This window comes from Mchenga conophoros, linkage group LG2, assembly GCF_057382185.1.
Source record: "Mchenga conophoros isolate Kocher_MC1m ecotype Shallow Benthic linkage group LG2, M_conophoros_male_GT1.1, whole genome shotgun sequence".
Classification (NCBI taxonomy): domain Eukaryota; kingdom Metazoa; phylum Chordata; class Actinopteri; order Cichliformes; family Cichlidae; genus Mchenga; species Mchenga conophoros.
In genome coordinates this window covers 31,715,390-31,776,337 of record NC_140527.1, presented here as the reverse complement: position 1 = coordinate 31,776,337, position 60,948 = coordinate 31,715,390, and the positions used below count along the sequence as shown (strand labels likewise).

At 38.9% G+C, this 60,948-nt stretch overlaps 1 protein-coding gene across 2 annotated transcripts; it reads left to right on the top strand.

Annotated features, from left to right (window-relative positions):
• The first annotated feature begins 276 nt into the window (after positions 1 to 276).
• On the top strand, positions 277 to 48,912 carry LOC146582329 (protein diaphanous homolog 1-like). 2 transcript variants are annotated; one of them, XM_085295172.1, is made up of 18 exons: positions 277 to 1,109; positions 30,092 to 30,118; positions 31,065 to 31,226; positions 31,794 to 31,895; positions 32,626 to 32,756; positions 34,075 to 34,152; positions 34,238 to 34,301; positions 35,046 to 35,185; positions 35,493 to 35,598; positions 35,762 to 35,872; positions 36,115 to 36,233; positions 37,928 to 38,044; positions 40,127 to 40,242; positions 42,038 to 42,102; positions 43,729 to 43,908; positions 45,962 to 46,504; positions 47,871 to 47,985; positions 48,142 to 48,912. In XM_085295172.1, the coding sequence occupies exons 1-18, from the start codon at positions 1,011 to 1,013 to the stop codon at positions 48,186 to 48,188; spliced, it is 2,322 nt and encodes a 773-aa protein (XP_085151298.1). In that variant the 5' UTR covers positions 277 to 1,010; the 3' UTR covers positions 48,189 to 48,912. The 2 variants fall into 2 exon arrangements, with proteins under 2 accessions (XP_085151298.1, XP_085151306.1); XM_085295180.1 differs by lacking the exon at positions 30,092 to 30,118.
• The last annotated feature ends 12,036 nt before the right edge of the window (positions 48,913 to 60,948 follow it).

Below are 60,948 nucleotides of genomic sequence, written 5' to 3'. Positions count from 1 at the left end.
AGCAAAACATTAAGAACTGACGGTTGGCTAAAGACTTTCGCACAACACTGTATAGAAAAGCCTGAACTTTCTTGCATTCTACAGTATACATAAAAAAGCTAATTAAAGTAATTAGATAAAAGTAAGGTTCCATTTATGACACAAACACAGCTGTGTCTGTTTCTCCCGTCTTTGTCATGTAAATATTTCACCGGTTATTTGTCTCAACTTGCACGGCATGCCTGGAAACTGTCTAGCCGATCAGCTGCATGCGGTGGAGTTAGAGCTGTCAGATAAATCCTCTCAGGTGAAGCGGCAGAACACAGGCTCCTCCCCCCTCCAACTACTGCAGAGCGGACTGTCAGAAGAACAGGAAGACGCCTTTATTGCTAAAGACGTACTTGCTTCCCCTCTGTCAACCAGGGGTTAAAAAGTTACTAACTTCTAACAGCCATGGAAACAAATTGAGGACACGCCGTCGACCTAGGTCATTGATAACACCAATTTAGCGCTCGCGCTGTGGTCGTCGAAACAACTCGTGGATAGCGGAAAGAGTTTTTTTGTTTTGTGTTTTCCTTTACCTAACTGTTACAAGCTAGCCTAGCTGAAGCTAAGGTTAGCTCAGATAGTACCGCATACATTCAGGACCTAAAATCCACGTTTCTAAAAACTTGGACTTGTGTTGCATGTGGGAAATAATAGAGTGGCGTCCTCACTTTGTATTTTATTAACGCAACAGGTTGTTTTCGTACTTTTCGTCTCGAGGAGTTGTGTTGGGCTGTGCTTTGAATTTCCCTCCTCCAGTGATACCGAGAGGCGGCTTAAACAGGGGCTCGTTTTGTCTGTTGGCTTTCTACCAAATTATTAGCAGCACTGCGCTAATTGTAGCTAGTTAGCCTGGGCACTAGCCTAGGCCCCTGGGAATTAGGAGTTGGCATTTTCCATTGACGTTTAAAATCTAAAAAAAGGATTACTGTTCCACTAGTTTATTTTGACATCCAATTCAAGGAAACGGATTAAAAGGTAGAAATATGGATCACCAGACGGGGAGTTCTGCCTCAGCTGCTGGTCCCAAGAAGGACAAGAAATCAAAGAAGAGCTACGATGATGGAGATGGAAAAAAGAAATTTGTGAGTATCCCACTGGTTCAACTTCCTGCACCTTTATCATGTAACCATCAGTGGGGGTGGGCACCAAACTGCTGCAGTAAACCACTGATTGTCTTCCTCTAAAGTTTTAAGTAAAGCTACAAAGCGGCGAGCTGACACCGTACCTGTAATTACTTTCGCCCCTTGGAGCTGGCTTCTCACCAGCTGTCAGTGCAGCTTGAAATGGTGCTCAATAGGATTCACGACTGAGGTCAAAGTACTAGAAAGTCAGCATATGAGGAAGTAACTGGCACTTTAACTCCGAAGACATAAACTCTCCCATAAACCTTATATTTTGCAATCCCGACGAGCTCCCGGCAGCTCAAGCACCAAACCTTTCATTTGCACATGTGCAGTTAATAATTAGTGTTTTCTTCTGCAGTGGGTTTTATATATGGAGTTGCTATGTAAAGCAAAAGTATTTAAATAGAACTGTATAAGCGAATGAAATAACTTTCTGTGATAAGGTGGGGCTAAAATCTTCCCAAGGTGACTTAATCTAAATTACTTTAGGTGGTTTCTATTTGGCTTTGTCAGCATGTATGATTCAGCGTGGTGCGTGCGTGCCTGCCAGAGTTACCAGTAGTGATGTCTGTCATCAGCAAACTGTTTTGTAATAGAACACTTGGTCATGTCTAGCAACAGGTGAAACCCGATAAGGTGAAAAACGGTAACCATAGAGAATGCAGAGACCAAGTAAACGGTTAGTTTCAAAGAGTTTTCAGTCCATATTAGAGCCCACGTAATTAAATATTTGGTGCTTTAGAGCCAGGTGAAAGGAAAATGTTTCATAGAGCAGGTGTTCTTCCCCCCCCCGTCTTTTCTTTAAGGCGCGCGCGCGCGCGCGCGTGTGTGTGTGTGTGTGTGGGGGGGGTTGTGGAACCAGTTGGATATGTGCCCAGAGGTACAAACGGCAAGCATTTGAACTTTGAGGCCCAGTTTTTTGTGACAAAGACCAGCGTATTAGGGTGTTTTACATTTCCTTGCAAAGTTGCATGCTCAAATAGGTGGTGTAGTGACAAGCTGAATATAATATAGAGCAAATGTTTGGTTTTGTGCCTATGCAGCTTTGGGAAAAATATGTTTCTGTTTGAAAGACAAATCAAATTAAGAAAACTGTTGTGGTCATTAACACCTAGTATTATAGCAGTGTTCATCTATACACAGGGTTAGGTAGGCTAGGCCTACCTAAAGTAAATATGAGTCACAGACAGAAACCAATTGTGCAATCACCTGAGATAACAGTACATAACTGAGTCTATTTTTTACTGAGTATGCCTGAAAGTGTAAGTTAGCTTCTGCATGCCTAGAATAATTTATGTCCTTGACTACAATGCACTTCTGTTTGTGAAATAGGAACCCTTTTTTGGAGAGGCAGAGAATTTGATTACACCGCTGTGAGAGTTTAGAATTTTTTGGTCTACCTGATCTACAGTGTGACATCAGCTTTCTCAACTCTTCCATCATTCGCTTTGACTTGTCTATGACTTCATCATGTTCCGGTTTCTTCTCATTTTAGACATACCAGTGATACATGATGGAGTACGTTAGACTTATGACTAGGAATGCCACCAAACCTTTCAACTCTGTTTAGGAATGCTGGCTTGTTTTACTGGTATTTGGACTTTGAAAATTAAAATCTGACCTACAAAATAGTCAGCTGCATTTGTTTAAGTAAAATAATAGATCCTTTCTGGCCACTTTGTTAGGTACACCTTGCTAGTACCTTTCTGGCAACCTGCTGAAGTTCAGGTTCCTCTGACTAGGAAACTGTTTTTCAATCTGTTGTCCAATTTTTGTGAGCCCATGTGAATTGTAGCCTTAGTCTCCTATTCTTAGCTGACAGTTGCAGGAGTGGAACCATGGTGTGTTATTCTGCTGCTGTAGCAATTTGCTTCAAGGTTTGATTTCCCATGTATTCCTATCAGGTTGAATCGGCTGGCCATTTTCCTTTGGCATCAAGAATGCATTTTCACCCAGAGAATGGACACTCACTTGATAGATTTCTTTTTTTTCTTTTTTTCTTTTTTTAACCATTTTCCCTAAATACTTGAGATGGTTGTGTGTGGTAATCTCAGTAGATCAGCAGTTTCAACCATGCCAGTTGCAAAGTCATTAAAAATCACTCTCCTTTCCCATTGTGACGTTTGGGTTGAACTTCAGCAGGTCATCTTGACCATGGCCTGTCCTTCGAGCTTGTTTTTTGGTATTCTTATAAATACTTATCTGTTTGTGAATATTTTTTTTTGTGTGTCTTCTGGGACGCGATCTCTCAGTTTAATCATGATATAGTTTGCTAGACAGTGTCATGGTTTTTGGAAGAGTCTATATGAACTTTACAAACAACAGCGCCTGTCAAGTGACATCACAACAACAGACACCCACCACACTTTGTTGTCATTTCCACTTGATGTGTGCCTCTTGATCTTTTTGTAACCCAGTGCAACTGGTTTGGAGACAAAATTGTAAAAGAAGTTATGCCTTTACTATCAAGTCAGTGATATATTATTGCAGGACCGTGCAGATTACAGAGAGGGAGAAACTTTGAAAACAACATCATTATCATATGATAATAATAATACTGATAATGACAATAACAACTAGTAGTAGTAGTATCATTTGGCTCAGTAGTAATGCAAAGGTTTTCTTCTGAGATTTCAGGAGACTGCACCGTGTCTATCATGCTTCGGGTGTCAATATGAATGGTTATGGGGCCGTGGTGATGTCACAGGCATCCACAATAACCAGAGCAGTGACCATAAATGAGGCATTAGATATTTATTTATTTATTTATTCATTTATTTATTTTTCATGCAGTATGTTATTGGAATAGCTTCAGCTATATTTCACATCTATTCAAGTATACTAAAGTAGTAACAGATGGTTATTTTTTTCATATCTTCAAAATAGAGATCTTTCTATTGTACTCATCACAATAATTTTATTATTTAGATGTTTACTAACCTAGAGCTCAACTTGTGTAATGTTTACTATGGCTTGGCCCACAGATGCATACTGTAGTGATATAAGGCTTGTGTAGGCATGTCTGTAAGCTGAAACGTGCGTGTGTTTCAGTGGATTTCACTTCACACAGACTGTGTTAGCCATATGTAGCCTGCAGTTAGGTTTATCATTAGTGTTAAAAATATGAGTCAGTGTGCCTACAGTGAACTTATCCAAGGTGTTTTGTTTATAAAGCAGATCATTTTAGCTGTGCTCCCTAAAGAGCTATCTCTGTTCTTCAGGCCCAGAGAGACAGAAAAGAGCAGCATCCTTGCTGTTGACATAAACATGCTTACTCAACCCAGCAGGAAGGTACGGTGAGGATTAGCCAGGGATCACTGCCTTTGGACAGCTGTTTGGAATACAAGGTGAATTCTAGATCAGAGTCTAGCTCTGGCCATTGAGTTTGGCAGTAACTTGCATTTTTTTCTGGGGCTCCAGAGATAGCTCTCTGATTTTTTTTATTTTTTTTTCTTCATAAATTGTTTGTAGATAACTCGATGTTGGCATTTTGTAGGATCATTTTAGCTAGTTTGATGTTGCAGTGTGTAAAGTGTTAAGACAGAATAATAGTGTTTCAAGTTTCTGAAATTTGAAACTATGTGAGAGGATGTCTTATGCTATAATTTAAATGATTGCTTCCTATTGTGACTTTAATCATCATTGCAAACTATGTAATGTTTTATTAGGTTTCTTTAGTAATTTATAGCATAAAAGAGATGTAGATTTTATATTTTTCCTGAAAGTGAAAAAAGACAGACTTGTTGAATTTAAAACAAAAACGTACTATACTACCAAAATGTACATTCACATCCAATTATTATGTCTACCTCATTTAAAGTGGTGTGGGCCTCTTTTGCCTTCGGAATTGCCTTAAGTCTTTACGGTATAGCTTTAACAAGGTGCTGGAAAATGTCTGTGAAGGTTCTCAGTCATCCAGGTCATCGTAATCTAAGGAGCTTGGTAAGAAAAGCGTCTGGACTTCTTTAAGTTGCTTGAAGATGTTTCACCTCTCAGCCGAGAAGCTTCTTCAGTTCTAGGGTCAAAAGGTGGAGAGTCCCAGATTTAAACCCAGTGGGAGTATCCCCCCCACTGGGTTTAAATGGGTTTAAAATCTGGGACTCTCCACCTTTTCCAGACGCTTTTCTTTCCAAGCTCCTTAGATCAAGGTGCTTAGATATTTTTGTCCTTATTGGCATGATGCTATCATACCTTCCTGCAGGTTTGTTAGCTACAAGTCTCAAGACCCTTTCTTTCAAATCAGATAGCTTTGTTCAAGTATTTTATTATCCAATTTAGATAAGCTCATATGATTGGTAGCTCAGTTTCCTACTCTTAGCTGACAGGATTGACATCAGCTGTGGTCTTCTGCTGCTGTAGTTTATCTGCTTCAGTCGGACAGAGATGTGTTCAGAGATGCTCTTCTGCATACCTTGGTTGTATCATGTAGTTATTTGAATTACCTTCCTATCAGTTCAAAGCAGTTTTACTATTTTTCCCTAAACTCTGGCATAAACAAGGCCTTTTCATCTACGGCCTGTCACTGGACACTTTCACTTTTTCTGATGATTCTCTGTAAACCCTTGAGGTGGTTATGTGGGATAATCCCACATAACCACCTCAGTAGATCAGCAGTTTCCAAAATCCTTAGACCAGTCCATCTGCTACAATCAACCATGCCATGTTCAAAGTTATTAAAACACCTTTCTTGCTTTAATGAATTGAGTCATTTCCACGCGATTAGACATCTGTGTTAATGAGCAGGTGTATCTAAGAATTTGGCTAGTTGGCTTGTATTTCTCTCTTGAGTTGAGGAAGTTGGAGTTTTCCAACCTCAATTGGCCAGCTGATTTACTTGTCATGTAAATATTTATAAATTTTGTTTAAGCTTTAGATATTAGTAGTCATTAAACGTTTCACTTATGAGGAGAAATGTATAGCAATAATGCCCTTAGTCTCTTATTACAAAAATCTATAGCCTCTTACTGATTATTCTGTCCCTTTAACTATATTAGCACACTTGTTTCCTATTCTGAGGACAACTGCAATACACTCAACCACTATAACAATAAAGGACTATTCTCTTCTATTCTAGCAATAGAAAAGAATAGAACAATAGAATAGAACAACAAGGTAGTTGTTTGCCACACTGGACATGGGTTTGAAGAGTTGAATGCAAGTTATTATGTTGTTGTTGTTGTGTTTTTTTTTTTTTAATTATTAAAAGTCTGATTAATAGCAAAGATAAGTGGATCTTTCTTTTAAGCATAACATCTCATGTCTGCTGGTGCCTTTGTGCACCAGTGCACCAACTTCCTGGGGAAACCACCTCAGCAAATGTGTAATTTACCATAACTGCACAAATTAAGCAAGTCAGGTCATGACTCTTTAGTCTCACACAAAGTCTGGCTCAGTGTCAAGTACAGTAGTTAAGACTGCTTTGGTTTACAGTGGGTCTGCTTTGCCCACACTTTCTTTCAGACATGTAGGTTTTTTTTTTTTGTTTGTTTTTTTATATTCATCTCTCTGCATTTAAATGTGATGGATTCAGGTCTGAATGAATATCATGGTCAATTCAATGCAAAAGTCATGACCGCAATCTTAATAGGTTGATTCTATATTTGCATTATCCTATTCACCAGAAAACAGTGTCAACTGTCTGCAGCTGATAAGCTGGCATGCACACGATTACATGTGTGGCTGTAGCTCAGGAGGTAGAGCAGGTCACCTACTGATCGGAAGGTTGGTGGTTTGATCCCTGGCTCCTCCAGTCTGCATGGAGTCAAGTATCCTTGGATACTAACCGCAAGTTGCTCTCCGATGCATCCATCGGAGTATGAATGTGTCTGAATGTAGTTAGAAAGCACTACGTATAGAGAAAGTTGTATAGACAATGGGTGTGATTGGGTGAATGTGGCATGTTGTATACAGCGCTTTGAGTACTCCGGGAGAATAGAAAAGCGCTATGTAAGAATCAGTCCATTTACCATTTCCATGTGAACGTCTCCTTGTAAGTAATTTGGTTTACTAAAACCTTTCTTTTATGGAAGCTGCCCTTAACAGCAATAACATGTCGGGGGGGAAAAACAGTTGATTGGAACATGCTCACATTTATTCAGCACATTGTAGGATATGTTTGACCTCATGCATGTTTCCCCATGTTCCTATTGTCTAAAATCATACTTATAGCAAATAATTGTGTGTAATACGAAGTGCTCTCATCACTGACCTTGGGCTCTAAATGATTCTCCCACTTTAATGAATAAATTAAGCCATCAGTGTTGCTTGTCCTATGTCTTAACCCTTTAAGACCTACCATAGAACCAAGTCCGCCAGAGCTTACTTTATATTTTTACATGCTGTAGTGCCATTTTTGGGAGCATTTCAACTTGCTATACATCAATACAACCATTGTATTTTAATAATAAACTTTAATAATATGTCTGCATTAGGTGCATAGTAATTACATAAATTGCAAAAAAGTGCAATACACTACAAAAAAATTGAAAATCGTTTTTGTTTTTTTAACATATATTTCTAGTTAGAGAAATTTAAGAGGCTTATCCCTCAAAACTGTAAATACAAAAAAGTTGCACAAACTAGTTTCCCACCACAGGAAATTTATTTTAAGTGTCTTCATAGTTTTATTTTTGAAATACACCAATTTCTATACACTGCAGGAAAAACGAAAATAAATATTATAGTGCAAATTTGCAAAAAAGCAGCATATGCATCAAAATAAACTATTTCCAGCAGTGCAATATGAGTCTTAAGCATCCCAGAAACGACACAGAAAGTCATAAACTCATAACTTTTAAAAACACAAGTATAGGCTCATAAGGCCCCGATCGTAAAAAAACTACATTTCCGCAAAATGATATCACTTCCGGTTTCGGGCAGGTAATGGCGGACATGCGACAGTTCACGCTGATGGACGTAGGAAGTGTTATGAACAGCTGATCGGATCGGCGAAGCGCGTTTCTGGAATATTATGTTTTTGTTGCTGCAAGTGCTTTTTATGCAGTTTTTGCAAAGCTATATGTGGAAGGAAACTGTGACCTAGGACAAGCTGATGGCATAAGATGTAAGTACAACTCCTCCGGTTTCATATGTAAAAAAAATTATTGCGCTAGCTTACGTGGTTGCAGTGCTACCGGGATTTAAAAATAGTTACGCAAAACAGAGCGTGCCTGCTCTGACCGGCTCTAAAGGGTTAAAAGGGCTATAGGTAAACCCAGACACATGGGTTCCTGTTCCATGCATCTCGGGGGAAGAAGAGCCTACTGTGAGATGAAGAATAGGATGACTGAGTGCCAGCATGAAACTGGAGTGGTTAATGGACTGGTAGTGGCAGGGGCCTCTTGGCTCAGCGTGAACAGCAGTATTTTACAGAGTAAGGCTGAGGAGGGAAAGCAAGTGAGCCATCAGTGAGTGGAGACTGGGGGAGGCAGAAGGAGGGGGAGAGAGAGAGAGAGAGAGAGAGACACACACAAACTGAGAAGGAATGAAGGGAGGAGTGACAAAAACCAAAAGGAAGAAGCCAGAAAGGTGAATATATAGATAAGGAGATTAAGTAGGGCAGAAAATGTGCACTGGGTGTGCAGTCAGCGATAATAAGTTACAGGTGGTGTGAAGCTTAAATGAGTCAGTTGATTCTACAAACACAGTTGCAAGGTAAATGGGTGCTGAAAAACTAGGAGCAGAAAATCTCTGCAGCTCCTCTTTATGTGGTCTGATCAACTCAACACAACTCGGCTCACCCAGACAGACACCTCACGATACAATATAGAAATACTTCAATCACATTATGATATTTTTGTGATTTTTAAACACTAAACAATTTTTTGTGACATGCTTAGTTTTGGAATAATATGGTGCAATTTATCGCCTGTTTCAACTGCAAATTAAGTCCTCAAAGTTGTCGATATCTGTTTTATCCAATAAGATAAAAAAAAATTTTTAAGTGCAGAATGAGATTGTCAAGCATACTAACACTATCACTAAAACTTGATATAAATGTTGCCATGAGACAGTCAGTTTCCTATTAGTGTGATAATCAGTATGCTTTTGAATGTATTTACTTGGTCATCAGATGCAATAGGTTTCTGATAATACAGCAGTTAATTGTATTTGAATGATTGAAAATAACATATCTGTTGCTGATAAATTCACATCTGGAAGCCAGTTAATTCAAGTCCCCTCACTCTTGTGACTTGTGATAGGAATAGGTAATCTGTATACATTCATAAATTAGACAGCAATTATTTGCAAACCTTGGACAATCTCAGAGTGATCGCAGACAGTCAGACTGCAACTGCTTGCAGAAAGTTTACCTCCTATCAGCAGCGATGAGCCATCTTGTTTGTAGTATTCCCAAGTACTTTCATTTATTTGCTAAAATACAGATATTTGGTGTCCCTGTATTGATACAATATCACCAGACAAAATAGTGCGATACTATGTTCTAGCCATTTTTTCACCTCACTCCTAGTATTTATTGGAACAATTAACCCAGTGAAAAGTATAATATTAAGTTAGTTAACAAAGAAGAAGAATACAGAAAGGATAGTTTCTTCTAGAGCAAGCGTGTATATACCAAATACAAACGAAATTGTTAGCACTTTCTCTGATGATTTGGACAAATGCAGAATCTTTGTTTTTAGGCCTACAACTGAGGAACAGCAATGACACTGTACCTTCTGTCAAAATGCATAGTTTTTTATGCTTAAGAAGCTCAAGTTGACCACAGACAGGTGAGAAACTGAAAGTCTGCCTGCTGTTTACACTGTTTTGTTGACATCAGCCTGGCTATAGGAAGCTTGTTAACTGGTTTAAGCCACACAAAACAGTGAATGAGGTAGAATCTATACAACTCTGGATCAACTACAAGAGAGTGAAATTCCTGTTAACTAACAGATATCCACTCGACGCTGATAAAGAATAAATCTTGTACAACCAAAACTTGACAGATTATTTGCACAATACTAAGAATAAATATTGAATTGTATGTCTGGGTTTGTGGTTATTGGATAACTGCTAATACATAAGCAGCTATGATAATTGTTTAATATTATTAGTTTTAAAGTGTTGTTCAGAGTTGTGAACATCAACTACTGCTAGTGAAGAGAGAGGTTGTGTGCTTGCCTGGCTGCAACAGTGCTGTGTGCAGTTGTGTGTGCATTCGAGGCAGGGAATGCCTAGTCTGGACATGCCAGACTAGGGTTGTCAGAAAAAAACATTCTAAGGTACTAATCAATACTAAAAATTACTCTATCAATACAAGCAGTGCTGTCTTCCCTGCCTCGAATGCACACACAACTGCACACACAACTGCACACAGCACTGTTGCAGCCAGGCAAGTACACAACCTCTCTCTTCACTAGCAGTAGTTGATGTTCACAACTCTGAACAACACTTTAAAACTAATAATATTAAACAATTATCATAGCTGCTTATCTATTAGCAGTTATCCAATAACCACAAACCTAGCCACAGGTGGTCATAAGATGGTGTACTCCTGGTGTTCCAAGTCTGGATAATTGGGAAGGCTGCATCCGACATGAAGTCTTTGCCAAATAAAACGTGCTGGTCCATCCTCTGGAGCAAAACCCGTGGAAATAAGGGAGCAGCCGAATGTACCTTTTATCTAACATCCACATTAGCCACATCACTAGACTGATTCTAAAGGGGTGAGCATATATACTGTAGTCCCTTTTTGCTCTGTTGCTGTTGCACTGCACAGATCAGAAAGCAGCTGCTTTCTCTGAAGCCTGTTCCGACTGGATGTGAGAGCTGAGTTGTGTAATAAAAATTCTTTGAAACGCACACACTGGAATGCAAAGCAGGTACACCACTGAAATACAAATACTTAGAACGTAATCTCATCTGGGTTGTTGGGTGTGTGTATTTTTTTATTTTTTTATTTTTTTTTATTTATTTTTATAAGTCTCAGTCTTCCACTATCTTTGTTAGACTTTTTTGATTAAAGGTTACTTTTGCAAAAGAGACTTTTCCTGTTAACATGTCTTTTGCCTTAGAAAATATAGGACATAATTAGAGCATGTTAACATAAAACTGCAAAGTAGAAGTGTTACGGATGCATGACCGAATGAGTTTGGTTCAGCATGAAGTGTCTGTCGCGTATGCCCTGTAATAGTTGCTGTCAGAATGAATGCATGTTTATCTCAGTTTTCTGTTTGCATTTTTCAAACAAAATAATATAAAAATTACATGAGCTGGAAAAAAAATTAAACCAACTGCCAAGATATATGTTATATTACACAAATGTCTTATTATCAAAGTGTTTGTGTTGCTCCTCTGAAGACACATGAACATTAGATTACTTTATCTTATTTTCAAAGTTTCTGTGGCTTTGTGTGGCTTTGTCTTATTTTTATGATTTAAGAGTTACAATCACTTCAGACAATGAATACATAATGACAGTAATCTTAAGATGCAGCTTTAAAACAACATGTAGTGGGAGACTTGATCTATATTGGCCACTCATACTGCAACTAAAGATTATTTTGGTAATCGACTAAAAATAAAAATAAGGGGACAATGTAGCTACTCCTGTTTAATTGTTTACTTTTGCATTTTCACGCGGTGTTTGCTTAGTAAGCATCATCAGTAAGAAGTTTTTGACATGTAAGCTAACATTTCTTTTTAAATTTTATTTTATTTGTTTATTGGCCACAAAACTGCAAGGAGAGAATGGTGGTTGTCATCAAGTATTCTTTTGTATTCCATATAGATGTACTAGTTGTTAATCATAAGAGAGAGTGGGGGGAAATGAAGAACGGTCAACTGTCAGTCACAAGAAACAGAAACTGTCATCACAACTCCATCTTGATCTTGTCAGATGGAGTAGGTTTCATTTTTGGGTGTCAGTAGTGTGCATTGTCTGTACAGGAACACGCCTTCCGGTCTGCAGTAGCTTAGAGGTGTGTCTGCTGGTTGCTTGTGTTTTGTAGTATGATCGAAAGAGCCAGTAGGACAAACTGAGCATTCTGTTTCTGTGTCATTCTTTGTCATGCTCATTTTTCCTCACTTATATCACTTCACCAAATGCCGATGTGCACATGCTGCTTACATCTGTTGAATATTTCCAACACTTTAATCCACTGCAACTTGAAGGCTGTTTAGTTGAAACTTATTAAACAGGCTCCACTGTTGCAAGCTACTTAAATAGCCTCATCACAGTTGGTGTTCATGCTTATTTTGTCAGTTGTTACTTCTTACTTCTCCTATTTTTTTTTTTTTTTTTTTTTTTTTTTTAAATTTGATTATTTTTGCATGCATGCTCAGTCATATACACGCCACGGAAATGTCAGTGTTTCCACCCTGCTGTATTATTTCTCAAATTCTAAGGGCTGTGGCAGGAAGTTGTGCAAAATAGCGAACAGGATGCTTCCTTATTCGTCCCCATTATAACTTAACCTTATCTCTCTCTTTCCTCCCTTTCCATCAATTGTGCCAGTAGCTACCAGTGGGTTAGCACATATGTTAATGGTCTCTCTCAAAGGCTCTACTGATTTAAAAAAAAAAAAAATGCAGGAAAGGGATTTATCTATGGAACCAAATTGACATGTTTTACAGGTTTGAGATGGACGAGTAACTGTATGTCCTGAGAAAATTGGGATGCTTTTCTACTGTTGAGTTTCAAGGTCCAGACATTTTTAATATTCTGGTCTCTACAAAATATAATCCAGTTGAATTTGTTATGGTGTTTTGACTGAAGACTACCCCAAAATGTGCCACATACATAGGAAGTGGCAGTCCCTAACCTTTAACAAAATCTTAAATAGATTTTCAGCTAATAACTACTTTAAAAAGGTGTTATAGTAATACAATAAATTTTCTATTCATTTTTTAATGATGAAGTTCCTGACACATTTTGTTTTGCACTTTGTATATGTGGCGTGTCTAATTAGCTGTTTCCTCTAGTGTTAGTGAAAGACAGAAGTGTGAAAATAGCATACTGTAGAGTTCTTAGATGCTACCACTTCTCATAATGCCTTTTTAAAGCTTGACACATGTTGCTCTTGGCTTTCTGATGGTGTGAATTAGAGCCTTTTCCTTACTTTCTCTCTTTTAATAAGCTTTTAAAAACTTGTTACTATATTAATGTTTAATTGATTTTAAATCTTAAAATATTTCTGGCTGTAGTTGTATTATTATCAGTCAGTCAAAAGCTTATTGTTCTAGTTGTATGATAGGGTTAGGATTGGGACTGGGAAAGATCTAGCTTCTTAAGCTGCCACTATACTTCTTCTGAATTGCCTGTTGGATTGTTGAATAGCTTGCCAGAATTTTTAGGTGTCACTAGATGGTCTTTTCTGGCATTTGTGACACATTGTGAACTACTACTACTGCTTCTCACTAGACAAATTTATTGGCAGTATGTCTCTTAGGATTTTTATTTTTTTTCCCCTTTGTACTATAGTAGGATGCTTTTTGAGTTTGTTGAGCTGAGGATATTGGGGTTGAAAACTCAGATCTCACTAGGACAGTTGTTGTTCTAGTGATCCTGATGAAAATAAAGACGATCCTCTTGAAATATAAGAAGAAATGTGTTTGCCTGATCACAGTACTGTTGTCTGTTAGGCTATGTTCGCACTGCAGGTCTTAACCTCCTAAGACCCGAACTTGTCCACGGCATGCATTTTTAATTTCCCTTTGATATTTGGCCACACTGGGGCCCGATGAATGTAAAAACAAAGAATTACCAGATTTTTTTTATTTTTTGGGTTTTTAAGAAAAATAAGAGCCACATATGAGGATACTCGTTTAAAATTTTGATGGAACAGCAGCAGTGTAATATCTTGTAAATAACCCAAAATGTGATGTCCACATATGTGGACGCCAGGTCCTAGGAGGTTAATGCTCAATTCCGATATTTTTATCAAATACGCTCCCCCCCCCGCCCGGTTGTTCACACTACAAATAAAATGTGACCGCAAACGCACTCTAGTGTGAATGGTTCACGGCCCTCAAAGCGGCCCGCATGCGCAAAAGAAGACGTCACACATAATGCGCTCTGTTTACGGAAGTAAAAATGGTGGCTACAGAGCTAGTAGGTGTTGTTGCAGCAGTCTATCAATTTCTGCACAGTAGTAACTGACCGAATTTTGACAAATTAATTAGTGTAAGAAGGACACTGAGGGGAAAAATAAAAAAGAGCCCGTGCTTTAACAATGGCCACAATGATTTCTCGTTTGTCATCTCCGGCGCTGATAATTGGCATCTGTCTTGTGTCATTGACGTAAAAGACGGATTTAATACGACTTGACCATTCAAACAGCAGTCGCTTTGTAAAACATCAGATATGTATCGGATTCAGTACTACATACCAAAGTGGCCTAGGTCGGATTTGAAAATATCGGATTTGTGCTGTTTAAACTGTCATACCATGATCAGATATGGGTCGCATAGGGTCAAAAAAGTCGGATTTGATGCGCTTTTACCTGCAGTGTGAATGTAGCCTTAGTCATACAATGGTAAACATGATCTATGGATAATGGCCTGCATTTGTATAGCGCTTTACTCAGTCGCTAAGGACCCCAAAGCGCTTTATACTACATTCAGTCATTCACCCATTCACACACACTGGCAATGGCAAGCTACGTTGTAGCCACAGCTGCCCTGGGGCGCACTGACAGAGGCGAGGCTGCCGAACACTGGCACCACCGGGCCCTCATGTCATACACAGATATGAATCCTCCCAACTCGTGTCATACCCATCTTATGTACGGGGGGCTTAGTCAGGATTACCATGTCAGTCCTCCTTGACTCTCCCCAGTCTTCACCTAGAGATTATAGCTAATCTCAGACTGCTCTGTGCATCACCATGACTGTGATGGGCCTACATGTTGTTCTGACAAATGTTTGTGGAGGAAAAAAATGTATGCTAGTTTGAAGACACTGACCAAATAGAGATGATCTGTAAAAGCAGTTTTTCTTCTTGACACTCTGCCTCAGCACCAAGTCAGTGTTTTGCACTCATTGCCTTATTGGGTCGGGGGGCACACCTGCCTCACCTGCCTCACCTTTTTATAAAACCCCAGTGCATACAAAGTTCCCGTCTCTTTGAAACATCAGCAGCATGGGCCAAGGAGTGAGCCAGATGGGCTGCTTACTAGGGCTGCAATGATTCATCGCCATAATCAATGACGCAAATATTATTGTTGACGCGTCATTTGTTACTGCAGTAGACTAATGGAAGCTATGGGGGGAGTATTGCTGTTTATCGTCTGCAAAGACCGCACCCGGTATGGAGTGCTGAAGAATGTTGAATCGTAAAACAGGATGACAGAAGAAAATGGAAAGGGAGATTTAAAAAAAAAAAAAAAGAAAAAAAAAAGTGAAAGCATTTTCACAAAGTTGAATGCAGACTGTGCAAAGTGGCATTTTCCTTCAATGGCGCTACTGCAGTGCACAAGCATTTAAAACACTGGCACCCTGGAGCAGTGATGTCAACTCTGAAAGGGTTAGTTTTTAAGAGTAAAGTTATTGCGTTGCATTGTTTGAGTTATTGTTTGTACAGTAATGTTTATGTTAATTTACCTAATGATGGTTACGAAGCGAATACTAGGGTTGTGCGATATGACCAAAATCTCATATCCTGATATAAAACATCTATCGTCCCGATAATGATATAAATCACAAAAATTTAACATTTTCTGTGAATCTCGGGCAGCTCGACTTGCGGGAAGTGTTTCCAGCTGGGCGTCGTGTACCTGGAGTCGAGTTTTTTTTAACCGATGCATTAAACTATACATTTTTTAGACCTAAGTTGTAACAGCCGCCGTTTTCTTTGTGAGCATTTATTACACGGCGTGCTGCGGGGAAAAGCCTGTTCTAACGTTTGAGTCTAAGGGTTATTTTTTTTAGCACCTGGCAGTAGGGCTGCTCAATTAATCGAATTTTAATCACGATTACGATCTGGGCTTTCAATGATCATTAAAAATGACTGAGCCGATTATTAGCCCCTCCCTCATGCTTTACTCTCGCGCTGCTCCATGTGGCAAATCAAGCGCACTGCTCTGCATTTCGAACACGCGTCACAACAATTAAGAGGACCCGAGGGAAGCTCGGAAAGCTAAGCAGAAGTTATTTGGAGAGGAGTGGACTGCCGTTGGTTGAAAAGAGAGGTAAAAAAACCCAAAACTTAAGTGGTGTGGAAACATTATGGCTTCGCGGAGTCAGACGTGGATCAAGTAGACACAGTGTGTAAACTTTGCTATGGTGTTGTAGCTGCACCACAGAGCAACACTGCAAAGTTCACATTTTTCATTTATTTCTTATATTGCAAACATTTGCACTGTTATCAGTATTTGCACACTATTTTATATTATTTTTTAAAGTCATTATTCAATACATTGTTATTGTTAAACCTTTAAAGCCGGTCAGAGCAGCATGCTCGTTTTGTGTAACTATTTTTAAATCCCTGTAGAACCTGAACGCTAAGCTAGCACAATAAATTTTTTTCCATATGAAACCAGAGGAGTTGTACTTACATCTTATGCCATCAGCTTGTCCTCGGTCACGGTTTCCTTCCACATATAGCTTTGCAAAAATTGCATAAAAAGAGCTTGCAGGAACAAAAACATAATATTCCAGAAACACGCTTTGCCGATCCGATCCGATCAGCTGTTCTTAACACTTCCCACATTGAAAAAGACGTCAACGTGAACTATCGCAAGTGACGTCATTTTTGCGGAAAATGTCGTTTTTTACTTGTAGGCCTTAGAACTCGAATTGCACTGCTGGAAATAGTTTATTTTGATGCACATGCACATTCTTTGCAAATTTGCATCATAGGATTGTTTTTTTGTTTTTCCTGCAGTATATAAAAATTGCTGTATCTCCAAAAATAAAACTATGAAGACACTCAAAATAAATTTCCTGTTGTTGTAAACTATTTTTTGCAACTTTTTTTGTATTTAAAGTTTTGAGGGATAAACCTCTTAAATTTCTCCAAGTAGAAATATATGTAAAAACAAAAACGATTTTCAATTTTTTTGTAGTTTATTGCACTTTTTTGCAATTAATGTAGTTACTATGGACTTAATGCATACACATTTTTAAAATATGGGCTATAACAGTTGTATTGATGTATAGCAACTTGAAATGCTCTCACAAATGGCACTACAGCATGTAAAAAAATAATATAAGCTCTGGCGGACGAAATAAATATCTTCAAATAATCGTGATCTCAATTTCAGTGAAAATAATCGTGATTATCATTTTTGCCATAATCGAGCAGCCCTACCTGGCGGCTCTTTTTTACTTCTCATCCGTAAATACTCTGCATATTCTTTCACGTGATTCAGTTTATTTTGAAAAGTGTAAACAGGATCTTGAGCTTTATTTTGAGAGTTTTATGTGGAAAATAAACAAGCGGACATGCTATGGTTTTACCGTCGTTGTTGCTAACGACAACACATAAAAACAGGCGCTTGTCCGTCCGTAGTGTGGTTATATTAAATATAAGAGAAAGAGAGAACTTTAAGAAATTAATATAGCCACTACAGTGACTATCAAAACGACGAAAAAATATTGCCATAAACAGTTTATTTTGTGACACCACGAAACAAACGATAGCGTAAAATGAAACTATAGATGTTTTTATATCGTCATCCGATATAAATCGTTATATCGAACAGCCCTAGTGAAACACTATTTCAGTTTTTTTTTTTTTTTTTTTTTTTTTTTTTTTTTAGCTAGTGAGTGAATGTGATAGTAAACCAGTAAACAGGAGTAGGTATGTCTGTGAAGGGTATCAGTCATCCAGGTCATCATAGTCTAAAGAGCTTGGAAATAAAAGCGTCTGGACTTCTTTAAGTTCTTTAAGTTAACTTAAACTTAAAGAACTGAACTTAAAGAAGACCAGACGCTTTGCTTTCTAAGCTCTTTAGATTAAACAGAAGTAGCTACTCTGTCTCCTAGCTTTTGTTTTTTTTCTCTCACATTAATGTTAGCAGTTATTCAGAATAATAAACCTCTTCCACTTAATGTTAGGTAGTTAATCTGTGGGTTGGACCATCTGATATACAACCAAATTTAGTAATGGACTCTTCTAATTCAGTTTTGTTCTTTTTTTTTTTTTTTTTTTTTTTTTTGTGTAGTATCAAGTAAAGACATATAGAGGAGTTTGTCTTGAAAAGGGGTCATGCAAGTCTCAAATGTCATGTCATGACAGTGAGCATCTTTAACATGGTTATCAGCAGTTGGAACATCTCAGTGATAAGCTCAGGCAAACTTTCATGGTCAACATCCTACAGATCTTGAAGATGAGGTCTTGGGATCCGTTTTTAGTGGCTAAGCAAGCAAGGGAGCTAATGTATTGGGGATTGCAGTGTGTGGTTGAGAACCCACTGATTATCACGGTGCTGAGGTTTACCAATAGAGAAACTAAACTAACAGGAGACAAGCTAAAAATGAAAAAAAAAATTTTTTTTGTCATACATGAAGAATGAAGTTTAATGAACCACAGTCTTGCAGAAATCAGAGAACGTGAACATTACATGTCTGATAACACAGCACCCTGGGAAGCCAGGGGAACTGGAGTCCGAAGAACTACAGATAAGGCGAACGAGAATTACCTCTTTTTAGCCTCTGTTCTCCTCATCAGAGAGCTTACAGCTACCTGCCAACTGGTGATAACAGACAAATAACAGTTTCACAAGTTAACTTTATTCATTTTGTCTCTGAGCTTAATTATACTTGGGAAGAAAACGTATCACCTGTTGAGAATTCTGAATGTTTATTGGCTGTGTTTACATGTCCTGTAGTGTTGTGGTTACCAGGTGCCTTACACCCATACTTTATTAATCCAATATACAACAATATGTGCTAGTGATGCTCCTGGTGACTAATTTGTTAGTGGACAACATGGGGGGGAAAAAATATTTTTTACACTAGCCGACAAGTCTAAAACTAAGACACGCTCCCATTAAATTTGAGAATGTGTAATGTCAAAAGCTCATTAAACAAAAGTATTTTAAAGCATTAGTCACATTTTCAACAATGAATCATGTTATTTAACTGTGTGGCAGCTTGCATCATCAACATTGCAATTGGCAACAAAGAAGAAAATCACTTAAAATAAACTGATATAACCAGTTTTTTAATACCATATTTAAACTATAAAAGATGTTAAATTATTATTAAAATGTGACAAATTAACATCCGAAAAAGGAATAAGCTGTCACTGAAAAGTATGGTGCAGCATGCCGTGCATTATGAACGATGCATGCTGGTGGAAAATTCATGACAGCCACTTAAATAAAAGTTGAAATCTAAAATAAAACAAATGGTAAATCATCCATTCATTTTCTTCTGCTTATCTGAAGTCAAGTCACAGGGGCAGAAGCAGGGAAGGCCAGACCTCCCTCTCGCAAGCCACCGCCTCCGGCTTATCCGGGGAAACTTTGACACATTCCCTGGCTGGCTGAATGAAATAATCACACCAGCGGTCTGGGGCTTCCTCCCAGTAGGACATACCCAGTTGGAACAAGTTATACAGGAGGTGTCTGTCTCAGCTAGCTCCTTTCAATATGGAGAAACGGTATTCTACTTTGAGCCCAACCAGAGTGACTGAGCTCCTTACCCTATTGCCAGGTGAAAAGCCCATCCACTTTTTAGAGAAAGCTAATTTCTCCCGCTTGGATCTGTAATCTTATTCTTATTATTATCCATCCATCCATCCATTTGCTTCCGCTTATCCTTTTCAGGGTCGCGGGGGGCGCTGGAGCCTATTCCAGCTGTCATAGGGCGAAAGGCGGGGTACACCCTGGACAGGTCGCCAGTCTGTCGCAGGGCTAACCCATAGGGACAGACAACCATTCACACTCAATCGCACATTCACACCTAGTGGCAATTTGGATTATCCAATTAACCTATCCCCACAAGCTGCATGTCTTTGGACGGTGGGAGGAAGCCGGAGTACCTGGAGAGAACCCACGCAAACACGGGGAGAACATGCAAACTCCACACAGAAAGACTGTGGAATTGGTGGAATTGAACTCAGGACCTTCTTGCTGTGAGGCAACAGTGCTAACCACCGTGCCACCATGCTATTGTTATTATTATTAATTAATTAATTAATTAATCAATCTATTTATTTTATTTTAATTTTTTTGTCTTTAAGAGAACTAGCAATAATGGAGTTAACAAAAAAAATCAGGCTGAGAATAACAGATTGCTTTTTCTCACCAATGATGCTCCATCTGGTGGCAGATAACTGCATAACATTAGGACAACTATTTACCAGCCTTGGGTATCAATTAAAATAAAAATGAAAAAATAGATTAAACAACTAGTATGTGTGGTACAGAGTAGTGACAGTAGCAATGATTAGTCAGTCGTGCACAACCCTATTTTATACGCTCTCATTTTTCCTAAAAAGTCCTTTATAAAACATCTGTCATAGGGGATCTTGGTTTGTTTCTGCCAGATGGTGGAGTTTATAAGGAACATCAAAAGTTCTAAATCAAAGCAAGGATGTTAATACGACGAATAAATTTAGTTCTTGCATGGAGCATGATTAACCATCAGTGCAGACAATCCACCACTTAAAGAAAGTGTAAAAGGAAACTCTTAGTTCAAACTGTTGCAAAACCTAGCTGTCTTGGGAGTTCTGCTCAAGCTGAAATGAACAGCCCTAAGCACAAATATGCCATCTGTCTGGAGAAGTTGGCATAATGCTAACATTGTCAATGTGTCAACAGTGTCTCGTGAGCTAAAGGAACACATGGAAATGGAAGCATCTGTTCTGGAGAAGAGAAAAACTCACTGGCCTACTTGAAAAAGTGTTGTGTGTGTGTGTGTGTGTGTGTGTGTGTGTGTGTGTGGGTTTTTTTTTTTTTTTTTTTTTTTTTTTGTTGTTTTTTTTTGTTGTTTTTTTTTTTATTTGAATTGGTCTAATAACACAACGAAGCAGATAATATATTCATCTAGTGATGACATGCTAGATCTAAATGTCTAAATGGTCTCTGAAAAGTGCCTTCTGGCAATATAAGCTAATGAAAAACTGCAACATGATGTGAAATTTGAAATATTGTCTTCTCCTTTTGTTTTTTTAGGAACAAACAACCACAACCTGAACCACAACTGCATTCTTACAGGGACATTGGAATGTACAGGCCTTTGCATACAGTGTAGTCAGTTATAGGTTTGTCAGTTTGTGCATTGTGCATTTGACATTTGAATATAATTTGGATATCTAACATGATAAATTAATATCAAATGGAGTTATAGCACAGAATTACACAGAACCTACAATTTCCAGAATATGCCCAGGCATATAAAAAGTATTGTATTTAAAATAGGATCTCAAAGATTAAATCAGTTGTTTGGAAATCACGTCCTATATCTCCAAGTAAGCTAATGTAGTATAGGTAGGTTTTATAGGTTTGACAGTTGTCTTCTTGTCATAAGATGAATATTATAGCTTGAGATTTGTAAACAATATGTGAATTAGGGTTTGTGTGTTAGCGGTGCTGTTGTGGGTTCCAATTGACATTCCTTTCTTGTTATGAGTTTAAATGCTCTGTGTGGCAGAGCATTACTTGAGACTTGGTCTGGATATAACTATTACTTGAAGCACTAACATCTTACCAGGGGCTTTTTTTTTTTTTTTGTCTGTGTTAAAATGTGGTAAGAAGTGTGCAGTCTGCTGAGGTCTTTGAAGCGTTCAGTCATGAAACAAATCAGCTTCCAAAGGTACTGCTCATTTGGAGGCATCATAGCACCAGGCTAAGTGACTGAATTTCCAGTGAACCAGTGGAAATCTTAATTGGTACTTGTGCAGTTCATGGGTGTTACATATTGCATTTGTTCCATAACTTTAAAAATAGGCTTAAAGACTAATAGCAATCAAATAATATCTTGAATGTTTGAAATTTGCATATGAGTAGAATAATATAATTTTTGAAATATAAAATCTTAAACAATGGGAATATATGTGTTATATATTAGAAATGGGTTGACACTACAGTTTGGTCCTTTGAATAGTGAGGATAAAAAAAGTGCCTCATTCAAGCTTCTTTGCTATAAGTGAGGACAGTGGGTGGGGGGTGGGGAAGTGGGGGTTGCTGCTAATATTGCAGGGTGATCAAGATAAAGTTGGTATTTAGGGGCTGATTGTATTATGTTAGTGCTTTTGGTTTGTTTCTGTTTTGACCCATATGAATGTAGAGTGCCTACCTCCACCCTCCTCCCACTGAGGTCATTGAATTGTGTGCTATTAGTATCTGTGACTCAGAGTTTCTGTCTTTAAATAACTTTTTATGTGAAACGCATTTCTAAAATCTCTGTCCTTTCTAAATTATAGGTTTAATCTTTTTTGTAAATATGAGTTGTTTATTCTCCCCTCCTCCCATTATACCCTACATAGAGCTTTGTATGGCTGCTGATGTGTGTTTTGTCTTTGTATTTCCTCATGTGCACTTGTTTGGCTTAGTTAAATTCTTTTGCAAGAGCACTCAAAGGCCAATGCTACTGCCCAGAAGTAATACTAGGGTTAATTATTGGGAATATTGACTTAAGAACAATGGGATTATAATTTCAGTTGTAACTGTATGAGTTTTATCACCAGTAGGGCAGGGCAATATGGCCAAAAATATTTATCACGATATATATTTGAAAATTTGCGATAACGATATAACTGACGATATAATTTCTGCGAGACAAAACACAACTCCACAACTTTACTAGCGCAAAAAACCCCCAATCCATTTATTTTACTTAAACAAGCAGCTGTTTTTTATGTGCATTAAAGCTATATGAACTTTTAACAGTGCAAATGCAAATTCCTTTGTGAAATTTTAACCAAAAGGCATTTCCAGTATAAATGGGCTGACATATCCTGAGCATAACCATGTATAATATCCACTGAAGTTAAAAAGAGGTGCTTTGCTACATTAAACTGCAGTGTGCCAAATAAAAAAAGTCAAATATGTATTTTTCCGACAATAAGGTGCAAGGGATTATAAGGCAACAAAGCAGTCAGATAAATCAAACTTTATTCAACTCATTCTTCTTTCTTCCTCCACTTGCGTACCATTGATTCGTTAATGCTGTATTCTATCACAGCTGCTCTATTCCCATGTTGTTGCCGTATTTTAATGACTAACCTCGTATTGTGGATGGATTATCTCAGTTCTCCTGACTGAAGTTTGGTCCGTTTACAGCATCCTGCCATGCGATTGCATTTGTCGCTAACCATCAGGAACCTTCACGTTAACTTTTATCGAGTGGAAAAGTGTTAGCGTTCATCCTTCAGCTTCACTGTTTGTTATGCTAACATAGCTGTGTCGCTAGCGATCACGTAGCACATCATTAAATACCAGCTAGCCCAACTTCAGTAACCCTACAAATGTCACTGCTGTGTAGCTTCCTGTCTTCATATATGTTGGAAGTGATAGCAGAGCTGTACGTTTGATTTTTTTTTTTTTTTTCAGAAATCTCTGTCAGAACATGCTGTATTATGCTTAGGTAACTAGCGAGCTAACTTCCGCTAACTTCTAACTCCGTTAAATGTAATGAATTCTGTTTCCATGAATGCCTGGATATTAAACATCATAGTTACACCTGGTAAAGCAGCAACGCTGATCGTTTTATTAAAGATGGAAGAATTTAGACAGTTTTTAACTCTCAGTGATGTTCGTTTGACTTCGGGACCTTAAAGTACGGAGTTTAGGATCCAGATTACTCCCAGATTTACGAGCACCTTAGTCCGACAAATACGGCAATAACGACAGCCCGCTTGCATGTTCTACAAAAAAATGTGCTTTGTTGTATATCTGACGGACAAACACCAAACCAGTTAAATTGCACCATTTTTACAAACTAATTCTGGTTCATCTGTTTCACTCAACAATCTGCTTTCCCCATTTTTATTCTCCGTTACCGCCGTGCTTTTTCGGCACTGCGCATGAGCGTTTTACCCATATTCTATCGCGATATTTCATTTTCTTATCGTTGCCTAGCATTGTACCGGTATTACCGTGAACGGTATAATATGGCCCAGCCCCAATCACCAGATATAGCCCAAATTATCAATTGATGTATGGAATGTTGCAGTTGTCTGCTGGAAAACTGTTGGTTGAGTGGGTTCCTCTTCAACCATCTGATGCTGTTTCACTGTATAAGGGCCTGAAGGTCAAGTCCATATGTTTAATTTTCTTACTGCAAGGCATTTTGTGACCATCAGGCCTTTGACGCTAATACAAATACAACAGAAATAACTTTGATAGGGGGGAAAAAAATGGCAAAGATACAACCCTGTGTATTAAAATTTATTAGAGGTAAATGGTTAGAACCAAGGAATACTGCAACAACAACAACAAAAAACCTATTCATATTTAAAAGTTGGTTAAAATTTTTAAAATTTTGTCTGGTGTTTATGTCAGAGTAATTGCCGTTGAAGCAAGGACTGAGATAATTGTTGGTTTGGCAAATGCATGTCTCGTTAACAGCCCCATCTCACAGGCTATTTTCTGTGTTGCAGTGTTAACTGTATCTAATTAAGTAGATGGAATTGTCCTGGCTGTTTTTAAACATTTATTAAAACTATGTTGAATAATACTTACATTCTTGTTACTTGCTTGGTGGAAAGTGGGTTGGGGTGGTTGGGTTTTGTGTCTCCATTAACACAGTGGGGCAGGGATGAGGAGCAGTCATGCAGTAAACATGCCCCACTTGGACTGACATAGAATCATTATGTCTTCTGCGCATAGCCCATCAGTGCACTTAAATGCATCTTGAGTCTGTTGGTCAGTGAGGCAACTAGGAGCATTAAAAATGCTGACATCCAATTTGACAAGGTGCTGTAGACACTTAACTTCACAGGTTTAGTAAAAATATTATATTTGGGGGCTCCTATTTGCTTTTGCAATTTAGAATGGATAAAAAAAACCCAACTTAACACCCCCCCCCACACACACACACACACACACACACACACACACGAGTCCGCTGTATCCATCTTAACATGCAGACTATTTCCTTTTTCTCTTTCTATAAAGCCATGAGACAAAAATGATTGCTGTGGTGTTAGTGAGTGCATTGTGCATTCAAAAGGCAGATGGCAATAAACCGGTGGTCACCATGTATGTTATATTTTGGTAGAATTATGTTTTTGTGATTTATTTGGTGTATTTATGTTATTTTGCAGTTCTTTCCCCACAGTTAAGTATATTTATTTTTTGCCTTTTTGTTAGATTGAATATAGATACAGGAACATGATAAGTACCTGGCCTGTCCTGATTTCGTTTTTGCACAGGGCAAGATGTTTTATGCAAAGCTATTTAGTTGGACTACATAAACTCAAAGACAAGCCTGAGACACAATCAGAAAAATCAAAATGTGATCCACTAACAGGCAGGGCTTGACAGTGATCCGTAGCTGGTGACCGCTGATAAGTAAATCATGCTGACAAAACAAAAATTATGTAAATCCAGCTTAAGTTTCTGTTTAAGATCCTTAGGCTATTGATTTAAACATATTTAATTGCAAAAGCCTTCCCCCCCCCAGTGCTTCAACGCTTCCAGAATACTGCACCAACTAGTGGCTATAATTCTAGTTTGATAAGAAAATGTAACGTGCCTCACAGATTCTAATCAGTTTGCCTGAGTTCAGTTTGATCCATGCTGGCATCACGCCTACATGCGTAGATGTTGAATTAAAAATAACTTGCTGTTCAACTGATTTATTTAAATGAAACTAACTTACACAATTCACATATACACAGAGAATTCATACCCTGCATTTTTGCACACTTTGTGTGCTACTAGATGGATGCCATTCCTGAGTAAAAGTGGAATGATGTTTAATAGGTAAATTGTATGTAAAGTACAACATGAGCATGACACAGTTTCATCTTAGAGTAGAACTTGTCAGATGGTCAGATTGAAGGTACTGCTGGTCTTTCAATTGCCACTTGGTTATCAAGACTATGGAAAATGTCTTGAACTCTGTAAACAACATGCTGAGCTTATGGCCTCAGTCACTGAGCCAATGAGCATGTGGTTTCACAGTCAGACTGACCCCTCCATGTCACATTCATTTTCAAAAACATTTTTTTTGCAATTGACATGGCTGCAGCAAAAATCTTGTAGCTTCAGGATGGGACTTTAGAAACCAGTATGTGACGGCATGGTTGTTGCATCCTTCTCATATACATGCCTATGTTCAGAATTGATAATTGATTAAGCCCAGTAAAGTTTTGATACAAATCTTCATAATGACCTGAATGGCATTCACCTTTGAGTGCAACTGATTCAAAGTACCTAGCTATGAGAAAATTGGTTTTGCTTCCGGACAAGTATCTGTTCTTGAACGGACCTGTCAAAGCTCACACTCAAAGAACTTCTTTTGAGAGACTTGAAAGAGGGCAAGTCCAAGACCCTAAAATAACTTGATAAATGGTAAATGGCCTGAATTTGTATAGCGCTTTACTCAGTCGCTAAGGACCCCAAAGCGCTTTACACTACATTCAGTCATTCACCCATTCACACACATATTCACACACTGGCAATGGCAAGCTACATTGTAGCCACAGCTGCCCTGGGGCGCACTGACAGAGGCGAGGCTGCCGAACACTGGCGCCACCGGGCCCTCTGACCACCACCAGTAGGCAAACATGGGGTTAGTATCTTGCCCAAGGATACTTGGCATGCAGCCAGGAGGTAGCCTGGGATCGAACCACCGACCTTCTGATTTGTGGCTGACCTGCTCTGCCACCTGAGCTATAGCCTGTATACAGTAATCTTAAGGTTAAGATTACTGTATTTTTTTTTTTTTTTTCTTTTCCAGTGACATGAGTACAATACAGGGTATTCTCATGCCCATATCACATTAGCAAAACCTATCAAAAAAATCTACTTTTTTCCATATCATCTTGATCTTTCAGTTAACCTACTGTCTTAATTCAGAGTGGCCATCTGACACTACTGTTCACTTATCAGTAAAAGTGTCTAGTCTGCTTTCCTTCATTCTGCATTTGCTTGGTTTTTGTTCTTCATCTGATCTACATAATCTTTCTCACCTCTCTCAGTGTCTCCTTAAATGTGCATGGGCAGGTACACACATACACAGAAATGGCAACAGTGTGTGACTGGCTCATTATTTTGCTTTCATAAGCAAAATGCATCTGCTGATTTGATTCTCTCCAGCTGCCTGGTCTCTGAGACAGACACGCAGAAAAAGCTGTATGCCTTTATTTTTGCCACTGCCTTTAGGACTCTATAATATGCGCCCTTTACTATGTATATACTGTAAGCAGTTGTGTTGGCATTTTGTAAAGGGCATTTCATTGAGGGATCACAGAGTGTCTGTTCTGGACTTAAAATTGCAAATCAGCAATCGGTGCAGCACTCTTGACGTCTTGCGTTTGTAAATCTCTCCTCACTTATAACTGTTGAGTTTTCATTTTTGATTGCGCATGTAATCAGAAATGTAGACACCCATACACTAAGTTTTTCAAGTTTTTCCCTCTTTCAGCCTACTCCATATAATTTATAGTTATTTATGATCACACTAGTCGCCATTTAATCAGCTGAATTTGAGAAAATTTGCTGTTTTTGCTGCAGATTTTTGATGGGAGTTAACAACACTGGGGGAATTGCACATGGTAGTTCGCTGGCAACTGTCATCACTGTTGATTAAACATAACTCACAGGATGGGTTGAATAAAGTGTCTTGAACAAAAGGACTTAAATGCCATGCTTTCTTTCATATTTTTTTTCCAAAGCATGTGTCCATATTATGACAGTTTACAAAAACTTGCTTAGGGATGTGTTTGCAGCTTAATGCTTTACCCAGACTACAAAAAGAGGAAACCCAAAATGTACTACTTCATCTAATATGCTCACTGTAGGATGGTAAGATGAATCAGCTCATTTAACTAGCAGCCTGTGCTTAGGGGAGGTCTTTAAATTATAATTAAGCAGTTTCATTGAGTTTGCTTTTTGATTTACATTAGAGGAAAAAAACTTTAGTGCCCTGTGAGAGGGAGTTCTCATTACAAATTTTTCTGTTAATTCTTGATAATCTAATAATTTTTTTGTATGTTGCAAATTTGTAGAAAATGTCTGTCACAGTTTCCAACCAGATGCCTTGCTTTGGTTGTTTTGTCTGGGCAGCAGGGTAAACCCACAGGTATTACAGTAACAATGCAATAAAATAGCACAAAGTTGGTATATTAATATTTCCGTCATTTGGGTTGCTGATTTAAAATTTTGTTCATCATCAGCAAACACTTCAGTCAGTGTTACTGTCTTAGTGATTATGTGTTTTTTCTTTAATTGAATTGCCTTTTCTGTTGATTAATTTGGTGTTATGTTAAGGATTAGTGAGGCACTAGTGGGGCTGTGTAAATAATTGAATCGTTTGCTCTATAATACGTCATGACTCAGATCCACTATTACTCGTAGTATGTCTTTGTCACTTAACACTTGCCTTGCTTATTAAAAGGCGTCCTATTGCTGTGACGTAGTGTGTGATGTTACTGTTACTCATTCATTAAACAGTTTAGTGTTTCCAACTTAGTGATGCTTTTGTTTATTTTGGTCCAGCCCACCTCTTCATGACTCTTCTGGCTCAAAAAAATGTAGTTTGTTGTGTCTGTCATTGCATATTTTCCTAACTGTACATGTGGTTTGTAAAGCGGACCTTACAGTTTGTCAAATTGAAGCTTGGTTTTTGTGTCTCCCTCCCACATGTATCTCTGTTGCTTTCTTCCTGACTACTGTTCAGTTTCCCATGCAATTACCCAGAATCCACTGTGCCTCCTGTCAGCTGTAAATTTCCGTTTTGTGGGCGGAATACTGTAGCACCACAACATTTGTTTGTATGTGTACGAGCTTTCTTTTATGGCATCTTCATGGTGTGTGCCTGTGTGCGTGAGCTGAGGGTCTGTTATTTAATGGCAGCTGTGAAAACGGAAGCATTTTTTTCTTAACTGTCTTCCCCATAATCAATGTGCCTTCTTATTTGTCCTGCTTTGCTCTTTGTTTGTGCGTCTTAAACGAATTCATAAAGGTTAAGCTTTTCTGTGTTGGTCATTGTGACTCCTTTAGCTCAGAACAAAACTGAATGATAAGTAGGATCAGTCGGGCATAAGTAAGCGTTTATGTGTTGTAGGTTAGCAACATAACAATTGGAAGTCCATAATGCTTTTTGTAATTTGTAAAAGAACAAAAAAACCCAACATATTAAATCAGAAATTTGATATTAAGAGCTGAATATTGAAATTGTGTTACTTTGATGCTTTCCAGAATGTCATCAGTATTAATCTTCTTTATGCCTTTTTAGTGTTTGATATTTGATTTATTTTACTGATGTCAATTCAGTTTTACTCATACATAGCTCTTGTCAGGGCTATATAGTCCACTTATTTTGATTTCCTACAGAAACATTAATGGGTATAGTCTGACCTCTAGTGGCAGAGACATGATGATACTTTTCCCTTTCTTTCTAAAATACAAATGTGCTACTTTTTCCTATGTATGGCTTCATCGACTACACACACACACACACACACACACACACACACACACACACACACACACACACACACACACACACACACACACACGCTTCACCTTTGTTGATGATTGACTGCCTATCACCTGCATGTTTCTAAATGTCCTCCTTACCTTAGCTTAGACTGTCTTTAATTTAGATGCATTGGTCTTTGAGTAGATGCGAAAAGAGCTAATGATTAAGATTTTCTTTCTTTTTTTTTCTTTTTTTTTTTCCTGGGTTTTTCTTAATTGCTTGTGAATTCTGTAGATTTCCTGGAGCTGCTTCTTCCCATCATTGATTTCTATCTAATGGGTTCTTTATTTTTTTTTCCCTCCCTCCTCTTTTTCATTTCTTTTACCTGCCATCTGGTTGGTTTTTCTTCCCCCCTTTTTTTGCCATTTTTCTCCCCCTCATTCATTCTTCTACAGACACTCAAACGGCTGATTCCTGATGAGGTAGGTTTATTACAGCTTGTCACTGTCAAACGTGTGCTTGACTTGTGTGTCAGATAAAACTGTTATGCATTTAATGTCACCTCACTGTCTGTCACAAGCCTAACCCACCATAACACACTTGTTTGGTATCTGTGTCTTGTCCTGTGCTATACTGAAGTTAAATGTGCATTTTCTCAAGATGCGCATTGACAACATGAAATGCTTGGCACATAAACTAGTGATGCCTTCATGTGCCCGCAGCTAGGATGCCAGATTTTTCTTTGAGTCACTATGTAGGGTCACTGTATTATGTGCCAAGCTGACATGCATGATGAAGCTCATGTTCTTTGCTTTTTTTTTTTTTTGCTTTTTTTTTTTTCATGTATTAAATAACACTCTGTGCTAATACTGAATGTTTACCACTCAAAGTCATTAAAGCCAGAAAGTGAGATATACCAGACTCCTGGAAAATTTGAGTATGCTCTGTTTACAGCATACTTTGTGCGGCAAAACCACTTTTGAGCTCAAGTTTTAAAAAGGTTTCTGCTCTTGTAAAGAATTTCCCTTTTCAGACATGGAATACGTAAGATAGTTGGTGATGTGAGTTAAAGTTAACATTAAGGCTAAGTAAGATTGCCTTCAAGTTATGTGTCCCTTGCATTCACAATTTGTTTTAGTATTTTTACTTTATTTTTGCATCTTGTGCGGCTGGCTGATATTGCACAGTGTCAAGGTTGTGTTTAGATTGAGACAAAGTAAAATTACTGCCTGGTCTTTGGAAAATGGTACATGTCTGAAAGGGGCAATGTAATATCAAAGTTAGGGAGAAATGTCCCTTGAGTTTTTAACACTACATATGGTTTGATATCTAACATTAACATAAGAACAGTGGTTACTCTCTGTAGTTTTCTTCTCTTACCACTTTTCTCTCTGTCATGTTCCTCTGTTATGTTGTTTGCTAATCCAGTTGGAGCGTTTCACCAGCATGAGGAAAAAGGAGAAGGAGAAGCCTGGACCACCGCCAGGTCACCGACACTCTTCAGCTGCCAGCTATGAGATCAGTGCTCAGAGTGGCATGATGAATGATCATTCTGATGAATATGTCCTGGAACTGTTTGAACAGATGCTGGTGAGAAAGACAGTAAAAGAGTCTATACACACTTTTGTGTATAAATGATTTGGCTTTTGAGGTGTCATATAATATTCGTTACCTTGCCTGTGCAGCTACAGAAACTTGGCATATTCCAATCAAAAGTACTGAATTTCTCACAGTTTAAACACCCTTAATGTGGAGTTACCCTTAAGCCTTAAATTTCCTTTGCTGTAATGTCAGAAGAACTGTGAAGTTGCATAAAAGTTTATTCTGTCTTGCTGCAAGTAGGATTTGACAGACATGTAAAAAAACAAATAACTGATCTCCTGGGACAAGCAAATGGCACCGATTGAAATCCTGAAAGGAAAAAGTTTTTAAATAGTTACATCCAGTAATTCTTTTAACAAGTAAGAAATTCTGTCTTACAGCTGACTCTGAATAGATGGTTATTTCCCCTAATGTAATTAATCAAATATATGGATTATATTTCTGCATTTTATTTTTTTATTGCTTGAGTACACAAATTGATTTTTATGCTAAATCTCTCAATGTTTATTTCTGTTCCATTTGATTATTTTTCTTTACTCCTGTCTTTTACTCTAGGTGGATATGAACCTCAATGAGGAAAAGCAGCAGCCTCTGAGACAGAAAGACATTTTGATCAAACGAGAGATGGTCTCCCAGTACCTCCACACATCTAAAGCTGTCAGTACCTCAAATATCTTAAAAAAATATAGCAAGTACAGGGTGCTAGAGCGAATGTGCTGGCGGTTTAAAGCAAGTCCTTATTTTTTTTTTTTTTTTTCTCTTCGGCTAGAATGAATACATTTTCCAAAGCATTTTGGACATTAGTCATTAATAAATAGTAAATTAATAACTAATCTAATATGTATTTACTGTTTACATACATTAAATTGATGGATGGTTATAGTTATGTTGCTGTTGTTGTTTAAACAAACTCAAACTCTGAAAAAATGAGTGAACCTCCATTGACCTTTAGCTGCTGTGTCACATTTACAACAAGAGTAAACAACTTCCAGAAAATGTATCTGGAAGTATGTAGTGGATTTATGAAAACCCAGACCTTTAGAAATGATTTAATAGTCTTTTCTTCCTTTTAAATCCTGGCAATTCCAAAGGGTTCACAAACTCAAAGTTCTCAAAGGCCCTACATAATCATACACAGATGGCTGCTAATACAGTTCATTTAACTGTAAAATAAGCCTATTAGGAGAAAAACCCTACACACAGTACCCTTTAATCCCACATATGAAAATTTCAAATTACTCTTGACTTTTGCCCTTGATGCTCTACTGTTGTGCTTTCATGTAGAAATAATAGCAATTATATCATGTAACAAGAAATATGTAAATGCAGAACACTAAGTGATTTTGTGTTTACGTGCCTGCTGTGTTTGTTTGTGTTTGTCGATTAGGGTCAGAGCCAGAAGGAGAGTTCCAAGTCGGCCATGATGTACATCCAGGAGTTAAAGGCAGACTATCGAGATTCACAGCTGCTGAGCTGTCTTGAATCTCTAAGAGTTTCACTCAATAACAACCCTGTTAGGTAATATGCACGCACACACACACATTTCTGTTGCTCTGTGCTTCAGGTTAAAATAAATTATACTAACTACAATAATATAGCAAGGCTCAGTATAGAATCAGTGTAAGTTTACAGTGATATAATAAGAACTTTGTGGGTTGTGTCAGCACCACTGTCAGCTATGCGTACTCAAGCGATAACAAAATTACCACCATGCTTGCAAGGTAGTTGATGCTTGGTTGATTTTTGCTTTAGTAGTCCATAAAACTTTGTTTTGTAACGCTACACTTTTTCATGTTTTTGTGAACTCCAACTTTAGCTTTTAGAATTTGAAGCTCACTAAGGTTTAAATCTTGCACTAAATCTTCTGGAGTTATCCTTAAGAAGTCTTATTCTGTGTTATTGACAAGCAAACATGTATGCCTACATCCAGAAGAGCATTTTTTCACTCGCTGTGCAAGCATAAACATTATTTCTTCACCTCACAAGCAATTTTCTGTTATCTAAAACATTTGTGTGCATTTCAATTTCCCAGTCTATCTATCTCTTGCTATTTTGGAAGCCACCCAGCTGTGGGAAAGCAAATACTTGGGTTAATTAAATTTTTTTTTTTTACCTTGCATTGTCAAATCTTTAGTCTTTGTACTGACGCACAATTTCACCTGAATCTAAATGTCAACCTTTAGTTAACTCTTAGCTATGGCCAGCTCCTTTTTCCATGGCCATTGAATCAAATTGTTACTTAAGAAACATTTTGTAGCATCTCTATAGAGTTTATACTTGGCAATTTGGGGATTTGGTGTAAAGTATCAATATCACACTCAAACTCATATTAATTTTCACATAAATCTACTCAAATTACATCTGAGACTTTGCACTGGGTTTATTGATGCCTGTGGGTTAGCAAGGGGTTTTAAAGGATCTTTACATTCGATTGAAACTCATCCACCATTGAGAAAAATCATCTATAGTTTAGGTTACAAACAACTACCAATTCATCCAAGACTGGCTGCTCCAGAAATCCATTCAAACAGCAGTGTTTTTTGCTGGGGAGCTTCTATATACACACACGCACGCGCGTGCGCGCTCTCTCTCTCTTACTGAAGCACCTATAAAGTTTTAGAAATTAAACCCCATGCCTTTTGTAATATATGCTATCAATATATGCTGTCGGCTAGGATTTAAAGTGTACTGGACAGTGTACTGTGCTTTTTAGGGGGAAAAGCTCATATTCACTATGCACATAGATTTACCCTCTGGATTTGTTCTAACCATGAATTCATGCATGCTGTGACAGACAATTTTTCTTAATGTATGGGAAAATATCTTTCACTTTCAGTTGGGTACAGAACTTTGGAGATGAAGGGTTGGCTCTGCTTCTGAATCTGCTGAGAAAACTCCAGGAAGAGGAATGCACGTAAGTTACTTAAACCAAAAAAACAACAACAACTGTATATTCTAGCAGTGTGTTTGAAATGTCTTTCTGGTCTTTCACCAACCAGGCCAATTGGAACGAAATGCCAACATGAGATAATTCGTTGTCTTAAAGCCTTTATGAACAACAAGGTAGGAAAACTTCTTACATCTAAATCCCTAATCCTTTGTTTCATATCAGAATTAATATAACTATAGAATAATTAATGGCCCATTTTCTTTTGTCATTGTAGCAGAGGGCACTCTAAATTCAATACAGTGAAGGTTGTTTACTAATGTATGTAATCCTAGGAAAAAAGAAATTTTATAGAAACTTCTCCAGATTCTGGAATATATTTTATATTTATCCACCTGCTAATAATACAAAGGTAAAGTCAAAACCAATTCTGGAGAAAACATAACATGTCGAATGGATATATATATTTTTAAAATTTGGCTTAATTTGGTCAAACTAATTTGCGTTGTCTGGCTGAGGATCGATGAAGGTTTATTGAAGATTACTCAATAATAGAACAAAGCATAATTTAGTTATAAATATGACATTATTGGTCTAAAATAATGTTTGAATGTATTAAAGGGTACCGACATAATAAATGTCATTGCCTGTGTGGTTGCTGTCCCTAATAACAGCCTGTAGTAATAATATCCAGATGGATAGCAATTCAGTAACTTGTATTATTTTTGCATGGCTTTCAAAGTGCCAGCTTTTGTCAAATTGTTCCACCCCTTTTGTCAAAGCAAGACGTTGGTATACAATTTCCATAGTTGTTGCAGTCGAGTACATTTCATCTGGACTAAATTCTGATATGAAGACTATAATCTGAAAAATGGAAGTCTTTACCTCAGTCTACTTTCTCTCTTTCCTTTTCTGCTTAGCATGGTCTGAAATCCATGTTGGAGTCACCTGAGGGAATTCCTCTGCTAACCAGAGCCATCAACCCAAAAGTGCCTCATATGATGGTGGACGCTGTCAAGCTTCTTTCTGCCATCTCCATTTTGGAGCGTCCTGAAAACCTGTAAGTATTAGTGAAATGTAGATGCTGTTTCAAAAAAGTGGAATGCACAAAGATAATGGACTGTTCTAGTTTGGATATTAGACTTGTATTAGACCAACTGACAGTGATGAACTGCTCTGCTGACATCAGTACTTGCTTATCATCATATTTCTCTTCATCTGTTTCAATGAAATGACATTCTCAGTCCCCATTCTTTTCTTTTAAGGATAAATGTTGTATTCATGTATTGATTTAAAATGTACCATGTAGTGAAGCTTTATAATGATAACGTATATCATTGTTTGTTTTTTTTTGGTTTGTTTTGCAGTCACGAGCGTGTTTTAGAGGCCATTACAGAGGAGGCAGAGAAACAGGACACTGAAAGGTTTCAGCCACTTCTTACTGGAATGAGGAGCTCCAGCATTGCACTTAAGGTACATATTCAAATGCGTACCCATATTTCACCACTTATAGGTTCTCACATGGGCTTTTGTTTGGCAAATGACCCAGCCCGGGTGTCTTTGATCGACAGCACTTTTAAGCGGGTTATGCTGTATAAATACTCTATAAAACTGACTTGTGATGTGTTTTTGGCAGAGTGGCTGCATGCAGTTAATAAACGCCTTGATCAGCCGTGCAGAAGAACTGGACTTCAGAATCCATATTCGCTCTGAACTGCTAAGACTGGGTCTTAGAGATCAGCTGAAGGTACAGAAAACCCACTTGATTTCTTTCAACGGTGACTTTGCAATAACATACATTTTCACAGCTTTAATGTTTGTGTCTCCCTATATTGATGCCTCTGTCTCCCTGATGGCCTAACACACACATGCTGTAAAAACTTTTCCTACAAGCATTCAAACTAAAAATGTTTGACTGTCACTTTCCTCCTGCTATTCTCCATCATGATTTTTCATCTCTCCGCCTGCATCCTATTCCTTTCCCCGCAGGAGGTGCGAAAGATAGAAAATGAAGAGCTGAAGGTGCAACTCACAGTGTTTGATGAGCAGGCTGAAGATGATTCTGAGGACCTCAAAGCACGTCTGGATGACATCCGAATGGAAATGGAATATCCTTCCAATGGGCAAAATTGTTCCTTTGTGCAGCTGTCATGTTTGCTTTTTGTCCTTCAAAACAAAGAGGATCAGCATGATAAAATCTGGGTCTCCTTGTAATTTTCAAGTTTAGTGTTTTATTAGTTTCATTGGAAAGTGAAAACCTTCACCTGCTTTCATTTTCTTAATTACATCCAGTCCACCAGTATATGTGTAAGCAATTGTATTTTTAAATTTTTTTTAAATTGTATTTTATGCTTTTCTTTATTCAAGAAATTCCTCTATTTGTCCTCACTAGGGCAGTTTGTAGGCACATCTAATTTTAAGGGGAAAAAAGGCAATCCTGCCATCCTACCAACCTTGCTCTGTTGCTACTCTTTCTTTATAAATGACTAGGCACTTAGTTGGCTGCCTGAAAGGTACACCACAACAAGAAGTTGATTACCTATTCATTTCTATTAATGTATCTGAACTTGATTGTTAATGCATGAGCAGTAACATTAACCATGTGGGAACATTAGACCTAAGGATTTAGTGCTTGAAAATCTGCATTTTATTTTTTTCAATTTTGGTATAATCTGAATGAACCACATTCTAAAAACACAGGATGTTTATCATCTACCTCTCACAGTGCTTCCTCTTTTCCTTTCTAAGGAGGGTAGCGTCCAGGGTGGATAGTTTGAAAAGAATTCAACCTCACACTTTACAAAGTACACTGTACTTCTCCCTGCTGCTCTTGACATGCCGTTCTGAATTTCAACACCAGATGTCTCCCAGGGGTTACCATCGCAGTGCATACAGAATGTTCTAATGAAGGAAGTGTGCTGGGCTAAGTGTATGAATTAAACACAGGAATATTACAGTACAGACATTTGAAAACGTGAACAAATAAGTCAGAACTTAAATGGGTGTTAAAATTGAATCCTATCCTATACACTAGTGTTATTAAGATTAGGGTGCTTTAGAAATGTCAGTTTCTGTTTTTGAAGGGGGGAAAATATCTTAAATAACATTAAATTGATCAGAAATGTTGGTACTGACAGTTAATGGAATCATTAAATGAATCGCGTATGAATTTTAATGGAATGGCTACGTAGGTGTACAGAGACCCATTTTCAGCATCCTTAACTGCTGTATTCCAATGGCACATTGTGTTCCCTAATGCAGGTTTATTAGAAAATTGCTTCTAATTGTCCATAAGAAAAAAAAACCCATTTGCAATTATGTTGGTGCAGCTGAAAACTGTTGTGCTGATTAAAGAATCAAAAAATGTCTAATTGAGTGTCTGCAGCGACAGCCTTTGTAGGTTTGATTATAGTCTCAAAAAGGCCAAAAAATGATTAGTAACACAATGTGCTTTTGGAATACAGCTGAAAATAGTGCTCTGTACGCAGATGTAGATATTCCATTTAAAATGATAAGTGATTAATGATTCGTTTCATTATTCATTGTTATTTACAGCATTTCTGATCAATTTGTTTTTAATTAAAATAACAAATGTGCTTTTCTTTCAAGGACATTTCTGTGCGCCTGAATGTTTTGCCTCAATAGCCTGGTGGGGGAAAAAAAAAAAATGCAGCTGATGTTGGTGCAGAACAGTGCACAGTTGTTGACTGTCATCTCTTTAGATGTTGTGTATGTGACTCTCATATTTGTGTTAAATTCTTCTATTGATCGTGTCTGTTGGGCCTTAACGCTTTTGCTTCAATGATGTGAGGGACATATTTGAAATCTTGGTCAACACTGTGAAGGACTCCAAGGCCGAGGGCCACTTCCTGTCCCTGATGCAGCATCTACTACTGATCCGTAATGATTACTTGGCCAGGTAGCACACACTCATATATACACTCACACATTCTCTTGCCCAAATTTGCACAAATTATGCTGTTGTTTTCTGGCACTTGCCTATTGATGTTCTTTTGTTATGAAAATAACTTGGCATTATGTTTAATGAAATATAAAACAAGCCCCCCCCCCCCCCCAAAGAATGACTGAGAAATTGAATTTCTTAGTTTATTTTCACTCCCAACAAAGTCCATGGACTTTTTACCCAACATATAGGAAGCTATATAACACGTCTCAAAGTTAATAAATCAGTTTTCCCAGGTGGACAGTGAAAAGCTGCGAGCAAGAGAAACAAAGCTTCCAAAATGCCAGGAAAACAAAGAGCGAGAGGAGCTTTCATTTCTGCTTTTCTCTCCTTTCACGAACGTCTTCCTCCCTTCTGCACCTTCCTCCGTTTCATGTTTGTTTTCTAGACCCCTCTTCTAAAACATGAAAATTAATACAAATGCAAAGAGGAAGTCCAATTTCATTTTAATAGAAATAAGCACCATCAACTCTTATCACAAGAAATATGCTAATGCCTCTGTGTGTTTTCCAAAGCTCTTGGAGTTTTAGCTAAAGAAACTGAATAATTAAATGACAAGACTGGAGTAGAATATTGTTAAAGACAAGTCAGGAGTTGTGCTACATTGTGTATGTCCATCTTAACACTTGGAACAAATGTGCAGAGATGTACCTATTTGAGTTGAGGTGGTGGTGTTTGTCTTGTGTTTTCCTTGATGCTATCAGATAGGCAGGAAATTGTAGTTTATTTTTAACACAGTTTGGGGGATACGTTGCAAAGATGGAAAAGGTAGGCCGGTCCAAACAAATAGTCCCAGCTGGAGTCTTTTCAGCTCCCCCACCATCTCTTCCATCCTACGTTTCTTTCCTATTCAGCTTTTTCCGTCCAGGTGATCTAGAGAAACACAATAGAGGTGGTCTCTAATGGACTCCGCAGAGAGACAGGAAGTGAGGGTGGGAGGGAGAGCTGTAGAGTGCCTGAAAATACAACTTGGTAATTATAGAGACGAAAAGAGGAGGAAGGTGGAGGTTCAGACAATAATCAAGAAGAAATTGAGAATTGAGGTAAAAAGGCTGCATAGAGAACCTGCTGCTTTGACAAACCACCAAGAATTTAAAATGGGCAGTTTCAAATGTAGCTAATTACACTCATAGTACTGAGAATACTGTGTATGCAGACTGTAGGGCTTAATATTTATTATTAGTTTATGCTCATTTGATTGTGATTTACCCAAATATAGGTTTGGAACAACCAAAACTGCCTTGTCGGATTAAACCCAATGTCTAAATGTAATAAATTTGACCTCATGAAGAATGACAGAATTCAGATTTATCCAAATACAAATTTATTTCTTTTTGCTTAAACACTTTTAAGAAATGACACTAGATGTCTCTCTTGCTCCACGGATAAATCTGAGCTTTAAGAAAAAAAAATTTTTAAGAAAAGGAGTGGAATAAGTGTTAGACAAAGGCAGAGTGACTAAGAGAGAGACCAGTGAGGGAAGGAGACAGAATAAATAAAGTATTGAGTTTTGACTCTGGCAGCATCTAATGGGGTCAGAGGATAAGACACCTCCAAAATTGAGTGTCTGTGTGAAGTTGGCTTCATTAGACATGGGGTGCTGGGCATAAACCAGCACACTCTTACGAAAACATTTGAACACAATCAATCTTTGTGACAAACTCAAACTGTCATCCTCACACAGACAGCCAATCTCAGTTGCTAAGACAAAGTGACAAAGGATGTGTGTGCACACATTTGTCTGCACAGATGAACTTATTTGTTCTTTGTCAGTCCAGTCCTAAAACAAATATGTGCCAGATTTCTTATAGAGCAGTTGGTTTGAGACTGGTATCATTAACCACATACATTTGTTGAAACTTATGAAATATGTGTATTCTGAGTGACAGTTTTGTTTTTTCCAAGTATCACACATGAGTTCTGATTTTCCCTGTCCTCTCATCAAATGTTATCCTCATATGGCTCTTTATTTCTTTCTCTCTCTCTCTCTCTCCTAATCCATTTGTCTGTAAACCCATCTCTCCCTGTTTCCCGCAGGCCTCAATACTACAAGTTGATAGATGAGTGTATCTCTCAGATCGTACTGCACAGGAATGGAACAGACCCTGACTTCAAGTGCCGTAACCTCAGCTTCAACATCGAAGGCTTGATAGGTGGGTTGTTAAACAGAAACATACATGTTCATGCCCCCAGTGCCACAGTTGCTGTGTTGGTATCAATGGCAGTATACTTCAACCATTCATTTAGCACAAGTCTCAGAAACACCACAGGGTGGCGCCAAAGAGTGAGTGTGCATTAGTTTGGGGTAAATTGTGTTAGAGGTTTTAGCACAATTTTTCAAGTGACTTTTTTCACTCAGTTGTTCTAAAGTTTGAATTTGCTTACATGGTAACTTTTAGGTTTGATAGGTGTGGTTTTAAATGTATTAATACCATACATTTAACAAAAAACATTAAAATGCAGTAAAAAGTAAATTGGTGTTTGAAATGGGTATGAATTTCAGTTTAGTTCTTTTGGAAAGTTAAGTGGTGAGCACTAGTATGTGTGCACTTGGATTTGCTGACTTGAGAGGTGGTTGTAAACAATGACTTTAGTAACCTAAACCACAACAAAATAAAGGTGTGGGCCATGTCTCAGGAGTTCAGTGCTCTTTATGGCAGGTTTCCTTTGCTCACCGCAGGAGGCTCTAATTGCACTGCTTCTAAATGTGTCCTGAGACACACACAGGCTGGCTGGCCTCCTTTAAGGCTGCCAGAGTTATTATTGGTGGAAAGCAGCCCAATTCTGCCCTGCATGCATTATTTAGTGTTTTTCTTTGAACTCTGAAATTCAGCACAGTTTGTTTTCCTACATTCTGTCTCCCTTAGTGCTCTCTATTCGAAGTTTGTCCCATTTAGCCTAGCCACCATTACACACTCACCCCCCTACCCCCCACACACAAAAATCCATTGCACAATAAACTCGTACACAAATGCACACTGTAATTTTTATGTGGGTGAGTATATTATTGTGAGGTTCTTTCAACTGCGAAAATCGTTTCATTTTGCCTGCCTTGCTTGCTAGCTTATATAGATATGCAGTATCTTTCAAAGATTCAGCTGCTTTTTCTGCAGCCCAATTTTCATTGCAGCTGAAGATTCACACTTCACATTTCCAGTCTGTAGGGTTCACGTTTCAGTTCACATAATTTCTTCAATTTCTATTTTAGCTTTTCACAGCCTTCTATCTTTTCTATCTCTCTGCGTGATCCTCTCCCTCCTGGGCATCATGATTAGCTTTCTTTGATCCTGTGAAATTGTGGCATTCATCTTCATGTTAATTAGCTCTTTTACTGCACATGCTTGTTAAGCCCTTCAGCACTGAACCACCTGTAAACCCTGCAATTATTCTGTAAAAGTACCCTGTTGGTCAGTCTGTCCTTCTCACCCTGTCCCCTGCAAAATGGTCTGGAAGTAAGACATTATCTGTCTTTTATTTTATCAGTCTTGGTAACTGTAAGAATTCTAAGCAAAGCGTTGTTTCGCAGAGAGAAATTGATGGGCTATGACCTTTTGTCAAACAAAGGTGTATGTACTAAAGGCTTAGCAGTTAATGTTGGGTAGAAGCAGCATGCATGCAACACAAAGCATCAGATTGTAATGAGATGCCTCCACAATCGTCTCAGATCTTAACTTTGAGTAGTGTGATACGAGGGGGAAAATAATGGGGAGACAGATGGTGTGTGGGGGTGTGTGTGTGTGTGTGTGTGTGTGTGTGTGTGTGTGCGCGCGCGTGCGCGCGCATCTGTTTGTAAATTCATGTGAACACACAGCATGTGCCAGACTGAAAGGTACAATGTCTTCACGGTCACACACATGCAGGTGTGCTGTCAAGACCCTTATCTTATCTACCACCTCTTTTCCTCCTTATCTTCCCCTATCCTCTGTCCTTAATCTTTTTTGTTCCCAGACAATATGGTGGACAAGACCAAGGTGGAAACCAGCGAAGCAAAAGCCTCTGAACTGGAAAAGAAGGTGAAATAAAAAGAGATTTATACACATAGATAGATGGGAATACCTTACACACGTGTACACACACATACACACTAACACATCAACCCAGAGGCCTGCAAGCGATTACAGTCATATTAGACAGAAAAGAAAATCACACATTGTCAAAGTTAACATTTCCCCTTACACATGCAAACACAATGGGATTGAAATGAAATTCTGTGCACTGTTTGTCTGACAGGGGCTGACAAATGTTTAAAGAAAAAAAAAAAGGTGGGTGGTGGGGGTGCAAAAAGTGACTAAGAAAATAAGCATACATATGTCTAACAGCCACCTGACAGATAAGTATTCTTACAGGCAAGCAGAAAACATACACAGCACACATGCATTCACACAAGAGGGGTAAATGCCTTGATAGTGGTGTGCTGCTACCCTGATGTTTCTGTCTCAGTGACAGCATAATTGCAAAGAGAGAGCTCAAACTAGCCTTCATTCATGCACACATAAAGACGTGCAGTCTCACACGGGATCATATCAATTGAATGTGCAACATCCACAAAAGCATCCATTACTTCTACAACATTGGATTCATTTTCATTGACCACACACACACCACAGTTCTAGTTGTGCATGATGGGGTAATTGCAGGCAGTCTCTTTGGCAGGAATTAGGAAAAAGGATGACAGCGGGAGTAACGGATCTGCTGTCTGCAAATTAAACAGCCATGTGTGTCTGTGTGTTCATGTGTTCATCTCTTTAAATACTCTTATCTTGTTTGTCAAGTGTCCTGACTGTAAAATCTGTGCAAATTTATACATGGGAGATTTTTTTTTTTCTTAATGCAAGTAGTTTTTAGTTCTCCCCCATGGAGGTGAATGGTTTGAAATATAAGTGAGTTCATACAAATGCACTCAAGCATCCTAACTCAGTAATTGACACTAATTTGCAGTGTAAATTATACAATGAAACTGAAGGCTCTAGACCATAGGTGTCAAACTCTGGCCCGCAGCCTAATTACATTTGGCCCGCGAAGCCATACCAAATTACTATTAGAGCTGGTCTACTGGTATTATACAGTTAATATATATATTGTTTAGTATTAAGCTTTGCTTGTTCCATATTCAGTTTTTCAGCAAAACTTGTTTGAGTCCATAAGAAAAGATTCATTCTTATATCTAGAGGAAGATTTTTTTTTTTTTTCAATAAATATTAGCGTTAGCCCGCGACTTTGTTCCAGTTTTGAATTTTGGCCCACTGTGTATTTGAGTTTGACACCCCTGCTCTAGACTAAGAAATGTCTTCAACAGGTCTTTGAAATATGGAGACTGCTGCCTTTTTCATTTGCCACAAAATCCAGGGCATAAAAACTTATGTTGGATGCTTTTTGTGGGTCCACATAAGTGTTAAGTATTCTCTTCTGTTAAGCACAACAGAGAATACTAAAGAATATTCACATTAGAGTTTATGCTTAAGTATGCAACTATTAATTTTGTAATAATTGTCTTCAGTGAAAATTGAGAAAAAAAAAGTGAAGATAAAGAACCTTGAAATTGACCACTACATAAAAATTGTAAAGCCATTTATCCAGCGCTTTTTAGGATAACTAAGACGGAATCTGTTTCTAACTATGACCCTTTACATATGGATTAGCTGGATGCAGAATTGACAGCACGCCACGAGTTGCAGGTGGAGCTGAAGAAATTGGAGAGCGACTATGAACAGAAGTTGCAGGACCTGAGCCAAGAGAAGGAACAGCTTGCCACATCTAAGCAGGAGCGAGAAAAGGAAAACCAGGGACTACAGGAACAGCTAGGCAACTTGAAAACACAGGTACACACAAACCTATACACACAATCTGTATAGAGGTGATTTTTAAGCATAAGATGTTTGGATTTTAGTGCATTAACTCCTCTCACATTCACATATGTAAAATTGATGCACTGCAAAGTGGAGTAAAGTCATGTAGAACCCAGTGTCAAACTTCTTTGTGACAGGTTGACTGGCACAAGCACCTCATATAATGTTAGCATCACTGTTTCTTGCCAGTTTGTTTGTAAAAGCAAACAAAACTTAAGGACAGGATAAATAAAGACTGAGTCAGATAATCGAATCAGTGCGCTTTAATGTGCTGGAAGGCCATACACACAAAATGACTGTTAAAGCTGCATGAAGTAAAATATTCAAGGCTTGGAGAAACACAGTATTGTAAGTCTAAGCACCACAAAGTTTTGTAACATCTATGCACACCTACACAAACACAGAAGCCCCCTGGCCTTGAATTATTTTGCCAATTGGCATAAAAAAAGGGGAAAGAACTAAAAGTATATTGTAAAAGTAAGCCAAATCCTTTACAGATTAGGAATTTCAATGAAAAACATGGAAAGTAGGAGAATGAGACTATAAAGAGTAACTTTAAAAAAGAAAGCAGAAGAAAGGGAAATGATGGCGATGGGCAAAACAGAATTTTTAAGTCCAAGATAAACATGCTCTGTGTGTGTGTGTGTGTGTGTGTGTGTGTGTGTGTGTGTGTGTGTGTGTGTGTGTGTACACACACACACACACACATATACAGTAGGGAGGCAAAGATGAGGATTGTTTGGCTGTCAGTGTCCTGCTGCCACACCAGCTGGACGCTGCCTCAGAGTGACACCCAAACTAACAAACACACCAAGTGACCCAGAACAGTCTGCCTCTGTGCATGTGTGCTCGTAACCACATGATGATGTTCCTGTGTTTGTGTGTGCGCGCCTGTGTTTATCTGTCGGTTAGAGACCAACACAACTTCCAAAATGAGCTTCATCCAGTGTGGCTGGTGCCAGCAGAGTCATCATCTCACTACACAAAAGCCCAAACATGCACACACAAACACACACATACACAGTTGTCCAAAGCATTAACAGCATCACGAGCCAGGCATCAAACAAGCTTCTCATACTAAGATGGCTCACTTTGTCTGTGTTTGAGGTACTGCCCATCGAAGATTTCTTCACATGTAGAGATCTCTCACTGTGCCTTCGTGTGATGCTGTGCCCAATTTTTCATCTGCTGCCTCACTAAGAAATCCTGCCTCAGAGCCTCTTTGTCTGTTACCGTCTTCCTTTCAAAGTCCAAGGGAGTGACATAGACAATTTGTTACACTGCATACAGACATTCTTTCACATACCCATACACATTATGTACACTTGATACACCTAAGAACCTATAAAGGAAATAAACTCCCTGATACTAAATCCATAGATTTCCATCAGAACCATTATCTGCTCTTATTAGCTGCCAACTTTAATGACTTGGGCAGTTTTCTCAAGAATTGTCATCTCACTGATGTAAATACTGTAGTCAGTATTTCAATGTTGAAATGAAAAATTTATTTCAGCTGACTTATAATTCAGAAGTTTGTCTTCCTTTTTAAAAGTTTTTCTTCTGAATTCTTCTGTGGACTTGATTCCCTCCTGCCATGGTTTTCTGAATGTGCCTCATTTGTCTCCATCTCTCATGAAACTTTATCAGACCCAGGCTCTGATCATAATTCCCTATTTTTGTTTCCTTTCTTCAGTTTTCATGTCTTTATATTGGAAGAAAAACTTGCAAATCTGAAAATGGTCAATATTAAAATTAATGTAAATTCCAGGAACTTGTCATCAGGGATACTCGTAACATTCTGCAACGGGCCTACTTATGTAAACAGACAGGAGACTAGGACCCAGTCAATAACAAACAATATTCATTAGGCAAGCAAGCAAATATTTCAATGATTTGTTTTATTTTTCGAAATAGTAATAAATAATGTGTTAATGGCATTACTCTGGTAAAGTGTAATATCAGCATTAAATAGTTGTAAAAACCTATATTATTATTTATGTTAAATCTGCTTATTTCCCTTCAGATTGAAAAGCTGTCTAAGGATTTGGAAGAGGCAAAAACTAAGGTGATCACTGTTACCGTTCCTGTGCCAACACCTGTATTTCCCCCTCCGCCACCTCCTCCTCCACTCCCAGGCCAAAATGTAGGTATACCTCCACCTCCACCACCTCTACCAGGCCATGCAAACGTACCTGTTCCCCAAGCCCCGCAGGGTCCTCCTTTACCGGGTCATGCTGGTATTCCTCCACCTCCACCTCCTTTACCTGGCATGCCAGGACCCCCACCACCTCCACCCCTCCCTGGCATGCCAGGACCCCCACCACCTCCACCCCTCCCTGGCATGCCAGGACCACCACCACCTCCACCCCTCCCTGGCATGCCAGGACCACCACCACCTGGAGGTCCTGGTATTCCTCCTCCACCCCCATGTCTAGGGATGCCTCCACCTCCACCATTTGCCATGGGGGGCTGGGGTGCCCCTGCACCACCAGCACTGCCATTTGGGCTCAAGCCTAAGAAGGAGTACAAGCCTGAGGTTCAGTTGAAGAGAGCCAACTGGAGTAAGGTCAGTCTTACAGCAGTTAACTCTGTTTTTAATTTTTAATTTTCCATCACCTATGTCATACTGCAAATTTTGAGTAAAAGGCAATGCAGGTGCTTTTTCACACTTTTTTTTCATTGTAAATGAACCAAGATGACTCAAAATACAAGTTAAAGCGTGGGTAATTCCTTCCACATATGTTTGAATATGGCCCAAAAAATGAAGCACAATTGAAGAAGTTGTCTTTGCTTTTGATCATCATCTTCTGTCTTGATGCCAAAAATCATGCCAATTTTCAAAATGTTGCTTGTCAGCTAACATAACATGCTGTTATTCAGCTCCTCATTATCACACAAACTGCTTGAGTAAAAATGGGCAGGGAATCTAAATAATTCAGTTTGTATGTCACAGCGTGCAAAAAATGAAAAGTGGAGCTTAAACAGCGGGATCTTGACCTAAAGTGACTTTCATTCATACGTGTATCTCATGACTATGTGCCTCATGTTCTTCTCCTCCCTCTCATCTGTGATGGTTAAAACATCAAAACGGCCCTCTGTCTTTCTTTAGCCTAAAGCTACTGTTTAATGGCTTCAACAGACTTCATCAGCATTTAGCTTCTCTCTCTCTTCCTCGCTCTCTCTCCCTCGCTTTCTCTCTGGTGAGAGTGTTTGACGAGGATGTCACAGAAATTGCTTTTTAATAAGCCTTCTTCTTTTAACTGCACCACTGAAAGATAATTAAATTGCTGCTAGAAAGGACAGTATTCTTTTGTAATTTAAATTAACTTTTTTTTTTCCAGGCTTGGTCTCATCCTCCTCTTTGCATGCTCTCTTGCTTTCTTTCTTGCTCCTTAAGCTCATCCCCATATCACATTTCCCTTCCTTACTGTCTTTTCTGTCCTATACCCATCCTTGAGGCTTTGTCCATAATGAAAGGCCTGATATCTGTAAATTTACTACCACTTTTTCTCACTTGCTCTCCATTTCCCTTTTTCTCTCTTTTTTTTTTTAATAAGAGCGTTTAGAAAGTGAACAAAATGTATGCACAGTTAATTGTGAGAAAGCACCAAATGGAGGAGGGAAAAAGTAGAAGTCTTTGCATTTTTGGTGCACAAGGCTCTGAAGCTATAGATGCTTTGTTGTCAAGACAGTGTGGGACGATTAACGAAAATGAGTACTTACTTGCCCTTTGTCTTTCTTCCTTTCTCCCCTTCTCCCTCTGTTTTCACACTACTGCCACTTCCTTTTCTTCTAATGAGCTTCTTTATCTGCTCATTGTTCACAAGGTGCATAGATGACCAATTTCTGTCATTATCTAACACAACTAATTTGTTACTCATTTAGTAGCTCTCTGTCTTTCACACCTTAAATATGACCCCTTCCTCTTTTAGATCGGACCTGAGGACCTCTCAGAAAATAGCTTCTGGATCAAGGCGAAAGAAGACCAATTTGAAAATAACGAACTCTTTGCCAAACTTACCTTAACGTTTTCTTCGCAGACAAAAAGTAAGTGTGTGACTTGTCTTTTTAACTGCTCACTTTTATCATATTGTGTTTCATAATAATGAACAATGCCTTACTTTGCTTCTCTCCCCTCCCACATCTGCCCCCTATCTAATGGGCTTCATGTCTATTTTGATCTTCCTGCTCTGCTTCCATCAGCCACCAAAGGTAAGAATAACAGATGCACACTTCCATTTTTCTTTTAGTCCTTTCTTCATACATCTTGTCCAGTGCTTCTCACCTTTTCTTTTTCTCCTTGGAGGAAACACTGCACATATATTATTCATAAATGCCATGTCAAAACAGCATCTCACATTAGTTCATGAATAAACCAATCACACGTTTATCTGTATATGTGTTCATCTCCCCAACGTGCCTGTGACTTGTTTTGTTGAGACTCACTACTGGGTGAGATGCATTGGTACTTGGAGTCATAGAGGGAGATGAACAAAGGGAGAAATAAGGAGAAGGTCACTGATGTCCTTTGACTTGCCACCTGCTGTCCTGGCACAAAGCGCTGACACATGGGTGTACACACACCTGTCCACTCCTATCACCTTGTCCCAGTGTCACAGAGCCTTCTGGTCCAACTCCTCCATATTCAAATCATAACCAAGACACCCAGAACTCCCAGACAGTATGTGCTGTGTGTTTAAGGCCATCTGACCTTCACATTCAGTCTGAGCACATGTCAAATACTCACACACGCGCACATGCGCTTGCTCACATCATATACATAAACAGGAGCATCCTTGCACGCTTGGCTGATGCTAGCTCATGATGTGGCTTAAATGTCAGCGTTGGCAGCTGTCCCATCTGCAGTCACCTGTATGGCAAGTTCTAACGCCTGCCTGTCACTCCATAATTTGACCCCTCCCCAACTCACTTTGGCCCATGCGCCCATGCCTCCTCTTCTTATTGGCCAAGACAGCCGCCTGTTCTGGATGATGTCTAATAACCTTTTCTGAGTCCTGTGTATAAAGACACCGTGGCCTTTACATAGCCACACACCTGTCTGTATGTCTGCCTGTGTGGGTGAGGGGTGGGGAGTTGTTGATTTCCTGGGCGTGTTTTGATAGTTGTGAATAAAACATTAATTGGCAATAAATTGGGAATTTGTGTGCCCTTTCAATCAATTTATTCTGTGCTGTTTCTTTTCCATATATAGCACATGCCTATCAGTATCACACAACCAACTTAGTGGTCATGTAAATAATCTTCACTCCTTGTCCTTCTTTCGCTTGCTTAAATACACCCCTCAAGATCGACATTCCTTTTGACCTCACCCTTCTTACCCTTTACCTCTGAGACCGCAGATTCACTCTTCCTCATCTGCCTCTCCTTCCTCCTCCTGTGCCGCCCATTCCTCGTTAGCCACTAAAAACTGACTGACACTACACTGAGCCACCGCTGACCCTCTCTGACCCTTTTCTCCATCAGCTGCCCAGCAGCTGGATTTTGCAAGCACACAGACACCCACACAGGAAAAACAACACAGGGAGGCGGGTAGTGTGCTCAGGGCAGGGTCAGAGGTGTTGACCTCTGCTGCATGCTCGAAGAGCAGAGAGCTGATGGTGGGACACACGCCCACTGGCTGCACATAGCTCTCATGGACAAAATTCAATACTTTCACACACTCGTGCTCTTTAACACAGTTGTGTATCCATGACTTTAGAGGACATTACACAAACTAGCATTTATTTCCTGGAGATTTACTCTATGCTTAAGCATTAGTGCTACTTGTCTAACCTTACCCAAAATCCTATCATACACCTAAGCTCAACACGACTTCACCCTAAGATTTAATGCTTTAAAATATGGCAACTAGGGTTTTTTTTTTTTTTTTAACATCCATAACGCATGAGAACAGATTTAGCTCACCTATAAATTGTTTTGTCTGGACAGAAATATGGAAATGTAATTTAACTTTTGATGTTTTCCCTGTTTGTTCTCTATATATCTGTTTACTCGCATTGAAAACAGGGTGAAGTTCAGTAAATCAGCTTAGGACTGTTATCAGTCTTCTTTCTCTTTAGATACTGAATGTCAGAATTTAACTAAATATATGCCACAATGCTGCACAAATTTCAGAGATAAGCAAAAACTCCGTGGTCTAGATCAGGTGATGTGATCTTAATTGTCCACTTTAAATGGATTTTGCTGCAGCAGTATCAGTTATGTTACAATTTATCTGCAGCTAAAGGTAGTTTAAGTGTTTGAGATGCTGCAGTGCCTGATATTATGGTTCGAGGTACATTTAAAGTAACTGGTGTCTTTGTTTCACTAAGAATGCATTCTGCACTTTATCATGTAACTATGGAGTTTGGCTGATCTTGGTACGAGACACTTCACTGTTACATTGTACAGCTTGACATTGATTTTTGTAAGCTTTATTTAGAATACTGACCAAAATGTACAGGGAGTGCAGAATTATTAGGCAAGTTGTATTTTTGAGGAATAATTTTATTATTGAACAACAACCATGTTCTCAATGAACCCAAAAAACTAATTAATATCAAAGCTGAATGTTTTTGGAAGTAGTTTTTAGTTTGTTTTTAGTTTTAGCTATTTTAGGGGGATATCTGTGTGTGTGCAGGTGACTATTACTGTGCATAATTATTAGACAACTTAACAAAAAACAAATATATACCCATTTCAATTATTTATTTTTACCAGTGAAACCAATATAACATCTCCACATTCACGAATATACATTTCTGACATTCAAAAAACAAAACAAAAACAAATCAGCGACCAATATAGCCACCTTTCTTTGCAAGGACACTCAAAAGCCTGCCATCCATGGATTCTGTCAGTGTTTTGATCTGTTCACCATCAACATTGCGTGCAGCAGCAACCACAGCCTCCCAGACACTGTTCAGAGGTGTACTGTTTTCCCTCCTTGTAAATCTCACATTTGATGATGGATCACAGGTTCTCAATGGGGTTCAGATCAGGTGAACAAGGTGGCCATGTCATTAGTTTTTCTTCTTTTATACCCTTTCTTGCCAGCCACGCTGTGGAGTACTTGGACGCGTGTGATGGAGCATTGTCCTGCATGAAAATCATGTTTTTCTTGAAGGATGCAGACTTCTTCCTGTACCACTGCTTGAAGAAGGTGTCTTCCAGAAACTGGCAGTAGGACTGGGAGTTGAGCTTGACTCCATCCTCAACCTGAAAAGGCCCCACAAGCTCATCTTTGATGATACCAGCCCAAACCAGTACTCCACCTCCACCTTGCTGGCGTCTGAGTCGGACTGGAGCTCTCTGCCCTTTACCAATCCAGCCACGGGCCCATCCATCTGGCCCACCAAGACTCACTCTCATTTCATCAGTCCATAAAACCTTAGAAAAATCAGTCTTGAGATATTTCTTGGCCCGGTCTTGACGTTTCAGCTTGTGTGTCTTGTTCAGTGGTGGTCGTCTTTCAGCCTTTCTTACCTTGGCCATGTCTCTGAGTATTGCACACCTTGTGCTTTTGGGCACTCCAGTGATGTTGCAGCTCTGAAATATGTCCAAACTGGTGGCAAGTGGCATCTTGGCAGCTGCACGCTTGACTTTTCTCAGTTCATGGGCAGTTATTTTGCGCCTTGGTTTTTCCACACGCTTCTTGCGACCCTGTTGACTATTTTGAATGAAACGCTTGATTGTTCGATGATCACGCTTCAGAAGCTTTGCAATTTTGAGACTGCTGCATCCCTCTGCAAGATATCTCACTATTTTTGACTTTTCTGAGCCTGTCAAGTCCTTCTTTTGACCCATTTTGCAAAAGGAAAGGAAGTTGCCTAATAATTATGCACACCTGATATAGGGTGTTGATGTCATTAGACCACATCCCTTCTCATTACAGAGATGCACATCACCTAATATGCTTAATTGGTAGTAGGCTTTCGAGCCTATACAGCTTGGAGTAAGACAACATGCATGAAGAGAATGATGTGGACAAAATACTCATTTGCCTAATAATTCTGCACTCCCTGTACTAATAAGTAACTACCCACATTCTACTGATGTATTAGTGGAGAACTAGTGCTATTATACTGCCAGATATGTGTAAGAAGAAAGCTATTTTTTGTGTAAAGGCTTGTACAAAGATCAGACTATGACCCATGTTTGGCTTTAAAGTTGTTAGTGTAGTATAAAGGAGTTTTGGCAGGAGACTTTTTGGCACATTTCCCATAAGCATGGTTTCTCACTTTGAAATGCTTATCTTGGTTTTCTATTTGTTTTTATTTCTTTTCTTAATTCGTTTTTTAAACTAATACTATTGGAGGATCAGAAAAAATGTTTCTCTTTTTTTTTTTTTTTTTTTAAACAATACTTTTTTTGGAAAAGTACAGGTGGACAGTGACCATACCAGAGCTCAGACACTGTTCATCTAGTATCAGTATATATAACCTGAACTGTCCTTTTTTTCCACTTTTGCAGTCAGCGTGTTTGATAGCAGGTGCCTTTTGAAGTCGGCACCTCAGATAGCCCAATTAGCGAAAGAATGAGAGAGAGAGAGTGGGAGACAGAAAGGAGGTGGTGGGTGAAATAAAAGAAGCTTGAGCAGAGGGAAAGGCTGGACTAGGGGGAGCGGTGGTGATTAATTTGATTCGGGAGAGAAAAGGGCCAGGAGCATATATAGTTATTAATCCTCATAATAGGAGGATCATTTTCATATCCCAATTCTCCAGCCTTTACACCCTTACCTCTTCTGTCTCAGTCTCGACTGCTGTGTTTCTGTGCACTGTTGTGGTATGTCGTCCTCATTTGTCATTATGGTGGAGATTCTCCCTCCCAAAGGAGGCCCATTGTCATGCTATCCACTGTGTATCGCTGCATAACACACCTACACATATAACTGCACCTTTATGTATCGCATTCACTTTCTATAAATTGCAAAAACGTTTATCGTGTATGTTTGTCAGCACAAGGGTCCCTGTATGCTGGTGTGCTCGACAGAGTGGGTGGGTGAGCTCAGCCACATTTACAGACCAATTATAATAAGCCTTTTGATCTCCCTGTGTTCTGACGAAATCAATTTCCTTCTCTGTGTGTGTGTGTGTGTGTGTGTGTGTGTGTGTGTGTGTGTGTGTGTGTGTGTGTGTGTCCTCTGTAGGTGTTTATGTGTGTCAATGCATGCACGTATTAGCTGAGTTTTAACTTGGGTCTACTCTGTTCACTTTTCACTTTAATGAGCCAGAAATCAGCAAGAAAGTGCATGCTGTGTGTGTCTGTGTGTGTCTGTTTGCATGCATGCCTGGGGCCCTCACCAGGGTTGTAGACCAATCAGTTAAAGGGATGAGAGATGTAATATATCAGCAATAAAAGACCAAGAGGCATAGAGAATGATGGTGCCATGTTGATTAGATCATTACATCTTCTGCTAGACAGAGTTCACAACATTTGTTACTTGTTTGTGTTACAGTATACAGGCTCAAGGTCATTGCAAGTTGAAGAAATATTTCCATACTAATGAAGTGACTTAAGCAGACTCCTGCCCCTACAGCACAGTTGTTTACAACAGTCTGATTGCTTGACTGGTAGAAAAAATGGCAACTGTGTGATTACATGATTGTCACTCTAAATTTGCCTTTCGGTCCTTTTTGAGAACACAGGCTGGGGGGATGCAGTTTAGTGTCTCTTCTAATTTTAAATCTAATTGGCAAGTAGTCACTGCTTCAGATTTGACAGGCCTCATGACATGAAAATCATTTCAGGTGAGAAGATGAAAAACTGAATGGATACCTTCACTATGATCTCCCATGGTGTCTATATCCACAGAGTATTATAATAGAATGTAGTTATAGAAGATGATTTACTTTTGCACCGCTGCCTGTTCTCTAGGTCAAGGGCAAGAAATGTTCGAGCTGTTCAGTGTATGTGTTTAATTGTATGTATGATTATTTATAATTAGGCAGAGTTTTAGATGATGGTTTATGGGTTATTGAGTGTCAGAGCTGCAGTCTCCTAAGACTGTTTAAAAATGTACTAATAAGCCAGTTAGATGAGTAAATGAGGGATGGGCATACTGAATGAAAACATAAAAGTGTTTGTGCATGCCTGTGTACGCCTGTGCAGTTGTGCTAAATTAGTATTGGCTTTGAAAAGCTTGTGTGCAATATGTTTTAACTTATCTTTGAGTATGGGTATATCTCTGTGTGTATGTTTTCACTTGTGTAGCCTACTACAGGTCTTGTTAATTGTGCAGTGCTCAGGCTGGGGTCACATAAAGAGAAGCGGGTTAATGCAAGGGTCACTAATGCTGTGTATGGAGCACGGGAAAAAATATCACACCACACTTTCCTTCTATTCTTCCTCATCCATTTCATTTCTGGATGTAGCCATTTCTCTAATTATATCTTCTTTCTCAACCTTTTTGCTGCAAATAGTTACATGATTGAATAACTGTGGCTCTTTATACAGCAGTACCTGTGAGGTGCACTAATCTAAACAGCTCCAGTCTGTCCATTTTCTAGTAATTCCCTACAGTCTCACTGGATCTTCAAATTAGACAAAATATTATTCCCCTAACAGTGTTTCCAGTCGGTGTAAGGATAACTCTGTCTCCTTTTAATGTGAAAGGGTACGATGGGTTTGTTTGCCCATTGTTTTGCTCAAAGGGTGAGCCCATCCATCCTGCATAGCATTTGGGGACCAACCACTTTAGTAGGTGAAGGTCTGTGTATATTGTTGCTGCTTGGTACTCTCATCCCAAGTGCTTCACACTCTGTTGCAAACCTTCAAGTCCATGCTGAGGACACATTTTGATATCAAACCACATCATTTGCAGTGACTTGAATGTGGTCATGCTAATCATAGACAGAATTGTCTAAACGGCGCCCATATCCCATATTCGGACCAAAATATTTTCTAGCTTTTCAATGAGCAGGTGTGATCTTCAAATGACGGATTTGATGTTTATAGGTTGTGTTTGTCTACCAGTGCTTAAGTTTAAATCCAAACTATACCTCTTAAGCCCTCAACAGCAGCGGTGCATTAGGTTGGCTTTGCTTGGCTCTAAGCCTCGATGTGTATTCTCAGTTCGTCAATAGCAATCGTTCCCTTATTCATACTCTTTATGGTTACGAAACAGCCACAAAATGCGGTTTATTCATCAGGCCTTATCAGGTTCAAACACATCTGTGCGTGCTCACGTTGGTTCTCACTGCCAACTGCAACAGCTCACTTGTATGCGCAAACAGAAGCATACGCTTATGCATACACATGTAAGCATGCTCACACAAACATACACACACTCTCACAGTTTTGTCCCACTCATTCTCTTCATTTCATTCCTCCCTCCATCCCTCCCTCGTTACAGCTCTCTCCCCACTGTTTTACATGCAAATGAGCTAAGTGTACTTATGCCCTAGCATTACTGCTGTGTGTGCCTAATCTCCTTGCTGCCTTTTCTCTTTCCTGGAGATTATCCTGTTTTTAGACAGAATAGGCCTTCTACGCTTCACTCGGCTCCTCTCCCAAGCAGCCAGCCAGCTGGTCAGTTAGCCAGAAGCCAACCTGCCAGCATCCCAGTCTCGCATCCCACTACCATTAGCATTTTAAATTTTCCCAGTGATATGACAACTGTGCAGCAGTTGAAAAAAAAATCTGTGTGTACATTTGTAATGTTTGTGTGTGTGTGCGTGTGCGTGTGTTTTTAATTGAAGGATTGGTGATAAGCTCTAAAGCTTGTTACAGATGCTAAGTGTCCTCAGTTGTGCGATTTTTGTCTTTTTTCTTCTTTTTCTTTTTTTCTTTCTTTCTTTTTTTTCTTTTTTTTTTTAAACTTAGGCCAAGAGGGAAATAAACATGAACAGAAATGGAAGGATGCAGGGATGAAGGCATATATGTATGCACACCTACAATCCTTCCACCTACTCTTCCCTGATGTTTTCCTTCTCTTGGTCACAACAGCATACTCTTGCTCTTTCCTCCGCCTCCATTTCTCTTACATGTGTGTGCCTGTGCATTTGCGATTTCTAAAGCGTCAAGTTGAAGTGCTTTAACTTTGGTGCTGAGGAGGGAGGAAAGTCAAAGTGAGGCTGTATCTATGATTAGAAAGCATGTTAATGAGAAATAAGACTGATAAAGAGAGGAGAAGAAAGAGGCAAAGAGCTGATTATAGTTGACTGTGGCAGCTGCTCCCTCTCTGTTTACTTTTTTGCGATATAAGCTACCTATTCCTAAGGGCCATGGTGCACACATGCACAGACACACACAGGAGAGTTAGCCCACTTTGATGTCACTGATAGCATTCATAAAAAAAATAAAGCTGTATAGAGCAGCAACTTCAAAGATAGAGTTGACAAGATAGGAGCATTAACCCCCATCTGCCTTCTACTTCTCTTTTCTCTTCTGATTTCCTCATCCCTCTTCTCTTATCTCTGCTTGGTAAAAGGGTTCTTATGAAATGAGACAATGAATGAGCGATGGAACAAGAAAAATGATGGAAGACTGGTTAGGGTGAAGATAAACCAAGCAGTAAAATGAGAAAAGGAAAGATAGATTGCAGCAACAGTGGCATTTGAAGGTATCCTTTATAGTCCAAATCTCCTAAGTCAAAATTGGTTAACAGTAGCCTTAAGCAGCTGCTGCTGCTGAAAATTCTGTGTTAGCTAGCTAGTGAGTTATTAGGGTGCTACTAGACTATTAGACTGTTGTGCTTATAGCTCACACCATTTCCTTGGGTTTCTTATACAACCACGCATATTAAGACTATCAATTTAACCCAAACTTTGTACACTTTCTTAAAGTGCATAGTACTTGTTTTTTTCCAAATGTGGGTGTAACTGTGTGTGTGGTTTTGCTTTGTTCCTCGGCACAGTGAATGTAAGCTCTGAGTGTGTTGCAAGCTTTTATTTCTACATTTGCTGGTGTAACATGGCCCTCTGGTCTTGAGCTGTGAAGGCTGTGTGTAATATAGATAACCCAGTGGCATTTACACCAGACAACAATGGTATTTAGAAGACTCGGTGGGGTAGGCCATGCTCCACTTTCTGACCTTAATCTGCGTGTGTGTGTGTGTGTGTGTGTGTGTGTGTGTGTGTACCAAAATGTATGTTTATATGTCATGGATGTTGAGGCCAAGAAGTGAGAAACTGTATGCACAGTTTGTGTGTATGTGCTTTTTGGTCATTTCCAGTTGGTTAGGGCTTCTGTCATAGATGTGTGTTTATGTGTATTTGCATGTTGAAACCTTTGCTCTATTAATTGGTATCTGCATGTGTCATGTTCTGTGCAATGTGGGTTCTGCATCGCCTAGCCAGCATCTTAATTTTTCACTATCCCATGCACTGCATGAAAGTTTAGTTCTACACCCTCACCATCTCGATCTTCCTCTCCCTTGATCTGCTCCTCCCATCTTCCCGACTCCCTGTACCGCAACCAGCATGCCACCCTCTCCCCCTCTTGTCACACACATGTGCACGTCTAATCAAAGCTAGGAGCACTCTAGATTAGCACTTGAGAAAACTCCCTAACGACATGCCTTAATTTTGGTCGTTTTCAGGTGCTCTCTTTCCTTCTCCCCCATCACCTCCTCCTTGGCTTTGAATTTTTAACCTCCCCACTGAATAAGAGATGTGGCCATCCTCATGGGGAAAGGAATGTTGAAGACAGGGCAAAGATTGAAGGAAGGGAGGGTGCGGGGGAGGCAAAAGGGAAAACGTTGTCCCTAAACACGCTTTCACATTTATCCCCTAAAAACCCTGTACTGTGTGCTCAATAATGCATGGCCATCTCTCACACCCTGTGCCCTCCCCCTGTTCTTATTCCCTATTTCCTTCATCTCCTTCATCTTCTCTTGTTGGTTCCCCCAGCAGATTAACTCCAGGGTGAAACTGAGACTGACAAATCAGGGTGATGGTAGCAGGACGCTGGGGACTAACAGTAAAAAAAGAAAAGGGAAAAAAATTGAGACAGAGGGAGAGAGGAGGAGAGCAGATGAATCATTTGTCATTTTGTGAATAGAGTTACTAGTTAAAGTATTGATCTGAGCGAGTGGGCTTTGAAGTTGTACTATTTCAGAGAGACTGTAGAGCTTGACTGGGCCTCAAAATTGAAGTCAGGCTCCAACTGAAACCCCCCAAAATTCCCTCTTTGCTTGAACAAAGCTTGTGGAGTCTAAAACCTGATTGAATTCTCTAATCATTTTGCAGCTTGTTTTCATTTTGATAGACAAATCCATCCATGACTAACCCTGAAACTGCCCGTCCCCATTCTTTTAAAACATGAAAACATCAGTGTGGACACAGCACAGTCTTGAAAAGCAGTCAAAAAGTGTTCAAGTTATACAAAAACCCCCAAAAACATTTCAGTTAAGATTAATGAAAGGTATGTTAAATTTCATAATAAGCTAGCAGTATGTGGTGCATACAGCTCCTATAACTAAAGCAAGTCAAATATTTTTGCATGCGTACAGCCTTTGTCTTTTATTTTGTGAGTATTGTTCTGAGAAATGCTTTATCTGCCTGAACTGTTATGTTGTAGATGAGTAGTGAGCAGAGTGAACCATTCAGAACTTGTTGTGCTTTCACATGGCTTCAGCAGCAACTCCTATCTGTTTGGGTGAATGGAGTGGTACGGGAGAGACTTCTAAAGATCTCTCCAAGGAGATTTCTTTTTTTTTTTTTTTTTTTTTTTTTTTTAAGTAAAAAAAAAGCCTAGTTGTGAAAGTGTTTGAACAACCCACAAAGTGCACGCTTTCAAACTTTCATGTTGGTTTTTTATTCTTTCCATCTTACTTTTTTCTTTGTTTTTAGCCTAAAAAAAGACAAGGGTTTAGCACTGTGAAAGCAATGGACCATAAGAGCAAAGATCAGTCAAGCTGCTACCAATAATGACTTACAAATATTATAAAGCTACATTTGTTTTCCTTAAAAAGGAATCTGAAAGGAAAATACACATAAAGATTAATTTTATTTATCAGTTAAATTTCTTTTAATTGATAAATAAAAAAAAAAAATATATTCTGTGCTGCACAACATTCTGTGTGGAGCTTCAGAAATGCAGCTTTGCCTTTTTTCCAGACTCTGAGAACCATTGGTAGGACTTGATGTAACAGAGCTTTTAAGACAGAAAGTCGGTTAAAAAAAACATAGCTGTTTGTTGTCTTATAAGGTAGTTGGTTCACCCATGAAAGATAAACGCTTATTGTCAGTATGGAACGGTGCATATTTTGGGAGCTGGAGTAATGGATAAATGATGCTTGATTGAAGCCAGCTGAAGGAAACAAACATGTAGACGACTGCATTGTTTTTCCCAGAAGATGACGACAACAACACTCAGTTAAGGTTGATGGTGGAGGGTTTACACCTGCATTCTGAAAATTTGCTATTAAATAGATCAATATTTGTTGTTTTAGTTTTAACGTATTTGTTTTATATTTGAAACCTGCATGCACTAATTCGGGAGGAGTAGCAGACATTATTGTCAAAGGTATAGGTGGATGGAGACTTATTAGTTCAGTAGATGAGAAGATGGATGGCAGTATTTGGGGGAAGAGGAGAGAGGTGCAGAATGAATGAGGCTCAGAGAAGGACGAATAGAGGCAGGAGGGATCTGTATACGATTGAAGAGAGAACTGAGGAAGGGAATGAAAGAATGACAAATGATCAAAAGATGCAGAGACATGAAGCGACTACAGTGATTGAGGAGATGGGTATTGGGGTAAGGTAAAATGAGGAAACTTGAGTCAAGTTAGCTGCGAGAGTGTGAGAGTGAAAAAAGGTGAAATAAGAGTGCTGGACGGAGGGTGTAGGTGTTCAGGTTGGTCATAATGACATATTGCTTATTGGCTGCTGTAATAGTTGATTGTAGCTCTGACTTTTCAGCTGGGAGAGATGACACCAATGCTCCTAACAAAAGGTGACTTCATAAATGTGTGTATCTGTCCTAAATGCCCTTTTCTCTGTCAGCATACAGTATGTGAGAAAACAGATGTGATGGGCAGAGACCTTTTTCTGCCTTTTAATCTTTTACTGTGTCTTTCTTTGTCTGTGCTTTTTGTCTCTGTGGGGTGAAATACATCATAGCAAGCATTTTAATGCAGCACTCCACTCCCTCCAACAGTGTTTGGCTCTCCACTGAATCTCTCCACTTTCCTTTCCTCTTTCTGTTCTCCAAATAGGTTATTTGGGGCTCTGTACTTAACTGTACATAGTTAGCGGTCAGTCAGCGCGCGCACACACACACACACACACTTACACACTTGCACACTATGCCACTGGGCCTCCTTAGAGATCGTCTGCTTAATACTGCATAGCACTTAGAGGCATCAACAAGCCCCGTGGTGCTCCACTGAGGCGTAGAAGGCATGAAAGCATGCTAATTCCCCGCAACGCACTCAATCTATCCCTCTGTGACCCCCCGCCCCCTTACCCCCCACCACCATCCATCCATCCATCCATCCATCCATCCATCCATCACACTACTTCTACTTTCTGCCCCTCCAAATCTTCTCTGTAGCCAGCATGGTTTAATGAGCACAGAGAACTCAACACTGTGCGCACACAGTGACACACAATGAAGTAAGTTGCACAGTACTAATTTATTCTCTGATCTACTTGTAGCTAGTTTTCCTTTTGACTAGTAGCTAAAATCACGCTATTATATTTGTGTACAGTGAGTATACTTAATGTCATATGTGCACAAAGATAAAAGGAAAAGCTATTGAACCATTTGGTATGGTGTGCACTTTACATTTGCCACTCAGGTCTCATCATAATTACCTCTGGTACTGTGAAAACCTTATATAACTACTTTACTGTACACCTGGCTCTTAAAATATGAATAACAGATTAATGAGAAACCGTTAAAGTACTACAATAGCTTGTCTACAACAGGCTAATGGTTATAAAGTGGGTCATTGTTTTTTATAACACAATGTCCAATGTTGATACTTTTGCAAAAGTTAGTTCATGACATTATAAACTAAGCACAATACACCATAACAGACTTAATAGCTAAATTTAAATGCGT

What these genes read in the sequence shown, in the direction of transcription:
- LOC146582329 (XM_085295172.1), top strand. Translation starts at nt 1,011, where the DNA reads ATGGATCACCAGACGGGGAGTTCTGCCTCAGCTGCTGGTCCCAAGAAG. An exon ending in GAGATGGAAAAAAGAAATTT is followed by an intron (nt 1,110 to 30,091) that starts GTGAGTATCCCA and finishes ATTCTTCTACAG; the next exon opens with ACACTCAAACGGCTGATTCC. An exon ending in AGAGAGCCAACTGGAGTAAG is followed by an intron (nt 46,505 to 47,870) that starts GTCAGTCTTACA and finishes TTCCTCTTTTAG; the next exon opens with ATCGGACCTGAGGACCTCTC.